We start from the raw sequence: 72,089 nt of genomic DNA on the forward strand, positions 1-72,089 counted from the left end.
TCCCCACACACATCTTAAAAAGTCACGTGGTATAGGCACCGTGAAACAGGAAGTTGATAAAAAGTTTCGTGGCTTGTCTCCCGATCAAGACGTCACCGTGTCCCCCGCATTGGTGGCCGAATGTTTTAAGATTTTATCGAAGGGGAAAGCATGTGGTCGCGATAATATCACCCACGAACACTTACTATATGGTTAAGACATAATCGGTTACCACTTATCTCAGTTATATACTGTTATGTTACGGTCCGGATTAATCCCCGATATAATGAAAGAAGGTGACTATAACTTTGCATAAAGGTGGACGAAAAAGGCGAGATGAACCGAGCAACTATCGGGCCATAATATTATCTTCGCCCTTTTTCAAAGTGTACAAGATTGTCTTGCTTGACCGGTGTAAATGCAATTTAATGACCTCCATAAGGCGAATACAAGGAGGGTTGCAAGAAAGACTTGGATGCATCATGACAAGTTTTTCCCTACGGGAATGCCTAAATTACTATAGGGAACACTCATCACCTGTGTACATGTGTTTTTTGGATGCACGCCAAGCGTTTGACAGGGTGTGGCATGATGGCTTATTTTACAAGTTGTCCTCTCTCACTTCAGGTGATGACGCCCATACGCCAGCCATCGACGCTAACTCGTAAGTGGCTTTTCGTGATATGTATCAGAATGTTACAAGCCGCGTGTGTTACCAGGGACTGCTATCAGGGCAACTTCCGGTACGCCCGGTATTCAACGACAGATTTATACGATTCCTTGATATAGACCGTCAATGTTTCAGCTTTATTCCTGATGTGTACAAAATATTACAAAGATACAATCTTACCAACTATCTACATTCATAAGTTGAACACGGATCATTCCCTGCCAAGGGACAGTGGAAGCAAATCATTGAACGCAATATCGTGACGCGTATCAACAAAGACATGATAAATCGTTTAAAAGCTAGAGACCCATGGGGCGTAACGGCGCATGTTATAGTAACTAACGGTTACTCTCCTTTATGGTTAATTGCGAAGGACAATACGAAACTCTTAGCAGTGTGCAAAACCCTAATGAATGGCATCGGCTTATTAATATCAAATCAGTTCATGCAGTGCTGCATACTTTGTAACCTCAGAACGGGAAGCCTTATTATCCACGAGTTGTGTTATTGTACTGCTATTAAAGCAGAACTTGAGAAATTGTGGATACTCATACTTGAGAGTTGTGGGATTGAAGATTATAAACGCTTCATCCAGATCAGTGCCTTTAAACAATGTGCGAACATATTTAAGTTGGGCTCTGAAACATCTAAGAAGCGTTTTTTGCACCTTGGTATTGCCGTCTCAATTTGCAAATTGCTTCATAAATACATCGATGATGCTGCCAATGATTAGAAATACATCCAGATGTATTATGTTGTTCTTTTTTATACGCCCGTTTAAAAAAAAAACGGGACGTATTATAGGGCGGGCGGGCGGGCGGGCGGACGGACGGGCGGGCGGGTGAGCGGGCGGGCGGGCGGTCGGGCGGGCGGCGTCCACAGCAGTGTCCGCTCTCTAATTCTAATAGTTTTCATCCGATCTTCACCAAACTTGGTCAGAAGTTTTATCTAGACAATATCTAGGTCAAGTTCGAAACTTGGTCAGAAGTTGTATCTGGACAATATCTAGGTCAAGTTTGAATATGGGTCATTCCGGGTCAAACAGTAGGTCACGGGGTCACCTAGTGCATTTCAAGCATTTAGCATGGCGTCCGCTCTGTAATAGAAGTAGCTTTCATCCGATAATCACCATACTTGGTCAGAAGTTGCATATAGGCAATATCTAGGTCAAGTTCGAATATGGGTCATGCAAATTCGAAAACTAGGCCACATGGTCACTTAGTGCATTTCAAGCATTTAGCATGGTGTCCGCTCTCTAATTGAATTAGTTTTCATCCAATCATCACCAAATTTGGTTAGAAGTTGTGTCTAGACAATATCTAGGTCAAGTTCAAATATGGGTCATGCCGGGTAAAAAACTAGATCACGAGGTCACTTAGTGCATTTCAAGCATTTATCATGGTGTCCGCTCTTTAATTGAAGTAGTTTTCATCTGATCTTCACCAAATTTGGTCAGAAGTTGTGTCTAGATGATATGTAGGTCAAGTTCAAATATGGGTCATGGTAAAGTTATCAAGTTGTCAAAAACCATCAAACGGGCGTATCTTGTGGCAGTTTGGCACTCTTGTTTAATGTTATCTCTTACGCGTATTCGATTGTCCATAACGTATACTGTGTCTTAATGTACATGTAAACGTATATATTCTTATGCGAACGTGCGTGTGTAAACTAAAATCATTATCAATGACTTTATTCATGTCATTGACCTAACAATTATATATATATACTCTAGTTATGTTCCTTATCTTTGTAAATAATATAATGTCGTAGTTAGTTCATTTTGATCTTTTGTATGTATATGTATTCGAATGTATTTAATTGTTTATTACCTGTATTATATGTTATGCTCTCCATGAATGGAGGAAAATAAAAGTCAATCTAACTAACTCAGCCCCAGCCGACACTATATGTCCCAGTAGTGCATCAGCCTAGGGACTTTATGATGACTTCCATTTTTGCGTGTGTGTTTTGCTTCTGGCCGACTGGAATCGCCGCCATTTATTTCGCTATGGAGGTATTTGTACAACTTTTAAACTAATAGAAAAACGGTTTAAGCTAAATATGTTGATTTTGGAAGGCGGTATAGCACTGTAATTGTTTATGTAGGCAGCTTACATGTATACCTAGCTTGAAAGTGCATTTCGGGATAGTTGTGAAAAGTCAAAGTCGCTGATACGAAAACTAGACAAATAGCTTCCATTTAATAAAATGAGTTTTGATTTAGGTATTTCTGACATTGTGTACGTTGTTTGCTAGTATGCAATTCCAGCATAAAATTGCACTAAGAGATAATTGGGTGAAGGTCGTCGCAGATCAAAAAGTAAAACTGTAAACGCTCAAATGCTTGAGTATCGATAAAGTATAGTGCACATATTTTTTTAACATATAGTTTTGATTGCGTACAAAAATTACAGAAATTTAAACAACATATCCCTGAATCCCGGGTTTTGTTTAATTGTCATGTTTCTTGTAAACTATAGACTTATAACCAAAGTCAAATAAATACATGGCTATCAATAATATTTATTTTTTCAATTGACAATTCTTATTAAAAAACATAATTTATCGTCCATGAAAATGGATAATGCAGCAAACGTGATTTCCTATAAATTCCTGCTGAAAAGACATTGATCCATTATATTACTTATATGCCTTTTACATGGGAAATGTTGCTGACCAGTGCATATGCCATTCAAAGTTGTATTCAATACGTTTTATCTATGACTTATTACATATATTCTTTCATGCCACTGAGTATGTGTTGCAGGCGAGAAAATCAATTGTCAATGGTGACATTACGCAAGCCAACCGGTACTCGGAGTATGCCCGAAACCTCATCATCGGCAGTGTGGTTTGCGGCGCGATTATAATCATAGCCATCGCCTCGGACTTTGGAAGTAAATAATTCCGCAAGAGCACTGGCAAATTAGCTTTATAGCACTTGCTAATGTGACTCACACGAGATGTGTTGGATTGAATATCGCAAGATATCGGAACGATGTCGGATCATTTTTCGGATGAATGCGCAAAATTTGAATCTTTGAAGTTCATATGAACTATTTTATTGAAAAGCAATGCTAAATGCATGTGCGTAATATGTGTGACCTGATAAGCCTTTCAGTCCTCACAGGCTCATTAGGGACGACAATTTCCGCTGAATTGAATTTATTTTCGTAGGACATATCGCGGTTCTTACAGTATACTGGCATACGACGGATCGTTGTAGCATTGGGACAGATAATTTAAACTTTTTCGCTTGTTGGGTAAGTGTTACTGAACTCGAATAAAATGTTTTCCTGAAAGTAATATTTCAAGAGGTTCCGCTTTAAGATTTGAGAATTATTTGTTCAGAAACGGATACTCCTTGTTCGTTTGATCATTTTTATTATATATAAAGATTAAATATTATAAAATAATATATTTAAAGAGGGGCATATTATGGGAACACTTTTGAGGGTGGCTGGCTGCGGCAGGTGGCGGCCAGGAAAACGATGTTCACTCATTTGGTCAAACGGTATGAATAAACCTAGCTCTTGGACAAAATGAACACGTACTGGTAACTTCTACACCGTCAAAAGTAGGATAGGTCTCAAACGGGTACCCGACAACAAATCGGATTAGCGGGTCGAAAAATACTCGCGGATCCGGGTCAAATATTTGCCAAACGATCCCGGGTATGGTGGTTAATTCATGAAAGTGAAGACGTATGCCCCATACCTCAAGCAACACATCCAGTTAATGAGACTAAACACTTTCTGCAAATGCATTTTGAAATCCATTACTGATGACACGAGAGTCTTTTGTCATTTGGTCCTTACATATATGCACACAATTAAAGAGTTCATTGTTGCCGATAATATTGGCTAGTGAAATATTCAAGCAAAGTTCTATTGTTGCTTAGTGCACCGGAAAATATTTCAGGGTACTTTAGACTTCCATATGAGGTCTAAAATGTCGCAATGCAAATTAAAAGTCGCTTTCCCGATCTTTTGTATATCGAAATCCCAATTAACGGGGGGAGTGTTGGTTCATTACGCAATCCCAATTAAATGGGATGCCCGATCGTGTGCATTTCGCAATCGCAATGTGAGGGCTTGGTCACAATTACATTATGTATTTAGCGGTTCAACTGTTTTATTCAGAACACTTGCATTATGTTTTGCTTTCAATAACGCACGTAGTCAGTATAATGGTTGTTTTTGTAAATAATGAAAACTATTCTTATAACAAAAGGCATGCATGAATTTAACTTCTCATTTCAACATCCTTTTTTTATATTTCAAAAAGTTTCGTAGACGGTCCTAATAAAGACGAGTATGAGTTTAAAAGTTCATTTTTTATTATTATACCTCACTTTTATTTACAATGCTAAACTCCCATAGGCCATCGTGACATAGAAATACTGTCAGACCCAGCGGGAATAAATTTACTGTCCAAAATATACTGTATCCCGCTGCCATAGCAATCACGTGCCACCAGCGGGAAAAAATTTACTGACAAAAAAATACTGTACAGTATCCCGCTGCCTTAGCAATCACGTGCGGAATGTTCGAAAATAAAACTGTCCCATTCGCGCATGCGCAGTACGCAGTTTTGCGTGTCCGTTGTATTTGGATAATTAAAATATCGATTGTAGCTGAAACTGTGCGGTAGAATAGATTAATGCCATTATTTAAGCTTTGACAGGAGTCATAAAGAAAATCAATTTAGTATAAACGACACGCTTACCTCAAAGGCAACTTTAATCCAATGCTAATAACAATAAAGTTACAACGATATACACTTCCAGTGTCTGTTCTTAAGGTGTTATGCATGACAAACACACAATCCGAAATACGTTTTGGATTCGTTCGATGCTTTAAACAAATATGTTACTGTTAAAAAAACCACCACGTCCATATTGTTGTCCCAAAATGTTTCGTCACCGAAATGACGTCACACAAGTACGTCATAAATTGCGTAATCAAGTGATGAAAATATAATACGGAAAGCTGGTTCTGTAATATATTTTCAAAGAAATAATTGACGACTAAGAAAATTGATGGGATAAATTGATTACTAGGACGGTGCCGAATAAAGCGAAGTTCATTTTGCTCTGCCCGTAAATCTGAACCACTCAACATATTAATGGTTGTTCATTGCTGAAATTAAATTCAATTATTGAATATTAAAATTGTTCATGGTTCATATAAATTGTTCATGTTTGAATAGTTTATTCGGTATAATAAAATAAATATTACATGTCTGACAGGGTGACAGTAAATTTGTCAACTTTCGGAAAAAATACTGTCAACCTCGGCTTCGCCTCCTGTCAGCCATGTAATATTTATATACTGTAAACTCTACGCTCTGTAAAAAAATTTATTCATGCAGTACAAACGCGCAAAACGACACGTAGTCTTTATTAATACATAGTTTCGTCACCACTGCATGTTAAACAGGTAAACGGGCTTATAAATAAAGCAAGTGTTGATAAACAGTTTACAGCCAAGTAAAAGTATCGGTGATTATATTTGGAACGCTATCTCGTAAATTGAGAAAATTAAACAGGCATATCGACGAAAGAAAGAGTATTCAATAGACGCAGATTCCTGCATTTTGAAGCAATCAGATTGAAATATATTTTATACCGATAACAATTGTCTCCCTTGCGTAACTTAGGCCAAAAAAATCCTAATTAGCATGTCAACATCAACGATATACCCACGAGTTTCATGGTAATGGCCAAGCGATGCTACTAACATCACACCCAGTGTATTTAAAACAGCCTCTATCGATTAAAAAGGCCCAAAAGAGACGTGTATCTTATCTCAATTTCATTAATTTTATCTTCAAGGAACCTCTTCATATTTTTGTAAATAGTTGTTATTCGGAACTCTCCAGTCTGGGGTTTTCCGATATTTGAGCACGCGCGGTAGGTACAAACAAAAAGCTGACTGGCATATTTTAAAAGAGAGTGAATCAATAATTCTCTTATCGCTGAATAGAAAACACCACTTTTTCTGCTCAAACGTTCGCTATAGTTAATAAAAAAATACCATGATTTAATCATTTTTCTTTAAATGAACTAATCTCGATCGTGTTTAATTTGTAAGAATACTATGTAACACGATATAATGCTGCATGTACATGTAAACAGCATGTCATTGCATATACTGTGCGTAGGCCTGGGCATACAGTTTTAATGGAAGTTTGTAAACGAAATTACCACGACATTGACTCCATCGTATATATATTATACTATTCAAATATATTTAAAATCATAAAGAAAAGTATCAAACAACAAAACCTTACTATCCTCATTCCATTCGTAGTTCTAGAGCCAATATACTTCTCAAAATTTGCTAAGGATCACTTTTTATGTTCACATTATCTTCAATTTTGGATTGCGTTCATTTTAAATTGTTACTTTGCAGGTTTTGATATTAGAATGTGTGTTGTTGATTTTACTTTTATGGATTGATTTATCATTGATGCGTGACGCAGGCTTAATCAAGCTATGAGTGAACTTTATTTACACATACTATAAAATGTGATTGTTAGCAAATTTTGAATAGTCCAACCTGCCCGAGCGACCGCCTGTTAATAGCGACCAACAGTCAATAACGACCACACCAATTTCCTCCCGAACGATTTCACTATATATTGAACCTGCGAATAAAGCCCACCTGTGAACAAAGATTAACGACCACCCTTTAACATTCTCAAATCTCCATTTTGATAGCTTACAACGACCACTGCAATCATAAAAATCAACGATTTCGCAACTTTCAAAAAACAAAATGGCCGCCAGGACGCTGCGTAGTCACGTGATACACATCTTACCAGTGGACTCGTCGGTCGCTATGAAGATATTGGCAAGTGACAGTTTATTGCACTCGATAGCAGTTGTTTGTTTATTTAACATGCATTGCTAATTGGTAGTCGCCTGCTTCTTTTATGCATTTGACAGTTTGTCAAAAGTGTAAAAATTTGCCTTTGTATTTAAGTGTCTCGCGGTAAATGTACTAATTGCCGAAAATATCAAAGACAAATTTGGGGCTTTCATAAACTTATTAAGGAAATTAACGGTTTCATATCATTTACGATGCCTATTAAAGACAACTATTTTAATAATCATTCTCTTTTTAAATTTCTCCGTAATAAGACGTTCATAGATTATAGAAAAGTAAATGGTCAGTTCAAGTTAACCATCATGGCTTCCAAGCGCAAGTTCTTGACGTTGGAAGAACGCGTTAAGGTCATTAGTTTGTTTGGTAAAGGACTCAGTTGTAGACAGTCTTATATAAATATCAGATTTCATTTATTGTCAAATTTACTGGTTGAGTAGTAATGATTCGTGTATTTCATGTATAAATGTTTGCTATGTTATGTGTATTTTGTACTTTGTTCTCTATAGAATTACATATACATGTACGTATACATGTATGTCAATAGTTACTTATACAGTATATAATTAATTAAATAAATGATAAAAACATAAGGGAATAGAAATACAACATGTAATAAATATACGATTGTAAAACAAAACTGTGTTTTCAATCCTTTATTTCATTTTACATGCATAAGTATTCAAACATTTAAACAATAGAGCACATACATAGATAAGGTACCTGTTAAAAAACTACTAGCATATTTTGCAAAGTTTCGATCGACCCTGCGAAGAAAGACCTCCTGTGAACAAAGACCACAACGACCAAATCCCTTGAGTGGTCTTTATTGACAGGTTGGACTGTATATCTCGTTCCATATCAGTTGGATTTATATGTCTATTGATATAGCTCCATGGTGATGCTTTTCTTTAATCAAATCTGAAAAGTAAAGAAAATTATTCGCTAAAGACTAGAACCTTAAGATAAGAAGGCACATCACTAACGAGCTTTACCATACATTACTTTTATTTGCTATATCTATAAAGCATGCCGACAAAACAAGAACATGAATAATGTTTTTCAGAAGAAATATTGCACATGTCAAGCCGTTTGTATGGGTTCCTTCATTACCATACAGCTGACAAAGTCTGTCTTTTAAGGTTGTTAGCTACTGAACCCATTCGTATTGGCGGCCGTAAATCTGAACGGCGTATTTAGACTTTAATCCTGTATTAAACGTCTGACATACATGTATATTAGTGTTATATTTGTTATGTGTAATTATTAAAAATAATTGTAATATAATAGCAACAAAAGACTAGAATTTTGACATTTCCTAAAATAAATACAACTACTTATTATCCACTACTGAATGGGAAGCAATTCGGATTACGACGTTACTGATCATTACTGTATTAATGGCAATGTTTGTACCTACCGCGCGCGCTCAGAAATTGGAAAAACCAACAGCGCGCGAGTTCCGAATTAAATCTATTGGCAAAATTTATAACACATGTTTACACTCAGATTTGAAAATTTCCGTTGTATTTATGATTTTTGAGAGAAAACAATAATACTGAACATTTACCATCTTCTCACATATCATTTACATGCATCTTTTGACGATTAAAACTTAAAAATTTGAAGCGTTACATACGCGAAAAGTTTTAATAAGTTGAGGTCTGTTGTTATCGTTATATTTTGTTATGATCGTTAAAATAACGTATTTAATACACCACTGTATATGTAAGCAGGGCTGGCCGAGTGGTTCAAGTGCTATGCTATAACTTCAAGGGTCAGTGGTACGAGCCCTGGTAAGAATTGCTTTTTTCTTAAATTAATTTTATTCTTTAAACTGGAGCTACTTAGCTACAATGTTTTCATTTATCAATTTACAGCATTTGATGACAAATTTCAATACATGCCCAAATCTGTGAAAAAGTCCCTTGAAATCAATGATTGAGTTAGAAAAGCGTAATAGCAGCTCGATTTAAATATTTCTTTTAAGTAAGCTACTGATATAAAATTGGATTAGCTGCTTCGATCCCTTAAGTTGATATAATTATTCGACGAAATTGAGCGGAAATAACAAACTCCTCATTATTCTGTGGTTTACTCATAATGTTTGAAATCTATACAACAGACAAAATGAATAGTGCTTCCCTGTCAATTATTATCGGCAAATGATCTAGATCAAATACCATATGCTTTGGTGTTTACATATGTTTATTATCTGCCCGAAAATGTCAATATCAATAGGATATTTAAGAATGGTGGGTCTTAGTGCACTTATTTTTTCCGGAAATTTAAGTCGAAGTCCGTTGAATACAATTCCTTTCATATTTTACACTTCAAACAAACGTGAAAATAATCCTCATTATTCCAATTGAATACAATTGACAGGTACTGTAATTATAATCATTAAGCAATTTTGAAATGTCTTTTACGTCTTATAAGATGATCTTCAATCAGTTTTTTAGATATTGTAACTGTTTACTTTTTAGTTCGTTCATTTTCATCCTTAATGTTTTTTTCTGTATTGGAAAGATGTTAAATATTTTCATGGAAGCAAACTGCTTTTGCACACTTGAATATTCAAAACAATCACTACGACTATGAACTCAAATACTACTCTTAAAACATGAAAAAAAAGCCCGGTCTCCAATGGATTTTCTGCAAATTTCTTAAAAGTGTTTTGGAAACATCTTGTTTGTCTTTGTGGTAAGAAAAATAAATTAGGCCCATAATATAGGGTCACTCTTAGAAATATGGAATAGAAAACAATGGTGACCTTTGACTTGTTAAGCACAGTATATAAACTTGCATCAGAAACGATAGCTTACATAATTAAGTTATTCGTAGAGTAAACAACGACCAAACTGGTTTGGTTTGATTTAAGGCAGGTCCATGGGGTATAATACTATTATAATATGATATTATGCGATATACTGAGTGCTACTAGTTCCTTACCAACAACGTATTACGCCCGGTTTTCCCAGAGCGCGGCTCACTTTTAATGACTTACTAATTTAAAGTACGTTCCATATCATAAGACTATGTTTAAAACAGTAGTTATATGTGAGATGTGCATAAACCTGCGTTTATATTATTTGTTACCTATGAATGACGTCTGTTTGTAAGTTTTTGTCTTAGCTGATGTGTAATGACAGAACAGAACAGAACAGAACAGAAAGTTTATTCATATAACTTGAACATTTATAGTTCAGCGTTACATATACAAAACTGACAATATATAAGCAATAAGCACATGCATAGTAATGCGAAAGTGACCAAACTAGTACATAAAAACGTGTTAAAAATGCACTAAGGCCATCGAATTACTCAACGTTTGCATTCAATGTATCAGTTCTCATTTTAAAAGCATTTTTACAATATATCGCGAGTTTATTTAGGACTTTTGTTTTATTATTTGTTAACAAAAGAATAAATTTATGCATACTAGGTCGGTTATAATAGAATTTGTCAATATACATTTTTCTTATATCTGTATAAAGAGGATATACAATTACAAATGACAAACAAACCATATTCATGCAACTCGTTGGAATGTTTGGTGTTGATTGCGCAAGAGTATCTCTTATACACCACTTTTTATTTTTGTGTTACCCGTATGTTTATTTGTATTCGTATATTTATTTTGATTATGCCACGACAGCGCATTTACGTTGGAGACGCTGACATGATATTTTAAAGTGTTATCGGATACCCATCCGATAACAGTCGTAAGCTCCGCCGATCAATATCCGTTTTAAAACTCCGCCCATATTTGGTTTAGTCAATGAAAAATTTTAGCGTTCCATATTTTAGCCCCGCCCATTCTGAGAACTACTTTTTGTAGGCGTGGTATGTCGCTTCTTTGGTTTAAATGGAAACAAACAGCGATTCATATTTTATTCAGAAGTTGGAACATAATTAAACAAGAAGTTGTTTTTTTAAACAAAAACTAACATTTTATTAAGTATATATCTATAGGGAAATATGAATTAAATGAGCATTAATCAATGGAAAAAAATAAACAAATACAATGTGCACCGCTACCATTCATTGGCTGCAGATGAACACAATTTAAAACAGTAATGATAAACATTTAACGTAACACAAATATACTTAACACGTTTTAAATAAAAAATGACAGATTTGATCAATTTAAAGAAGAATTTATGGCACATATTTACAAAACATCTCGTCTAAGATTATATAAAAAAATTAACTAATACTTTACAAATGCTTTCCTTTTTTTGTCGTTCTTATACTAAGCAAGGCAAACAGGTAAATAGCATACACAATGAATTAACATTGACAAAGTAAAATAATTGATACTTGATTGAGATGCTTTGCTAATACCTGCCATGCCTTATAATACATGACAATTTCAATTTTTAAGTGTCTGAGATCAAACTTTCACAAAAAATGGTTCTATCTCCACAACCAAACAGGAAATTTGTGTAGTCAACCTGAAAATAAAATAAAGAATCCTTTAGAAAAAAAAAACCATCATCAAACACTCATTGCACAACTGCTTTAATAATAAAAATACAGATATATAATTTGTATTAAAATTTAAACTTTATAAATATAGTGACATATAGATTTATAACATGTTCAGATAAAACAATAACATATATTAAATACTCTCAAAAATAAATTTGTCGACAAAAAAGTATTACCTTTCCGACAAATTAATTAGATGGGTTGATGTGGAGCTGTGCAGGGATGCAGTGGGGGGGGGGGAATATCTCGAGTTGGTTGAGAGGCAGAGAAAGACTCAGACCAGTGCAACTGACGAGGGTAGAACTGTGCCGCCAAGAATTTTGGTAGATATCATCACCCATGGAATGTGTGGTCGCAACTTTTTTATAATAAAATAAAACAAATCCAACAGGAGATAACATTTCAAGATAGAGTGAATTAATAACATTTTTATGGCACAACTTGAACAAATTACAACTGTAATAGACACAATATTATTAATACAAAATGAAAATGTATAAACTCCACTTTATATAAAAATAATTAAGAATTTCTTTTAACTTAAAATTATTTATTATGGACTCGGGGCATTTTTTGCTTATTAAGGGAATAGGTGTTTTCCTAATTTGAGAAATTTGCGACTCAAATTTTCACAATTTAAAGAAGTTCGCGACTCAAATTTTCACAATTGACAAAAAGTTTGCAACTCATTTTTTCACAATGTTGATCTGTGAGCGACACAATTTTGAACAGTTTTCAACGCATGTTTTCAAAAAAGTTGCACAGCGCGCAACTCATTTGTTCAATCTTTTATGAACAGTGCGTGACTCAATTTGTTCACAATTTTGAACAGTGTGCAACTCATTTTTTAAAATTGTGTACAGTGCGCGACTCATTTTTCCATCATGTTGAATGAACAGTGCGCGACTCATTTTTTCCAAATTTTGAACAGTTCGCGACTCATTTTTACAAATTTTGAACATTGCGCAACTCATGTGTTTTCACAATTTGAAGAGTTTGTGACTAATTTTTTTGTAATTTTGAATGAACAGTGCCCCACTAATTTGTCCCCCATTTTTTAACAGTGCGCAAATGATTGTTCCAAATTTTGTACAGCGCGTGACATGATTTTTTCATAATTTTGAACAGTGCGCAACTAATTTTTCCAAAAATTTAAACAGTGAGCAACTCATTTTACAAATTGTGTACAGCGCGTGACTCATTTTTTCAAAATTTAATTAATGAAAAGTGTAGGACTCATTTTTCCACAATTTTAAAATCAGAATGAACAGTGGGCAACTAATGTTTCCCACAATTTTGAACAGTGCGCGACTCATTTTTTTAAATGTTGGTACTGTTGTGACTTTGCTCCCGATCTGTACCGAGTCGAGAGAAGACGGGACGTAGATCAGAAGAGTGGTGCGGGTTTTAGTGCAGACCGGTAATGACGTTTGACGATGCGGGTTCAACTCTGGCATTCGAGGGACTGAGACGAAGCGAGAAACATCAATTGCTCTTATCTTGTAAATAGTGTAAATAAATTGATATTTTAACTCTGAATAGTCTCAGTTATATGTGTAGAAACACATTAATGGCGACGAGGCAAAAAATGAACTGTGAATGCGGGAATGGGTCTGAGCTGTTTAATGGTTTCTTGGAAGGCCATGCGGATGCAAGACATGCTGTAGCGGGCGTGTCTGGGCCTTGAAACATTAAAAGGGGGAGGAGTGTTGTGAAATAAAGTAACTTCCAACAGCCTTGCTGTTGGGCTAGCTCTTAAGCGACGTGGTTAAAGTGTCTGACTACCACTCTGGAGATCGTGGGTTCAATTCCCGGCCTGAGCTCAGTATTTTCACATTAGTACAGTGCGTGTCTCATTTTTTCACAATTTCGAACAGTGCGCAACTCATTTTTCCACAATTTTGAATAAACAGTTCGCGACAGTAGAACAACTGGCACTGATCATTGGTTCATCAGAATGAGAATGGGTGTGTTTAAGCATGTATACATAACAATGAAACTTACCAACCATTCGGCCAGGAAACATATGGTGCAGAAGCTGCGGGATTCAGCATGCTCTCCCACTGATATTATGCAGATCAGTGGTCAGACTGGTAGTCAACTTATGTTGGGATTTCCCAATTGTGAAGATATTAACCTCACCAATCTCCAAACACAAACATATGTTCATTTATTGTCAGTCAAACAGCAATTAATCCATCATGTAACCCAGACAGTCTCAAAACACGATGCAAAACCAAAGCATTTTCGTTTTGTCTAACACACAGCTGGTAACATCGCTGAATATTGCACAAAAGCAGCTTCATAATGAAGTTCCAGCGACTCGAAATACACAAGTAGTCGCGTTCCCCACCCACTTTGACTTCGCACGTGAAGGCCTGTTTTGGGGTGAAACTGTTAACATCTCACAACTAAACGTATACTACGGAGATGGATAAGTTGAAAAATAAATCACTCTTATCACTTCCAAATTGCGCACTACGTTAAAATCCCGTTCCATTTGATTATTGTCTTTATTGTTTGAAATTTTCACTCTACACATTCGCTTTGAAAATAACGGTTGGTGTGTACTCTTGGAAGTACATGTCGAATGTGTTATTGTAAAAAAATATTGGTATTGTGTTTTTAGTGCAGAAATTGTTCTTGTTAGTATCGACTTCTCGATTCAATTTTTGCATTTTTTTTCAAATTATGTGCGTTTATATTTGATTGTTTGTTGATTACTCGCGAACTATTTTTTCTGTGTAAATATATATGCATAGACGCTAGCGGATGTAATCAGGTTGCTACTAATTTGCACATTTATTACCGTATCTACATCAATGAAATTTAGCGGTTGTTTGTTTTGTTTGTTTTGTAAATATTTTCTTATTTACTTTGAAATGTGGCATAATAAATAGAATATATGGTTGGTGACTTTTGATATCATGTGATATAAGACTCGTCCGATATGGCGTGTGAAAAGGCTCGACAAGCCTCGCCTTTTCCTACGCCATATCAGACTCGTCTTATATCACATGATATCAAAAGTCACCAACCATATATTCTCTATATAGCCGTATACGTTGCAGAAGTAATTGGCTGTAAATGTGATCAATCCGTCAAGACAGAAACGCATTGACATTAACCACATATGTCGTTGAGTCAAAAATAAATAATTATACTGAGTCGTCCCTATGGAACGGAAGTATTCCGGTCTTGTTTATAAAACAATAGGTCTGAATATCTGACATTTCTAGACCTCATACAGAGTTTACGTGGTAAATGATCTAAAAGACGCTTCATGATACCAACATAGTATCCTTAAACCTTTAATATATTATAAGTAGTTTCGGTCAAGCTGGCATTCCCCATACTTATATGGCTATACAAGGTACGGGCCATGCTCTGTGAAAAAAAGGGTTTAATGCATGTTCGTAAAGTGTCGTCCAAAATTAGCCTGTGCAATTCGCACAGGCTAATCAGGGACGACTTTTTCCGCCCGTATGATATTTTTCGTTTACAGAAAGTCTCTTCTTGGCAAAAATCCAATTTAGGCGGAAAGTGTCGTCCCTGATTAGCCTGTGCGGACAGGCTTATCTAGAACGACACTTTACGCAGATGCATTAAACCCCTTTTTCACAGAACACGGGTCATATACAAGTTAACGTTGTTATGTGTGAGTGAAAGCAGACCATAAGTCATATCAATGAGATTAACGAACATTGAGCAGACTAGTTCCCCGTATGTTGCACTTTTTTCCACACAATTCGGAGCTGTATCACCATGAACTAGTAAGGTTAAATGAAACATATTAATAAATTGTTTACAATAAATTTAATGGTATTTAGTGCCATAAAAGTTGATGCCCACACATATGTTCAAGCATTACGCCGATACCAACATGTTCTCGTATTTGATGAAGAACAAACAATATTTAATCTGTCGTATGAGCATTCATAATATTGTAACCGGTTTTATGATTTTTATTCTTGTTTGATGTTCGTGAAATTATAACTTATAACATTTTGCTCAGTTAACGATTTGTTTAAAAAAAAAGCAATAGCTCCATGCAATAAATCGTACATACAAGTAAAATATATTGTCAAAAAGGTTTTGTATCTATTCCAACTGTTTATTACAAACATAACAAACAAATAAATATATAATAACAAACGTGAAAATACATATATTATAAAAGAATCATGCTATTCAATCTACGATAAAAGAAGAAAAAATCAATTATATCCAGTTATATTGATGGTGCAATTGCAAAATATCTAAACTTATGCATGTAATAAAATTCAACAACATACATTGAGCAATCAGAAAAGAAAAAACGTAATATCATTAGCTTTACTATAGAGGTGTCTGAAAGGTTTAAATATTATACTACGAATTTAAAGCTAGTATATAACATTTTGCTACAATTTTAACTCAAGTACATCTATTGTAAAAATTGTAAACATGTATTGTGCTAAAAATACCACGACATTTAGATATTATAAGTTACACATAAGCATTTATCGGGTTTTTTAATACAAATACACGAAATGAAGTTCTCGTGGAATAAGCGATTTACAGTAAAACTCTTCAAAACCCAATGAAAAGTATGTCTTAAATATTTTTCAAAACGACATGCAATATTAACTATAATAAACAAACATCGACGAAAAATACTATGTAGAATCAATAAATTTTATTGAAGTAAATGAATTGCCAATTACATATGACAACCATCATTGCGCCAACATTATTTCGTCAATCGTTATGAAACATAAACTGTTTATGCATACACAACCGGATCAAATTTTAAAGTAAATTGTAACGCGCAGTTCCAAAATCCAGACATATTTTAATACAGTAATGGCACTTGTAAAACTATAATCGAAACTATTCACTATCTTCTCCCCAACACATCTCGGAGAAGTCATCTTAGCAGTTGCCATAGGTACACTTGTTTAGTCTGGATAAATTGTATGCGTACACCGCGATGACTGCGGCGATCCAGATCACTCCAATCACAATACTGCTGATCATAAGGTTCCGGGCAGTCACCGAATAACGGTTGGCGTTCGTGATATCACCACTATTAAGCGCATTCCTTGACTATGAAAATAAATAAATTACGCATTTAAATTGAAATATCAGGCACGAATGATTCAAATTCAACTGTTGGTATGGAATGTAACAACTTTATTGTCATAAAAACATTATTCAGATCCAGCATGTCCAAGTTTTATACCTGTGTTATGTCTCTTTCTTGGCAATTTAAAGCTTAATTAACTATCCTTGATATTTGGATATTCATACGGCCTTTGATATTATTGAACGAATAAAAAAACTCTAACTCATGTTTTAACAAATAGGCAATATCTTCCTGAATGTTGTTTTAGTAGGACTGTTGTTTTTGGAAATGCATAAAACAGCAAGGAAAGTAAGATATATGTTGTGTTTCCAGTCATTATCATAAGTGTTAAGTGCTGCGCTTATCATACTGGCAATAAAACGTATTCAATGAAAGTATAGTATCATGTTGTAATGTATTTTTCAAGCATTAAATATAAAACAACTTGAGTTCAAAAGCTGCATAATTACCTGCATTGCAAAATAGATGGCGGCGGCCCCAGTTGGCCAGAAGCAACAAAAACAAGCAATTATTGAAGGCACCAGAAAGTCTGTAGGTCGCTGCCCTACCGGTACCGACGACGGCTGTGGCTGGGTTAAAACCTAGATGAACATTTGAAAAGGATACTACACAAATTTCAACACTAGAACCATTCAAACTTAATACCATTGGAAACTATAAAATTGTGATAATTTGAAATTACATTATTGAAAGTTTTATAAACAACTTAACTAAGAGTTTTGATAATAACAAAAGTGTGGGCTCTGAAGAGTTCAAAATAACTTACATTAGAGATATTAAACGCGTAAAAAATTCTTATTACATCTGCATGCCCCTTGAAAAGAACTGTGTTTTATTATTACTTGTCCTGTTTAAAGAAAGACAGTTAGAAATGCCATGTCTTTAATAACTTTTATTACCGAAATATCACCTTGGTAAAGAATTGTTCAAATAATTGTCTACGCTGTTATTAACGTGATATGCCTTCTTATAAAAAAACAACATCGACCTGCTCCGGAGAAATAACTGCAATAATCATGACCTGCAGTGTGGAAAGCGGTGTCTGCTACCCCCTTCCCAAACTCTCAAAATTGTCCATTAGTAATAAATAATTTAACATGACAAAAAAGTTTGTCGAAACAATTTTTTTTTTTACTTATATATATATATTTATAAGTAAAAAAATGTTTTTTCGACGAACTTTTTTGTCATGGGGGTAGCTTATGCCGAGTGCCTGTGATATATATTAACGAAGACACGAGAATCTGTAGTCACTTGGTCCTTACCAATATGCACAAACATTTAGCGTCAATAGTACCTAGAATATTGGCTAGTAAAATAGTCAAGCTAAGAACTCTATTTGACTTTTGACGCCTATTGGAAATTGGGCCTGATGTAGTTAATTATAATATTTGCCCAAGAAAAGAGTTAAGACTCCGGAAGTCTTCCATATGTGGTCTAAGACGGCTGTTGACCATCCTCATAGTGGTAAATCAGAATTTACGGAGAATTCCCCGAATAGTTTATTAAAACTATATTTCCCTATTTAAATTGATCGTGTGTTTGTCGCAATTGCACGTAAAAGAGGATTTCCCGATCGTGTGTATGTCGAAATCCCAATTTACAGGGGGAGATTCTTGTTTATGTAGCACTAAGAATTTACATAGGATTTCCCGATCGTGTATATTTCGCAATTGCACTGCGAGGGCATGGTAATGAGTACATGGTCTATACAATGATTCATTATATCTATTGGTAAGTTATGAGAATAAGTACGGTATCCGTATAGTGCCATCTATAATCTCGCCCTTCTTTCATCAAGGGCGACACACGAGGCGATACACGTTATTTTGCGCGACAAACGAAGACACACATATTTTGCGCGATACAAGAAGCGACGCACGGGAATGTACCACGAAAAATCGCCCTTGTGTAGGAAGCTCAAACGGCCATATACCTGAATGCAAATTAAATGTTGGTAAATAATGTCTTAACAAATGAAAAACAGCTTCGTAAGTTCTCTAATCTATCCAGGTGAGTCTAAAATGCTAACAAAAGCAAATCTGCAAATAAAAACAACAAGTGAAATTTCAGGCAGAAACGTTCAATCGTTCATGAAAAATATTTCACACCAACAAACATACCTTTGAGTATTAAGTTATATAATAACGTATTGAATTATAAGGCTTATGTATAGCTGTGGTTTTTTCAATTATAAATGTTTATTCTTCAGGCCACATTTACTCTGATGCTCGTTGGTATCTGGTATTTTTATAAAGATGAAATAAAATGTATATATACATCTATACACTAATGATAATACATAGTATGGTTTTGAAATATAACTTAGGTATTCAAATGTTTATGTTATAATCCCTCATCAGTTTATTGACTCAACTACACATGCGTGTATGCGTATGTTTGACGTTATTGTAACTAGTATCAGTGCTCATGAAAATCCAGAATCTAAACAATAATCAAATCGCTGAAGACACTGCAGTTGTTCGCTCTTCGAACGTATTTTATATTATTTACAGTCACAGGACATGAAGTTCGACTTCCGAACGTAGACCAAACGAACGGCCACGAAAAAAGGCAAACACCAATGTAATTTACTTATAATGGTCTACAGTGGTATGATTTTGAAAAAAGGAGGAAAACACCATTGATCTACAATCTCTATAACTGTATACAGGATTCAGGCAAACTCCACTTATGATTTCAAAGATAAAAAATAAATGCAACGTATATCTACGTTGGCGCTAAGGAAACGTCTGTGAGTCAAACAAAGAATGAACCACAATATAATTCTAATCATAAATGTATTGGTTTCAACGGACATAGTATTAGATTATCGATAAAACCGCATTACAATTATGTAATATGTGTCGTCTGAAATTAAAGGCTTCATTCAATGTAATTAATTTCATTTGTATTCATGTTCATATTCCGACATTAACGTGAAACTCCTCTACTCCACCCGTCACCAATATTTTTATGAATGTACCATCTACTGCAATGTTTAATTCGTACATTAACGTATTTTTCTATAGTTTCAATTAGTCAATACTTTTGCATATTGTGTATTTATTCCGATTTAAATGTTTCATTCTAAAATACATCATGTACTGAATTGCACGTCTATATTTAGTTTTAACCCATTTATTTTAGCTCGATTGCATAGAAAGCTTAAGGCATATTTGAAACGCTCTCGAGTGTGTTTCCTTGGACTAAAACTAGTTCTTGGTGTCTATGAGGGAAATCTAAAGAACACTTCCACAACGGGGATCGATCCCGTGACCTCCCGATTGCTAGGCGGACACCATAACTACTAAACCACGTCTATATTTAGTTACAGCACCTGGTATGTTGCAACACGCACGCTTTTCATGAATAAGACTTGACAGACGACAGGGGCTATTTAAAACTCTTATCAAAACACGTTTGTTTAGATGGTACTAAGGGACTTTAATCAGCAAATATTCCCTTACATCCCTACTTTGCCTATATAGCAAACAAACAAAAACTCTGTTTTTTGGTACTAGCCGCAGGGACTCGCATACCGGCTGTCCATTTATTATTATACTTAACATAATAACTATCATCAAAACGTCAAACATACATCACATAATACAATCTTTATAACAGTCATCATGCAGTGACATTCTATGTAAATTTAGTTCAATACATATATCAATTATTCAATTTCATATATAATTTCCATAATATGAAATATTAACACATTATTTTAAAAAATAACATGTATACCGTGCGAGTTCCCAAAGCTGAATGACGAAAACTGACCACGTTTTAACCATGCACGAAAACCTCGTGCTTCAAGAGCGCCTCTAGCGGCAAATTCATACTGAAGGGAAAGTAATTTTCGACTCATTCAATAAATTTCAAACATCGAAAATTATATTTAACGCATAGCTATAAAAAAACGAAATATGCATGTACTAAAATCAAATTGCTACCACGTAGATTCTTTATAGAATGTTGTTTTCACAACTTACTCGCCATACGGATTAAAGTGCTCACCATTTGTTGTTAACTTTTAATAAGCTACTATTGTTTAAATTTAAAGGGTGTGAGGGTGATGCCCGACATTGTCTTTCTTTAATTTACTGTATTAATTACCGTTTTATATAATGCGTAAATGGTAAAACTGTAATTCTTTGTTTAAAGCGGGACTGCACGATTTTTACATGTGTTAAATTGTAATGTTTTGATAAAAATATGTTACAATAACACAAAATAGGCAGGAACAATTATACATGGAAGACGAATTTCATAAAATGCAGCCAAGACACATGAGCAACCAGAGCCGATTGTGACGAAGATATTTCGTAAATATTTTCCTACAATAACCGAAGCATTCGTTTTTTATTTGGAACGGAGTTAGTATTCGTGTGTGGTATGAATATCGTTGCAGGAAATTAAAATGATCTGTAAAACTAAATTTAGATTTACATCGTAATTGCATGATATACCGGTACATGCTGGCGAATTCGACTGTACAGACATTTTCGATTTCAGAATTAAGTATCTGGCTTGTTTTTCATTTTTCGACACATGTTTTACTTAACATTTATTTAAATTTATATTGAAATATATGTATACAAAGTTGTTTTTTACACATTTTTTGTTAATGCATTAATATTTGATAAAATCGTGCAGTCCCGCTTTAACGATCTTCGGTAAACGCTCCCTTCCTTAAGCATTCTCGGAACAGATTGGGCGGCGAAAATTACAGTTTGGTGACTAGAAAGTAACCTGCGAAATTCTTGTAACGCATCATTGTCAGCACACATGACTGAAATATGGCTTGTCAAATTGACATCGGCTGCCCGGGTATTCGAAAATATTAATAAAAAATAGACCAGTGCACGGTGGCAAAAGACACCGTAATATGCACAGGTATACAATTAAACGACAATTCATGTATGGTTGCTCTTAAAAGGACAAGGTTACTCTGCAATTGGAATGCTGAAAATTAAAGATCTTCTTCTCGCTGCTCGCGCGATGCGCATCTTGTATGGCCCCTCTAGACGCCACAAGCCATCAACCAGAACCCCAGAACGGTTTCCCCAGCACGTTGAGACTACTGAGTACCGCCGTCCTTCGACACTTCCATTATTTACATAGGGCCATCCAGTCGAAATCCTGGCCTGTATCTCTGCCCAAGGTCCGCCACGCCCGTCCGCTTCGCTGCAACCTTCGCTTGTCCCGTCCCTCTTCCGACGATGTAGTGAAACCACTATCTACCAACGTACAATTACCATTCCGCTTACCGATCCTTCCTAGTTCTGGGAGTCAGCGAAGTCAGCAGAATATGACGTCCGGGTCGAGGGATAACTGTACTCGCTTGATTAACAGAGCCGACCGAGAAAGTTCCCATATCTGACCTTCCTCAGGCTATCAAACAAATAGCGACCTACGGACATTTCCCTTTCCGCTTAGCGATTCTTCGTAGTTTTCAAGAAAATCTTCTGAGAGTGAGTCTCGCCCCGATCGAGACGTGCATGCTCCAGCTGCTGGCCGAGCTATGTTAAACTAATGAATACTATATCATTTATACAGTTACCTTGATTTTTTTTGACAATCGCCATTTTCTTTTACATTTTCAACTTAAATCGCGAGCTGACAGATTGAATTGCTATTGACAATTTTGTCGATCGCAAACGCTAAAATATAATATCCTGACTTTAAAATAAAGTAAAAAAAAATAAGCTTTAAACAATTAAATTGAACACAAAGATTTAACTTGTTATTGCTGCTTTTTGTTTCTTGTATTTCGCATATTCACTGCTTAAATTTGTGTAATTAATTGCACGTGTATTCAAACCACACGTAAATGTTTGTTAATAAAAATTATACTATGGGAGATTACATCATTTGTGTCCTAAATTTGCTTAGTATGAGTTTATTTTTTCACCATCGAAATAAATAGTATTCAAATATTTGATAAGCATGCAGTTTTCTTTCAACATGCAGTTTTCTTTCGACCCATTCAAATCATACTTTTATAGCCGCGTCATGCGAAAATTGGTCTTATGGCGCGTTGGCTAGCGTAGCTAAACACTGTCTGTGCAGTTGGGCAGTCTGGTCAGGAGCTGCGCTGTCCGCTATTAATCACGCACGGTTTCGTGGTCTCCTTAGGTATCTCCTGACCTACTGCGAGATGCGCAGGCTGGACCATAGCTACGCTGGCCGCATATGACATTAGACCCATTTTCGCATGACAAGGATCTATAAAAATATATTTGTTTCTTATAAATGGAACATCTTATTACAATACTTTTCGATAGAAAATGTAAGTGAAACTGTGTTATTTATAGCAAACTGGCAAATTTCGTTAGCATTTCAGTCTTAAAATAACGACAACCATACCGACTGAAGAGTACGGCAAACATTTGTGGTTAGATAAAGAAACGATTTCCGTCTTATAATTACACTATATTTTTTCGGTAGTTTTTGTTTCCTCATCTTGAAAGCAATACTGTGTTAACAACGTTTATCGATAGTCCATTGTGTCTTCCTCGGACGATTTAGTACCGAGTCAAAATGCGAAGTATTATTTAAACATATATAATACACACAATAATATCGAAAATGAGTTTTAGCGAAAATTTATAAAATATTTCCGATTGTAACAAATTTTCCCAACAATAATGAAATGGAATTCATATGAATATAACAATAACATGATTTGCTTTTAATGTTTTTAGCTTGATTTTTCCGTTTCTCTTCCGTTGATTTGATAAAGAATCGGCTGTTATTAGGGTCGGTAACAAATAGCCTCATCTGCGCAAGTGTATGTGTGAATTTCAAAAGTCATTTAGAAGACCTGCTGCAGATTTCCCAGCCATATCAAACCCCCCCCCCCCCGCTGGACAATAAGTCAATCAAGCGCTATCAACGAGGTTACGCAAAAGACGCATGATAGTGTATTGCAATCTTGACATTACGCAGTCGTTTTATTTGCCCAAATCTATTTATAGCATCAGATTTGGAATGAACTGTGCTGCAAAAAATACCACTTGCATGACATAGCACGTAGTGGACTATTTGAATCATTCATAAACTAACTCTTCCGCGACACGTTTAGGTAAAAAAATGTTTTCTTACTTTTTATATAAACGATCCTTTCAAAATGTCACGTAATCGTTCATAGTTCATAGACGACACATAGTTACTAACAATGTTCATTACTCTTAAATTACCGGTATGTAGCCTATCATTCGATATCTCGTCATGCGCGAATTGCCAAGATGACGAGTTTTGCATTAACTCCAATTTTCTCGTGCCGCGCATAGGACAAGTCGGTCCCTCTCTATTTATGTTAATTTCTCTGCATAATACAGGATAAAATATTCAACAACACCATGTATCAGTTTCTAGTCCAATTTAATGTCTAACATACTTAATATTTTCGGTTATACAAATACAGTCTGATAGCTACATGATCGTATCTTTCTCGATCCGTACACCTCCAAGTCTAAACGCTAACTGTCTTGTTTCCTCTAACATCTGCCCCGTGAAACTCAGTTATCTATCCCATTGGTCAGTGTTCTATGTGTGTTTATTTCTAATTGGCTGAATTACAATTTGGAGAAGTCACTATTCAATTATGCACACGTTAATGAGCGTTGTGGTACAAATAATAAATAATGCAAATACAGCCTAAGGCTTGTGTCAACAGCATTGTAACCCCTTTGTTGTTAATGCATACTCGCTACTGATATACTTGTCAATATTTCGTACATAAAGAAAACCCAAATATTTCACCCAATTTCTCATCATTAGTTGACACAACTTATCCTCTCAATTTGATTTTTATGTATTTTAGGATACAGAAAAATCTTTATGAATGTAAGTATGGAAGTAAACGAAAACATATCAATACATACGATGTAGAAAATCAAACACGCAAACATGAAAACATCAGTGACTAAAACATATATATGATGAAAATATGCATATTATTAATGAAATTTTTATCGAATGTTTCTGCTGAAATAATAAAACGTCGGAATATTTAAATAGTCAATGTCAATCACAATGAAGTGGAATGTGTCACTGGTTTAGGAAATCCAATACGAATAGTGTCCATTTTTGACATCTTTGCTGGAGGTGATGTGGCGTCTAGGTGAAGAGATGAGACGTCCGGTTGGAGAGTATTTGACATCTGGTTGTAGATGGTAACATGCAGTCGATTGAAACGACGGCTTCCGAATGAAGACGATGATGGTCGGTCGGAGAAGCTGTTGGTCCTCGGCTGTTGCACGATTTAGAATACTTCAAACGTTTATTATTTATAGTTCTGGAGAATGTCTGCATTCATGACTGTAGTATTATAATTAGTGTTTATGTACATGTAATAAAGGTAACACACACATATATATATAAGTTCATAGACGATAAAATGTTCACGTAATATATGTACAAAGTACGCGCGATTTTTCATCATCAAGTCCATTCATATCATCGTATCTTTAAAAATCATTTTCGACGACGCGTGAAATGTCCATTAACAGTCCACTCGTTGTATGGTACTGATGCTGGTTCACAATTTGGATCCATGTCGACCATGTTGGATCCTAATTGAAGTCGTCTGTTACGTCATCTGATTCTCGACGGATACATCGTCGTCGAAGATATCGGTATGTCGATGACATATTCTTCTTCTTTGTCGGGGTGTTAAGATCTGATCACGATCTCAAATGCGTTATGAACGCATGTTGCTGCAGGCAAACCACGCCAACGATGTCAGGAGCGCTGCTTTTCTCCTTAACTTGTATCGCATTGGCAAATCTTATAGGGTCAATTACATGAAATGATAAACGGGCCTCTTATTTACATATTAATGGAATTTGCTATATAAGCACTCAGATTACTATTCACACCTATGATAAGATATACCCAAATAAAATTAATGTGCTAAAGGAACGCGATTCTCATGACGCAAATTTATGATGTTTTATTTTAACTATACGCGTTTGTCTATTCAATGAAATGCATTGTGCTTTATTATGTTTTATTTACTTGAGAACAAAATTTTACAAACAAAATCCCTTGTCTTAATGTAGGTATTCTTATAAAGAAACGAAAAGAATAAACTACATATTCGATCAGTATCAAATTTGTAATGAATCATAGCAATATAGTTGTATCTGTTACATTATACTAATAAAAGGTACACTGCTTTGCTTTTAAGGATATTTACAAACTGTATTAAAATGTTATTTATGCCTAAAATGTTGTTTACCTGAGCGCTGTAGGGCATAAGCTAGCGTTGGTTAATGTCGTTGTCAAGTGCGTTGTCATAAGCTTGTCATGTAATCGAACGTACTTAGTGAGTCCGCCTATTTTGAGGGTTATTTATACCAATTTCGTTACGTACTCGTCTAATTCGTGACCCACGCCTGTCATCAAGTAATGGGCGTCAAACGTGTGTATCTTGTCGTTGATAGACAGATGACAGACCATCCCTACGGATTGTACGCCTTCTGTATTCGCGGGTCTCCATTTAATTTGACAAGCCAATTTGTATTCACGCCTGGAAAACGTATCGGAATGTCGCTCTTTCTCACTTAATGTACCTACTTATTGTTTATGTGCATTTTGCGAGTCACGATTCTTATATTTTCTGTTTGTTACATATTACTGAAATATATCTATTATATCACCCGTAGACTTAAATATGACATTTTCATTTCATTCTAAACCCGTAAATCAATGCTAATGACGATACATTATCAAAATCGGACGATACCGTCCTCTATAATCCTGTTTTTACATATATACTACATATACATTCAAAACATATTTCTCTATATACAAAATTTTTGGGGTCTTTAAGTCTCGACATCTATCTCGCTTTATTTTGTAGTCAATTCATTTACATGTGTTCAGCCATTGTCTGAAGGCACGTGAAAATTGCTTTCTTCATTGCGTTATTTGAACGTGAAGTCTTTTTTGTCAATTTTCGTTTTTTGTGTTATAACGCTACCGCGTCAATTTGCATCTGATCGTCTGAAGAATCATTTTCAAACCTACGTACAGGTGAGTTTTGTGAATTACTGTTATTGTATTGCATCGTATCTGATTCACTGGAGCTTGACTGTATATCCGCGAATTGTTTGTTTCTCAAATGTTTTTGCAGTTCCGCAAGTGGAATATTTTCCTCGTCGTCCGTATTATCTCTAATCTGTCGAGTCTGTTGCGTAATTACAGGTAACCCATGTACTGAGTTATTTGAATCGCTATCAGAAGATAATGTGTCGTCCGCAAAGGCTAAATTTGCTTTTCTAATCGGGCGCGTTAACGGTTGATCTATCACTGGCCATTCATCGATATTTGCGTGTCTTATTTGATCAGCGTGAACTTTAATAGTTGAGTTGTCTAACTGATTTTTTATTACGTATGTTAACGGCGACTTTTGTTCGATTATACGATAATATGGCTTCCATTTACTGTCTAATTTATTTGTACGTTGAAAGTTTTTGTAGTAAACGGGGTCATTGATTTCGAATTTAATATCTTTCGTATTTTTATTCGCATAATCAGCTTGTCTACGTTTCGATTTTGAATTTGGGCACATACCTTTTTAAATGATTTGTGTTGTTCTTCTAATATTATTTTATGATAATGTTCACCGTTATATTTACGTCTAGGCTTTAACAAGTTGTCTATTGGAAGAATAGGGTCTCTATTAAAAAGTAAGAAGAACGGTGTGTGCTTCGAAGTCTCGGATGTACAAAATCTCATTGCCGCTAAAGACATGTTTAAATGTACGTCCCATTGTTGTACATTTTCTTGAACCCGTTTTGATAGTATATTGTTCATAGTCCCATGTGAACGCTCGTTCATGCCATTAGACGCGGGATGATATATTGTCGTCTTTACGTGGTCAATGTTCATTGATTTTAACGTTTCAGTGAAAGCTGTGCTTGTGAATTCTTTTCCGTTGTCAGTTATAATTCTTATAGGACAACTATGACGGCAATAAATCTCGTTCATTAACAGGTGTATTACGCTATCAGAAGATTTATCAGGCGATGCGAAGGCTTCTATGTATCCTGAGAATTGATCTACGAAACATATTATATATCTATTTCCGGAAAGCGTTTTCGGATATGGGCCGCATATATCTATGGAAACAACTGAAAACGGAAACGGCGGTATTGAGGTATCTGACGATATGGGAGCTTTAATTGCTTTTAAATTTCTACTTTGACATATAATGCACTTAGATACATAATCATTCAATTCTTTGAACATTTTAGGCCAGTAATATTTCTCTTTTAGTGTCTGGAAAAGCCTTTGAGACCCAGGATGTCCGTTTTCATCATGGTATTGCTTGACAACTGAATCAGTCAGGTGTTTAGGTACAAACAGCCTGAGAGTAGGTTCCTCATCTACGTTTGATATGTAGTACAGTATGTCGTCAACCGTTAAATACCTATCATCTTCACTCTTGTTCTGTTTCCCTAATCTTAATCTCGCTTTAATCTCAGATATATGAGTGTCTTTTTCTTGTTCTATTTGCATATTAAGCCCTGATATGTTATCATTCGACGCTGTGTCGTCGACTGGAAGTGGCCGCGGGGTAATAATATTATCAATTATTTGCCTGTGATCGATATGCGTAGAGTCAATTACATTAATTTCGCGCGTCTGGTTTTGTCCATTTATTTCCGAACTAATCGTCAAATGTTTATCGTTAATATCTAATTCTAGTTCTGTTTGATCGCATTGATTATTCTTTATTTTGGTTTTTGGAGGTCGGCTTAGAAAGTCAGCAATAATATTCTTTTTTCCCGGTATATATTCAATTTTGCAGTTGTAACCCGCTTTACTTAAGGCCCATAATTGTATTTTCTTGTTTTGCATCGGACTTTCCAATAAATACTTAAGCGGCTTGTGATCACTCTTTATAACAAATTCAGCATTGTGTAAAAAAATGGTGCAATTTACTTAGACTGTAAAATATGCTGTAACATTCTTTTTCAATGGTACTATATCTGCATTGTGTGGGGCTTAATCTGTGCGATATGAAAAATATCGGCTTTTCGCCCACATAATCCCCGGTCTCGTTACTGTCACATTTTTGAGTCAAACAGGCTCCGACGCATTTATCAGATGCATCCGTATACAGAATATAACCTTTTTTTGGATCAGGGTATGAAAGATAAGGGATTTGCGTAAATGAGTCTTTTAATTGTAGGAAACTATCTTCGCATTGTTTTGACCATTTAAATGGGACATTCTTTCTCGTGAGATTAATGAGTTGCTCGACTACTTCTGAATACGACGGACAGAATCTCCTATAAAATCTACTAAAACAATAGGGAAGCTCCACGGACTTCTTGATGGACTTATTATGTTTGCGTCTAGCATTTCGTCGATGGCTTTATCTATGAATACCTTATTGTTTAATGGTGTTCGATACGGCCTTAATTTAATGGGCGGATGATCCCCTGTATCTATGGTAAATTCTATCGCTGAAGTTTGTGTTAATTCTAAATTATTTCTTGCGAAGAGAGTTCTGTGTTTTAAGAGTATCGGTAGAATATTTTCTTTTTGATTTTCATCTACACGTAAATCTGATAAGATTTCATCTTTAGATAAACCTGATTTGGGCTGATTATTTTTAATAACTTCTTGTACTGAGCATATTTCATTATCATTTACCGATTGTATTCGCCCTATGGCACAGTGTCGTCTAAGCCTTATTGTTTTGTGCGTATTGTTTATAATTAAAATGGGAAATTGTCTATCACGCGTTGTCTTGACGACTGAATTAACAATTGTTAAACCGGGTTCATTATCAAAGAAAGAATTGCTTATTCCATTGAATTCATAATTCGTATTTGAACGTATGCAGTTTCTTTTAGCTTGAGCAAAGAGTCTATAGGCAGTTTGTGGTTTTAACACAGTATGTCTAGTTAATCTCGCTATCGTTGAAAGATGTACATCTTCTTCTAGAGGTACATAACAGTTATCAATCCTCAAACATCCTAAATCAAAGTATAAACGGACACCATTATTTTGTAAAAAGTCTCTTCCTAAAATAACATTTCTATTTATGTTACTTACTACAAAAAACATGTGCTCTTTATATATGCTCCCTATTTTGAATCTCAATTTTACACTTCCGTGGACATGTAATGAATTTCCATTTACCGACTTTAGATTTACTTTTTTTATTATCAGTGCTGGTTTGTGTTTTAACATATCATAAGTACGTTTACTCACGATGCTGACTTCAGCGCCCGAGTCTATCAAGCTCCTAAATTGATAACCACCTGTTGAAATAACACAAGAATTTGGACTACCACACAAAGCGATATTATATGTCTCGACTTTTTCATTCTTACCATAGACCCCTTTTTGGTAAGAATTTCCTAGTTTTTTCGATTAATGTACGTTTTCCTTTGAGTATATTCTCTTCTAAAGTGTCCTAATTTACCACAATTCCAACAATCAATTTCATCTTTCCAATTTTTGTCATATTCGTTCTTGCGCCTGTTACCATTTTGATCTATCGTATGACAGTTCCGCCCTCCCGTATATGCACTTCTTTCGCGTTGCCTACGGCGACAGATTTCAATAGAATGACCGTGTTTCTTGCAATATGTGCAAACAATAGATGACCTAATATAATCGATATCTGTCTGAATATTATCGGTCGTAATGTTATAAAGTCCATTTATTTGTGATCGTTACTCAAACCTAGCTCTGACACTTTGCTCATGTATAGCGCTTTTTAAAGCGTTTGATAACGTTGCATGATTTTCGCGCATTAATTTAAGTCTCAAATAATCGTGCGATAATCCGTCAATAAAAATTTCTACTAACTGTTTTTCTTTATAGTCTAAATTTCCTTCAATATTTTCGTATGCGTCAGTCGCAAGAGATAAAAGTCGCTCAGCGTATATTTGAACATTTTCGTCGGTCCTTTGTTTAGTCGTCTTTAATAATGAGAAAGCGTATTGTGGGTCTTGAATTTCCGCGAATCTTAATTTAAGCTGTTCCTTTAAATCTGTCCACGTCCCTGTCGAATCATCAGTCAAAAAACGATGTATGTAATCACTAACAAGCCCTTTACTAGATTGGTAAGCAACACATTTTAATTTATTCTCATCTAAATTGGTAAGTGTTCCATATTTTTCTACATTTTTAATCCAATTTTTAAATTCTTTTGAATTTCCATCAAATGATTGTACCACCTGTGAAATAGTCTGAGTGCTTATGGCCGTTTTAACATCTTTAATTTGTTCATTCAAATTTTGAAATAACTCAGGGATTATTTGATTTGCCATTTTGATACAAGCCTTAGGAAATAAAACAGTCACTCACCGGAAGTTGCAGAATGTGTGCGGTCTGATGTCGTTGTTCCCGGCTCACGGTTGTTGTTACTGGTTACAGAAGTTGCCGAAACGGAGTTTCTTCGCGTTGTTTTTCATGGCTTCGTAATCGTAAGTGGTAGTATTTCTTTGTTCGAATCCTTGGTTCACGAGCACCATTTAACGTCCTGTGTCACGTAATCGTTCATAGTTCATAGACGACACATAGTTACTAACAATGTTCATTACTCTTAAATTACCGGTATGTAGCCTATCATTCGATATCTCGTCATGCGCGAATTGCCAAGATGACGAGTTTTGCATTAACTCCCATTTTCTCGTGCCGCGCATAGGACAAGTCGGTCCCTCTCTATTTATGTTAATTTCTCTGCATAATACAGGATAAAATATTCAACAACACCATGTATCAGTTTCTAGTCCAATTTAATGTCTAACATACTTAATATTTTCGGTTATACAAATACAGTCTGATAGCTACATGATCGTATCTTTCTCGATCCGTACACCTCCAAGTCTAAACGCTAACTGTCTTGTTTCCCTCTAACATCTGCCCCGTGAAACTCAGTTATCTATCCCATTGGTCAGTGTTCTATGTGTGTTTATTTCTAATTGGCTGAATTACAATCTGGAGAAGTCACTATTCAAGTATGCACACGTTAATGAGCGTTGTGGTACAAATAATAAATAATGCAAATACAGCCTAAGGGTTGTTTCAACAGCATTGTAACCCCTTTGTTGTTAATGCATACTCGCTACTGATATACTTGTCAATATTTCGTACATAAAGAAAACCCAAATATTTCACCCAATTTCTCATCATTATTTGACACAAATTATGTTATTTAATACGATATTCATATTATATGTCAAATTGTTAATGATTATAGTTCAAGAACTGAAACAAGGAATTATTTATCGGTGCGTATGCGGCGGTGATCAGGTTAATGGTCATCAGCAAAAGTGGCATGCAAAACTTGCTATTAACCTTAGTTGTTCGCTTGCTGGTTTATACTGGTTTATAATCATCGATATCCTAATTGCCTGAATAAATAACTGCACAAAGGCTTATACCAGGAAGTTATTCGAAAACATTTTAGGTGAATCATTAAGTTAGAATGGTTAATATCCTATTCTTAAGAATCCTATAGATATTGACATTTCAGTGCAGATAATAAACATAAGTAAATATCAAAGCATAGCTAATTTTATCTAGACATTTTGCCGAAAATTTTCTCATTTTGACATCGGCTATACTTATAACCGGATTTCAACGAAATGTGTGTAGGTAAGATCTATTATGTAATATAAAGAAAGCGCTCAAATTGAAAACAGCGGTCGTTCTATTTTGTCGTGAACTGTATACCAACACTGGCATGTTTACCTGTTTAACATTCAGCGGTGACGCAAATTATGTCTATTTATGAGGACTACGTGCAGCTTTGCAAGTTGTATGTACTTCATGAATAAATGTGTTTACAAAGCGTATAATTACTAAATATAGTGCATCGCCTCGTGTGGCGCCCTTGAATAAAGAAGGGCGAGATTATAGAAGGCACTATACGGATTCCGTACGTATTCGCATAGCTTAACAATAGATAAAATGTATCATTGTATAAACCATGTACTAATTACCATGCCCTCGCATTGCAATTGCAAAATATACACGATCGGGCAATCCTATGTAAATTCTTAGTGCTACATAAAAAAGACCCCCCCCCCCCACCTGTAAATTGCGATTTCGACATACACACGATCGGGAAATCCCCTTTTAAGTGCAAAAGCGACATACACACGATCAATTAAAATAGCGATAAAGAGTATAATAATGACGCACACGCAATCGGGGAATTATCCATACATTCTGATTTACCACTATGAAGATGGTTAACAGCCGTCTTAGACCACATATGGAAGACTTCCAGAGCCTTTAATCTTTTCTAGGGCAAATATTATAATAAACTACATCATGCCCAATTTCCTATTGGCGCCAAAAGCAAATATAGAACTTAGCTTTACTATTTTACTAGCCAATATTCTAGGCCACTATTGACGCTGAAAGTGTGTGCATATTGGTAAGTGACTAGAGATTCTCGTGTCTTCGTAAATATATATCACAAAACATTTTCAGAATGTGTTTAGTCTCATTAACTGGATGTTTTGTTTGAGATATGGGACATATGTCTTCACTTTCGTGAATTAACGACCAGACCCGGTAACGTTTGGTAAATATTTGGCCCGGATCCGCGGGTATTTTTCGACCCGTGAATCCGATTCGTTGTCGGGTACCCGTTTAAGAGCTACCCTCCTTTTGATAGTGTAGAAGTACCAGCACGTGTTCATTTTGTCCAAAAGCTAGGTTTACGAAGCAGCTTTATAAGCACTGTGAAATCAAATAACAGTTGTGTAAATTTGGTATATTCCTTGTACGTAACATTTGAGCTGTCTCATTTAAAAGCACATTTGTCTTTAACGACTCGAAACAGAAGACAAAAATGTATAGTGCGGCACAACTTACTACATTTTGACAATTTGTCGACAATAAATTGCTTAATGGAATATGAAGGCGTGTTTCCCTCACTTATATAGTTTCAGTTTCGATGTAAGTTTCGAAGACATATGCGCATAAAACAATTCGTCGTTGGGGAAATGTGCCTTCGTATATAATGTTGAATTTATAGTGAATTTAAATATTGCGATTTAACCAAATTTGTTAATTGTTATGCACATAGGAAAACACATTTTTTTTAAATGTACACGTAAGTCGCATTTTAGCACTTGCTCTATAAACGATATCATGTTACTTTAATTTAAAGTGTGTAGACAATTTAAATGTGTATAAATAAACTTATTTTGTGAATAACTAAGGGGGTCAATTCTTTCACGATTGTTAACATCGCTCCATGGCAGCATGTTTTAAGTTACAATTGCAAATCTTTCATAACCTTTGAAATATGTGTTTTCATTATGTTGAAAATCGTTCAGACATAACTAACGCTTATGTATTAAGCCCGGCTTGCTAAGATGGAGGCTCATATGTTTATATTGAGTATTTATATGAGGTACTCCCATCTGTTGATATGCTTAAATGAAGAATTATACAAACAAATAACTGTAGGTGTATCACTATTGTTGCAGGCGTTGACAACATACCGAGCGAAAAGTCGATACCTTGGGAACAATCTCCACCTCAGCAGCTGCAGCAGCCGCAACCACCGGCCTTCACTCAGCAGCACGTTTATTACGGACAGCCACAAGGCTACGGGCAAAAAGCTGGCGATGTTCAACAAGGCTATGGCGGCGAACACGGGTATGTCGTGGTAAGCTTATACCTCAGGTCATGGTTATTGCAGTTTTTTCCATTGAGCAGGTCCAGATTTGTTTATATAAAAAAGCAAATCACGGTAATAACAGAGTAGGAAATTTTTGGAATAATTCTTTACCAAGGTAATATCTCGGTAATGAAAGTTATCAAGACAGGACATTTCTTAATTGTCTTTCTTTAAACAAGGCGGGTAATAATAAGACACAGTTCTTTTTAAAAGGCGTGTAGATGTTAAAGAATTTTTACGCTTTAAAATATCTCTAATGTAAGTTATTTTGAACTCTTCAGAGCCTACACTCTTATTATTACCACAACTCTTAGTTGTGCTGTTTATAAAGCTTTCAGTATTGTAATTTCAAATTATCACAATTTTATAGTTTTCAGTGCTACTAAGTTTGAATGTTTATAGTGTTCAAACTTGTGTAATTTCCTTTTTTAATTTTCATCTAGGTTTTAGCCCAGCCACAGCCGTCGACGGTACCGTTAGGGCAACGACCTCAAGACTTTTTGCTGCCTTCGATATTTGCTTGTTTGTGTTGCTTCTGGCCAACTGGGGCCGGCGCCATCTATTTTGCAATGCAGGTATTTATGCAGCTTTTGAGATCTTTTTTCAACGCTTGAAAAATACATTACAGCATGATACTAAACTAATCATTTCTTCAATCGTTGAATACGTTTTATTGCCAGTATGATACGCGCAGCACTTAACACTTATGATAATGACTTGAAACACCATAATATCTTTCTTTCCCTACTATTGTTATGCATTCAACCTAAACCCAACAATCTTAGTTAAACAGCATTGAGCGAGACATTGCCTATTTGGTAAAAATGAGTTAGAGTTTCGTATTCCTTCAATAATATCAAAGGCCGTATGAATATCCTAATATAAAGAATAGCTAATTAAGCTTTATATTAGCTATTAAGAGACATGACAAAGATAAAAACTAGGACATGTTTGATCTGAGTAATGTTTTTATGACAATAAAGTAATTACTTTCCTTACAATCCGTTGAATATGACTAAATTCGTGCCTAATATTTTTATTCCAATACGTTATTTATTTTTGTTTATAGTCCAAGAATGCGCTTAATAGTGGTGATCTGACTAACGCAAACCGGTACTCGGTGAATGCCCGGAACCTTACGATTATTAGTATTGTGATTGGAGTGATCTGTAGCGTCGTAATCATCGCGATGCTCGCAACAAATTTCTTCAGAGGAACCACCACGAATTGTACCTTTGGCAACTGCTAAGATGTCTCCTCGGTGATTAGTCGGAGAGAAGATAGTGAAAAGTGTCGATTATAGTTTTAAAAGTTCTATTACTGTATTATAAGATGGCTGGATTTTAGAACTGCACGTTACAAGTTGAATTTTATTTTTATGCCTAAAAAGTTGATGTTTCATGACGACTGACGAAATAATGTTGGCGCAATGGTAGTTGTCATATGTAATTTGCAATTCATTTGCTTCAATAAGATTACTGAATTATGCATAGCGTTTTCTTGCGATGGTTTTAAAATATTATAATTAATATTGCAAGTCGTTATGAAAAATCTGTAACACTGACTTTTCATTGGGTTTTAAAGAGTTTTACTGTAAATTATTTATAACAATAACTTTATTTCATATATTTGTATTTAAAAACCGACAAATGTCATGACTTACTTACAATATCTAAATGTCGTGGTAGTTTTATCATAAAGAATGTTTACGATAGATGTAATTGCATTAAAATATATTTTTATGTGAATTGTTGCTGTTTGCAATATTTTGTTTATTTCGATTGATTAATTAAGGATATTGTGTTGCCAGTACAACTCAATATGAATATACATAACAAATGTATGTCTGGATTTTTACAACCATAATTGCGAAAAATTTGAGAAATCTTGATTCGATGATCTTAACATTAAACTTTGTGATAATATGTCTCTAAATAGTTAAAGTATTTGACGATGTCTTATGAAGACTTTTTGTTTAATGTAAACGTGCAGTTTCCTCTGATTTACAGGAAATCCTTTAGTAAATATTATTATTAGTAATATTATTGAAATGTTTCATTTTTATAGAATTTTAATTTATTTTTTTGCTTTGTTTTATTTCTTTACATCATAATGAGTTGTGAATAACTCAGGGATAATAACAAGTGGTTTGAACTACACAAACGGTGTAACTCCCACCTCCCAACTCGCACAGAACGATCCAATGCAGTGAACTCAGTACCTCGTTTAGTGCATTGTCGGGCTTTATTGGCAATCTGCCATATGCGATAAATGAAGAACTATGTGCTATACACATGACGTACCTGAGGTTTTGTTTAGAAAACAATACTTAATACAATTACGAGTATGTAAAACGTTAACACATGAAATAATTCATCTCAAGTGAAAAATCTAGCCTTTCTTTTTTGAGGCCTTTTGACAGTGTCGAAATGTAATTAATGCTGGGAGCGTAGATTTGTTTTACCTCGGTTTTGACAATACACAACAATGTACAATGTTGCTGTCTGACCCAGCCTTGACAATATACAAATAAATGATGATTTTTCATCATAATGTGTACTTATTATTTCATTATTACACTTTATACATGCGTTTATTATTTATACATGCTGGCATTTTTATTTATTTTTTTATTCCCATTATGTATTATGAGTGCCAACTATCAAACAGCTGTCTTACATTGTTTGCCTGATTCGATGATGAAACAATGTTCAGTAGGTTAAATAATAATAACTTTTGCACTTAATACTTAGTACGTAAGCTGTAATGCCTGTCGACATTGTTTTATTTGAACTAGTTTGTTCTTTAAACTCCAAGAAAAATTTAAGCACAATATTGCTTGTTTCGAATTTGCCTCGACAAAAATATGTCATCACACACACAATATATATAAGAAACTTGACATGTTGATCATTTTGTAAAAAAAACTAGCATTTCAATAAAAACAATATTTGTAGCAAAATATTATATACTATGTTTATGTTCGTATTGTAATATTTAAGCTTTTCAGACACCTGTATAGTAAAGCTAATGACATTTAGTTTTTACTTTTCTGATTACTCAATGTATGTCATTGAATGTTATAACATACATAAGTTTAGATATTTGTGCATATGCACACTCAATATAACTGGACTTAATTTCTTTTTTTTTCTTCTTTTATCTCAAATTAAATTGCATGATTCTTTAATTATAAATGTATTTTCACGTTTGTTATTATATATGTATTTTCATGTTTGTAATCAACCGTTATAATTAAATACAATACAATGTTGACTATTTTTCCACTTGTATGTACGAGTTTATTGCATAGAACTATTGCTTTTTAAATCGTTAACTGAGCAAACTAGAAAACGTTATGTAACATAGTATTTGTAGAATACAATAAACGTAAACAGAGTCCAATTCTGATTTCTTTACGTTTGATTTCTGTTTATTAACACAACACAACGTTTTCATAATGTTTGTTAAATACAAGATACCATGCGAAGCCCGCAACGGGCCCAGCCAACGAAAGCAAGCAACAATGCCCTCCTATTAAATCTAACCTCAGAATCTTTTTTATTCTCACAAAACATCTACATTTTGTTTAAAGGTTAATTTGCATAAACTCAATTATAACTTTGATTGGTCATTAGTGTCTGTTTCTGCAAGTGCTTATTGTTGATTGGTTGCATTGCTAAATGTACTGAATCAATAACAGCCCCCCGGAACGTGTTTACCCATTTATCGAATAATCGTTTTAGACATCTGATTTGACTACATAATTTAATGAATGTGAGAGATAACTTAATAAGATTAGACTTCCCTTGGCATTAGTTCTGACCATTTTGTCATTTCGAAACCCTGTTAAATATACGTCGCTGAGTATCAAATTCATTTTGTCGAGAGTTTCTTATATTCGACCTTTCAAATTGTTGATCTAGTCTACTCTAACAATGAATGTAAGGGTAGGCCAGGTTTTTACTTGCAAGAGATCTTAATTCAAGTTCTATTTTATGTATATTACAAAGATTAATTATCAATTTTCCAAACTTCTTTTATGTTATTATTGTTTCTCACATTCAAATATTTTATTTATAGAACCCTTAAAATTTTATTTAACATTATAAACTGTTACGTTACAGTTAGATCTTATATTCATTTTGCGCACTATGTTAATTCGACTGATTGGCATTGTGCCTCTGCAACAAACTTTGGTTTATTTATCGGTACCGGCGTTGTGTTGTAAATAACTTGTCGCTTTGCATTCCTTAAAAGTTAACTACAATTGTTCATTTTTCAAAACAGGAACAATTTCATGAAAAACAAACTAGAATAAAGGTTATACAAACCGGTTATGTATTATGAATGCTCAAACGACAGATTAAACATTGTTTTTTCTTCATCAAATACGGGAACATGTTGGTATCGGCTAAGTGCTTGAACATCTGTGTGGGCATCCACTTTTATGGCACTAAATATCATTTAATTTATTGTAAACAATTTATTAATATGTTTCATTTAACCTGACTAATTCATGGTTATGATACAGCTCCGAATCGTGTGGAAAAAGCTGCAACGTACGGGGCACAAGTCTGCTCAATGTTCGATAATCTCATTATACCAGGTATGACTTATGGTCTCCTTTCACTCTCACAAAACAACTTGTGTATGACCTGTGCTCTGTGAAAAGGGGGTTTAATGCATGCGCGTAAAGTGCCGTCCTAGATAAGCCTGTGCAGGCTAATCAGGGACGACACTTTCCGCCTAAACTGGATTTTTGCTAAGAAGAGACTTTCAGTTAACTAAAAATACCATGAAGGCGGAAAGTGTCGTCCCTGATTAGCCTGTGCGGTCTGCACAGACTAATTTTGGACGACACTTCACGAACATGCATTTAACCATTTTTTCACAGAGCACAGTCCGTATCTTGTATAGCCATTAAAGTATGGAGAATGGCAGCTTGACCGAAACAACTAAAATTAACTGACTTCTTTTTTAGTTAAAATTAACTAATTAAAAAATGTATTGCTAAATTCAATTATAATCAGTTTACAAACAGTTTTAAAAAATGGTGTATAATCATAAACATATGTATTAAATGTCATAATATCTTGCATTAGAACTCGAACAACAATGCTACCATATGTATCAATGACCGCGATTTATTTTTAATAGTTATTGACTTGTAACACATGTTTGTAGCAAACACAATCTCACACTTGTATATTGCTGCGGTGGGGGATGAGTAATTGGATGATATTTTGAATCATTAAAAACAAACGTTGTATCGATCATACAAAACACAATAAGTAACCCATACGATGTTTATAGCATGGATACAATATTTTCACTGCCTATCACCAACATGAAATATATAAGTATGGGATCTGAGAAGTCTTTTCGCTGATTATATATGTATTAAATTGGTATTCTTTAAATTTAGGCAATAAGAAAATAAATCAACGTTTTTTTATATCATTTCAAAACATTCATTGTAAAACTATTTATCTAGTATCAGTGCTCATGAAAATCCAGAATCTAAACAATAATCAAATCGCTGAAGAAATTGCAGTTGTTCGCTCTTCGAACGTATTTTATATTATTTACAGTCACAGGACATGAAGTTCGACTTTCGAACGTAGACCAAACGAACGGCCACGAAAAAAGGCAAACACCAATGTAATTTACTTATAATGGTCTACAGTGGTGAGATTTTGAAAAAAGGAGGAAAACACCATTGATCTACAATCTCTATAATTGTATACAGGATTCACACATACTCCACTTATGATTTCTAAGATAAAAAAATAAATGCAACGTATATCTACGTTGGTGCTAAGGAAACGTCTGTGAGTCAAACAAAGAATGAACCACAATATAATTCTAATCATAAATGTATTGGTTTCAACGGACATCGTATTAGATTATCGATAAAACCGCATTACAAATATGTAATATGTGTCGTCTGAAATTGAAGGCTTCATTCAATGTCATTAATTTCATTTGTATTCATGTTCATGTTCCGACATTAACGTGAAACTCCTCTACTCCACCCGTCACCAATATTTTTATGAATGTACCATCTACTGCAATGTTTAATTCGTACATTAACGTATTTTTTCTATAGTTTCAATTGGTCAATACTTTTGCATATTGTGCATTTATTCCGATTTAAATGTTTCATTCTAAAATACATCATGTACTGAATTGCACGCCTATATTTAGTTTTAACCCATTTATTTTAGCTCGATTGCATAGAAAGCTTAAGGCATATTTGAAACGCTCTCGAGTGTGTTTCCTTGGACTAAAACTAGTTCTTGGTGTCTATGAGGGAAATCTAAAGAACACTTCCACAACGGGGATCGATCCCGTGACCTCCCGATTGCTAGGCGGACACCATAACTACTAAACCACGTCTATATTTAGTTACAGCACCTGGTATGTTGCAACACGCACGCTTTTCATGAATAAGACTTGACAGACGACAGGAGCTATTTCAAACTCTTATCAAAACACGTTCGTTTAGATGGTACTAAGGGACTTTAATCAGCAAATATTCCCTTACATCCCTACTTTGCCTATATAGCAAACAAACAAAAACTCTGTTTTTTGGTACTAGCCGCAGGGACTCGCATACCGGCTGTCCATTTATTATTATACTTAACATAATAACTATCATCAAAACGTCAAACATACATCACATAATACAATCTTTCTAACAGTCATCATACAGTGACATTCTATGTTAATTTAGTTCAATACATATATCAATTATTCAATTTCATATATAATTTCCATAATATGAAATATTAACACATTATTTAAAAAAATAACATGTATACCGTGCGAGTTCCCAAAGCTGAATGACGAAAACTGACCACGTTTTAACCATGCACGAAAACCTCGTGCTTCTAGAGCGCCTCTAGCGGAAAATTCATACTGAAGGGAAAGTAATTGTCGACTCATTCAATAAATTTCAAACATCGAAAATTATATTTCCCTTACATCCCTCCTTTGCCTATATAGCAAACAAACAAAAACTCTGTTTTTTGGTACTAGCCGCAGGGACTCGCATACCGGCTGAATTAAAAGAACGGGCTACTAAACGTAACATAATTGTCAACAAATAAATATTATAACAATTGTTCTTAATATTTACATAATTATAACAATTACAAACCTAAACACTTAGACACCCTTAGCCTGTCATCTATCGAATCCTTAACATAACCATCCTTCGCGGACTCACTGGACCATCGTCCGTGACGCTTAAACAAACGGTCAGGAATACCCATGTTAGCTGCCGCTGTGACTCCACCCGATCTCAATGAATGTAAACCATAACATTTTATATCACTTACAAAAGGTTTGATAGCATCAATTAAAAGTTTTCTTAAATTGCTGTATGATAAATGTTTATCACATTGCCTTTGTTAAAAACCTTCTTTTGTTTTTGACAGTTGAGAGAAGACAAAACATTCTGAATCACTTGGTATCTTAGCCCACACAAAATATCTTTCAAGATTAACTACTGGGCATAAAACAGTACTAGTTCTAGCTAAAGGCACCCATGCTCCATCCCGAAACTTGTCGGTCTTGGATGACTAAATAAAAATACTCATATACATTGGGTAATTAATAATATCACATCTCTTTAAATTCAACAACTCACTACTTCTTAAAAATGCAGCATAGGAAAGTAACAGTGCACAAATTGTCCTTTGATTAAACACATTATTTTCTTTATACAAACAGTGAAAAACGTGTTCAAGTACAGATACAGAAATTGGTTCTTTTCTATTCGAATGTTTGCTTAGTCTCCTCTTAGCAGCCTCTAACACATTTTTAACTAAATTAGAATCGGTTGGTGATTGTAAGTCCAACAAGTCATGATACCACTTTATACTATAAAAAGCATTCACAATAGGACTTGGTGACGGAGCAGTTTGAATTAAAGATGTCATATATAAAGCCACATGAAACGCCTTGGCGGGAAAAGTATCCTCACTGGTTAAGTTATTACTCAAAGCCCAATCACACCACCTTTTAAACCCCCTTCTGTATGCCTCTGATGTGTTCATAGCTCTTGATTCTTTGAGTAACTCCGGCAGCAAGGACATTCCCCCCACCAAGACGTCAGGCAGCGCGTTTATGTCATCTGCATGTCTCTGAAAAAACAGATGTAAACACACAAATGTATGTTAATAAAAAGTTCAAAACAAACTAATACATCCCAATGTATATTAATAACCCGACAGCCGATACCGGCTTAAACGCACATTCCCACACCTGGTGTGTAACAAGCCACTGTGGCTTCTATTAAGACAAGCGCCTTAACCGCTGAACCATCAGCGCATACTCATTCACGAGTAAAATTAACAGCTTATTTAAACACACAAATTCGTGTTTATAAAAACTTTAACATTAACACACTCATTAAAACAACAACAACAGACAAATGCATTAATTTATAATACAACCACGACAACCGATACCGGCACGTCGCACCGTGCTTAAACGCACGTCCCCACACCTGGTGTGTAACAAGCCACTGTGGCTTCAATTAAGGCAAGCGCCTTAACCGCTGAACCATCGGCGCATACTCATTTACGAGTAAAATTAATAACATATTTAAACACACAAATTCGTGTTTATAAAAACTTTAACATTAACACACTCATTAAAACAACAACAACAGACAAATGCATTAATTTATAATACAACCACGACAACCGATACCGGCACGTCGCACCGTGCTTAAACGCACGTTCCCACACCTGGTGTTTAACAAGCCACTGTGGCTTCAATTAAGACAAGCGCCTTAACCGCTGAACACATCAGCGCATACGCATTCACGAGTAAAATTAAAAACATATGTTAACCGACAACTTCGTGTTAATAAAAAATTCAACATAAACACACACATTTAAAAAACAGACAAATACATTCCAATTTCTATTACAACCACTACAGCCGATACCGACACCTCGTATCGTGATTACACTTACGTTCCCACACCTTGTGTGTTACAGGTCACTGTAAAATGGCAAGCGCCATAACCGCTGTACACCTCAGCGCATACTCATTAACCATGCACGAAAACCTCGTGCTCCCGAAAACCTCGTGCTCCCTCTTTTGAATTTAGGGCAAAAACAGAATTAGTTATATAGGGAAACACCTTATTCATGATATGGTAAATTACATATGACGAGTAGAGCCTTTAAAACTCAACGAAAAAAGCAATCATTCTGAACCGCAGGTTTTCTGTACCAAATATTCCAACACCATTTCTGCATGGTGTATATGAATCTTTATTTGTAGGCAAAAAGATAAAATCTTTAACAAATACACTAAAGTCGCCAGAATTATCACATATAAGTGGCCAAAAACTAGCCGATTTCCATTCTGGCGCAACCAAAACGCCTTTCGCTTTACAATACGCCATTTTACTCAAAACTCTGGGAATTAGAGTAACAGGAGGAACGTACACCCCCCAAAAAATACTCCAGTCAAATGTAAATGCATCGATACCTGCAGATTTAGGGCACCAAAATCTACTAAAGAATGTTAAAACTTTAGCATTATGTTCTGACGCAAAAACATCTACATCTAAATGGCCCCATTTACTTTGCAACATTTCAAATACATTTAAACCAATTCCCCAGTCATCCGTCTCTACAATCTTAGATAAATAATCTGCCAAACCGTTTTCTTCTCTCGGAATCCATTCAACTTCTAAATGAATTGAATTTTTCGCTGTTAATTGGAATATTTTGATAGCTAAATCTTGTAGATCCTTTTTCATAGAACCTTTTTTAATAACACTACAAACTCCATGATTGTCTGTAAACCATTTAACGCGGTGACTTGCAAGCACATCAATTAATGACTTTAAAACTCTATAAACTCCACAAAGTTCCCGCCAAGTAGAAGACATTTTAGTCTCCTCTGACGACCATGACCCATGCGCCACACCATTCACCGTCCCTACCTCATATCCGGCATAAGACACAGCAGATGCATTACTGTATACTACTTTTGAACACGCGCCAGTAGCAACAAGCAATCTTTTGTTAAGCAAATTGAGCGTTTCTCTCCAAAATGCCAATTGCTCTACACTATCGATTGACAACTTAACGTACGCATTCCACGTGCACTCTTTCGCAACATCGATACTCAAATATCTAGTCATTATTTGAGCTACAGGGCCAATTACAATACTCATAGAAATAATTTGACCAATAAAACTAGCTACCTTTCTTACTGGCAAATATACAGAGCCCAATAAACTATTGATGGTATTCATAGCCTTGCTAATCCTTCTTTCAGGAATTCTTATTGAAAACTCTCTCATATTAATATTAACACCCAGCCACTCCATTTCCTGTACTGGTTCCCAGATACATTTATCTACATTAGGGATAAATCCAGAGAGAAGCAAATCTTGCTTTATATCAGACGCAAGCTTTTTCGTCTCCTCATAATTATAATGTGTACCAAAACCATCATCCAAGAATATAATAACTCGTTTACCTTCGCCCCTCCACTTTGCTATAAGTGGCCTTGTAAGCTTAGTGAAAAAATAAGGTGCTACACCCAACCCGAATGCAAGAACCTTGAACCTAAAGTAACTAACTACACCATGATCATCTTCAAACGAAAACCCAAGGTAAGTTGTATATTCAGGATATACATCCACAAAATGGTAAGCAGAATGTATATCAAACTTTATCATAAATCCCCCTTCTTTAACAAACATCAAACCTAATCTCAAATCCTCATATTTAACCGATTGTTTCCATACGTGTTTATTTACCCATCTCAGATCCAAAATGAGACGCTTTTTACCATTACTTTGAATGGATACAGAAAGTGGATTAACAACACGAGGAGGGGCATCTGTTTTTTCTACCAAATCCCGATCTAACAAATCTGTAATTGCTTTCCTTACAAACTCCCTATTATCACGTGCTGATTTATTGTTTTTAAGCAATACGCTTTCGGGTAAAAGATAAAATAGAATCTTATAACCGTGTTCTATAGAATAAATAATAAATTGATTGGCGCCAATGTTTTTAAAAAATTGGATATGTTCTTTCAATCTATTTTTAACAATAATGTCTTTCTGACCTTGCTCGTAAATAAAATAATCATAAGTAAATCTGTCATTTTGTTCATGAATGTAATACTCATCTTTAAATACAGCACTTTCGGTCACGGGTGGGCTCGCCTCAGTGGCATCAGTACTTCCTGGCCTGAGCGCTCGCTTGCTGCCCTCTGGTGGTGGGGCACGTCCGCCGGATGTGACTGACCTGTCCACACGCGAAGCATGGCCCGAGCTGGGGACCCCATCCAGAGTAGCCACGAAAAGAACCAATCGACGGTGGTGTGGGCCTCTGTGGTAACGGGTACGGCGCCGGACGTGTTCCTGCCTGTCCCTCAAGCAACTGACGGAGTGCGTTCGAGTGTCCATACAGGACGGCTGGCTTTTTCTTTAACTTCGCCTGCTTAACCTTTTTCTTTAGAGCTTTAGAATCCGCCCTATTGATTCTCGACTCGTCATCTGAGTCACTCGCGAGGGGGTTCTGTTCATACTGTTTGACAGTTTCCCACCCGCCTTCTGACGTTTCCGCCATCCTTATGTGTTTATTTCTCGTGTGAATTTTCTTGGCAACCTCCGATAAAACTTCCTTTGCGTAGTCGCTTTTCTGGTTTTCAATTGCCCACATGCATTGCTTGATTCCTTCTTGGACATCACAATTCAAATCATATTGCTGTTTGTTTCCTTCATATTTCCATTTAATGTCATTATGGTCTTGTTTAGACGACACTGGTAAACTAACTCAAAGAAGTTATATCAACTTGCTGTTTCTTTAATTCAAACAGAATTTCCTTTAAATTGTTATTTATGTCTTCCGAACACGTGGCTCGCTCCATGTCGTCCATTGTGTAAACCCCAGCCGAAAAATAACATGTATACCGTGCGAGTTCCCAAAGCTGAATGACGAAAACTGACCACGTTTTAACCATGCACGAAAACCTCGTGCTTCTAGAGCGCCTCTAGCGGCAAATTCATACTGAAGGGAAAGTAATTTTCGACTCATTCAATAAATTTCAAACATCGAAAATTATATTTAACGCATAGCTATATAAAAACGAAATATGCATGTACTAAAATCAAATTGCTACCACGTAGATTCTTTATAGAATGTTGTTTTCACAACTTACTCGCCATACGGATTAAAGTGCTCACCATTTGTTGTTAACTTTTAATAAGCTACTATTGTTTAAATTTAAAGGGTGTGAGGGTGATGCCCGACATTGTCTTTCTTTAATTTACTGTATTAATTACCGTTTTATATAATGCGTAAATGGTAAAACTGTAATTCTTTGTTTAAAGCGGGACTGCACGATTTTTACATGTGTTAAATTGTAATGTTTTGATAAAAATATGTTACAATAACACAAAATAGGCAGGAACAATTATACATGGAAGACGAATTTCATAAAATGCAGCCAAGACACATGAGCAACCAGAGCCGATTGTGACGAAGATATTTCGTAAATATTTTCCTACAATAACCGAAGCATTCGTTTTTTATTTGGATCGGAGTTAGTATTCGTGTGTGGTATGAATATCGTTGCAGGAAATTAAAATGATCTGTAAAACTAAATTTAGATTTACATCGTAATTGCATCATATACCGGTACATGCTGGCGAGTTCGACTGTACAGACATTTTCGATTTCAGAATTAAGTATCTGGCTTATTTTGCATTTTTCGACACATGTTTTACTTAACATTTATTTAAATTTATATTGAAATATATGTATACAAAGTTGTTTTTTACACATTTTTTGTTAATGCATTACTATTTGATAAAATCGTGCAGTCCCGCTTTAACGATCTTCGGTAAACGCTCCCTTCCTTAAGCATTTGCGGAACAGATTGGGCGGCGAAAATTACAGTTTGGTGACTAGAAAGTAACCTGCGAAATTCTTGTAACGCATCATTGTCAGCACACATGACTGAAATATGGCTTGTCAAATTGACATCGGCTGCCCGGGTATTCGAAAATATTAATAAAAAATAGACCAGTGCACGGTGGCAAAAGACACCGTAATATGCACAGGTATACAATTAAACGACAATTCATGTATGGTTGCTCTTAAAAGGACAAGATTACTCTGCAATTGGAATGCTGAAAATTAAAGATCTTCTTCTCGCTGCTCGCGCGATGCGCATCTTGTATGGCCCCTCTAGACGCCACAAGCCATCAACCAGAACCCCAGAACGGTTTCCCCAGCACGTTGAGACTACTGAGTACCGCCGTCCTTCGACACTTCCATTATCTGCATAGGGCCATCCAGTCGAAATCCTGGCCTGTATCGCTGCCCAAGGTCCGCCACGCCCGTCCGCTTCGCTGCCACCTCCGCTTGTCCCGTCCCTCTTCCGACGATGTAGTGAAACCACTATCTACCAACGTACAATTACCATTCCGCTTACCGATCCTTCCTAGTTCTGGGAGTCAGCGAAGTCAGCAGATTAGGACGTCCGGGTCGAGGGATGACTGTTCTCGCTTGATTAACAGAGCCGACCGAGAAAGTTCCCATATCTGACCTTCCTCAGGCTATCAAACAAATAGCGACCTACGGACATTTCCCTTTCCTTTTAGCGATTCTTCGTAGTCTTCAAGAAAATCTTCTGAGAGTGAGTCTCGCCCCGATCGAGACGTGCATGCTCCAGCTGCTGGCCGAGCTATGTTAAACTAATGAATACTATATCATTTATACAGTTACCTTGATTTTTTTTGACAATCGCCATTTTCTTTTACATTTTCAACTTAAATCGCGAGCTGACAGATTGAATTGCTATTGACAATTTTGTCGATCGCAAACGCTAAAATATAATATCCTGACTTTGAAATAAAGTAACAAAAAATAAGCTTTAAATAATTAAATTGAACACAAAGATTTAACTTGTTATTGCTGCTTTTTGTTTCTTGTATTTCGCATATTCACTGCTTAAATTTTGTCACCATCGAAATAAATAGTATTCAAATATTTGATAAGCATGCAGTTTTCTTTCAACATGCAGTTTTCTTTCGACCCATTCAAATCATACTTTTATAGCCGCGTCATGCGAAAATTGGTCTTATGGCGCGTTGGCTAGCGTAGCTAAACACTGTCTGTGCAGTTGGGCAGTCTGGTAAGGAGCTGCGCTGTCCGCTATTGATCACGCACGGTTTCGTGGTCTCCTTAGGTATCTCCTGACCTACTGCGAGATGCGCAGGCTGGACCATAGCTATGCTGGCCGCATATGACATTAGACCCATTTTCGCATGACAAGGATCTATAAAAATATATTTGTTTCTTATAAATGGAACATCTTATTACAATACTTTTCGATAGAAAATGTAAGTGAAACTGTGTTATTTATAGCAAACTGGCAAATTTCGTTAGAATTTCAGTCTTAAAATAACGACACCCATACCGACTGAAGAGTACGGCAGACATTTGTGGTTAGATAAGAAACGATTTCCGTCTTATAATGACACTGTATTTTTTCGGTAGTTTTTGTTTCCTCATCTTGAAAGCAATACTGTGTTAACAACGTTTATCGATAGTCCATTGTGTCTTCCTCGGACGATTTAGTACCGAGTCAAAATGCGAAGTATTATTTAAACATATATAATACAGTGAAAATTTATAAAATATTTCCGATTGTAACAAATTTTCCCAACAATAATGAAATGGAATTCATATGAATATAACAATAACATGAGTTGCTTTTAATTGTTTTTAGCTTGATTTTTTTGTTTCTCTTCCGTTGATTTGATAAAGAATCGGCTGTTATTAGGGTTGGTAACAAATAGCCTCATCTGCGCAAGTGTATGTGTGAATTTCAAAAGTCATTTAGAAGACCTGCTGCAGATTTCCCAGCCATATCAGACCCCCCCCCCCCCCCCCCGCTGGACAATTAGTCAATCAAGCGCTATCATCGAGGTTACGCAAAAGACGCATGATAGTGTATTGCAATCTAGACATTACGCAGTCGTTTTATTTGCCCAAATTTATTAATAGCATCAGATTTGGAATGAACTGTGCTGCAAAAAATACCACTTGCATGACATAGCACGTAGTGGACTATTTGAATCATTCATAAACTAACTCTTCCGCGACACGTTTAGGTAAAAAAATGTTTTCTTACTTTTTATATAAACGATCCTTTCAAAATTATGTTATTTAATACGATATTCATATTATATGTCAAATTGTTAATGATTATAGTTCAAGAACTGAAACAACGAATTATTTATCGGTGCGTATGCGGCGGTGATCAGGTTAATGGTCATCAGCAAAAGTGGCATGCAAAACTTGCTATTAACCTTAGTTGTTCGCTTGCTGGTTTATACTGGTTTATAATCATCGATATTTTACTTTAAAGAAATATACACGTTTAGCCTCGGTCTGAAATAACGATTCGTCACGTGATATCTAAAAATAGCAACATGAAGTATGAAACGATCTACACTCACGCTCGATTGAAGACATGTAAAATAATTATGTAAAGAGGGTAAATTTTATATAAAAGTGTCGAGCAATGACTATTTAAATATAAATTATTCAATGCAATGAAACTAATGTATCTAAATGTTACATGTGTATTTACATAAACACTTAATTCACCGCAAATTACAGATGTATTTCCCGAAATCGCCCACGCTCGAGTTCTCAACATATTTGATCCAGCCTCTCGCCACGGCGACATCACAACGTTCCATGGTGTTCCACTCTGTTCCTAGGTGTATCTCGCGTGGCGGAAGGCACAACTTGCGCTAGATGTAGTGTAGGCCTTATTTGACCCGCAAATTATGGTGATTTTTATCTCTCCTTTAAATATAATTCGATATACTTGGAGCACAACTGCTCAAAAGTCAAAGTAAATGGTATAATTGCATGTATTTGTCTGCTATATGCATCATAAATCCAACAATCTTAGTTGGCCTCTTACGTATAGAAGTATCGCGTATATCTGTACATGTCATTTAAAACATTAAACTTTATATCATGTTGTTAGAAGATATTGTTCTCGCCTTTTGACATATGCAACGCGTCAATTATAAAGTGCCACACTCCACTGTTTTTAAACGTGTTTAAATGCTCTAGACGGATTTTCAGTATCAAATGAGTTAAATTATTGTTTACGTGATATGTTTTCTGTTAAATATGCTAACAGTACACTGTTAGATTGCAACATTTCGTTCAATGGCGCACGTGCGGTTTAATAAATAGACTGGTTTGAACTGGCTAATATAGAGTGCGTGTATTTCAACATGTTCCCGTTTGTCAATAAAGTATAAATATACCGCCGTAACGTTAGATTGTAAAGTTGCGACAAAATTGTAAGTTTAGGATTTTGTAACACAAACGTTCATGATGGAAAAAGCCGGTAAGCTTTGCTTAACTATATTATAGCTTAAAGTTGCCTAAGATTTAATTTACTGATTTATTTTTAAAATAAAAATTATCACATTTAAAAAGTGTATTGCTTCATTAAATTATAATTATTTAACATAATATTTCCAACATGATGCATTATCATAAAAATTTAAACTAAATTAAATACTATTATGAATTTGAACTACAACATCGATGTTACAATATGTATCTATGATCACGATTCATTATCAATAGTTATTGACTGGACACATGTTTGTAATAAACACAATCTCTTACTTGTATATTGCTGTGGTGGGTGATGAGTATATGGATTATATTTTAAAACAGTGACAGTTTTTTTTTTAATTAAAACAACAACAACAACAACAACAACAACAGCAACAAAACAAAACCAAAATAACAACGTTGCATCGATTATATTATATGCAATAAATAACCCATACTGTGTTATAGCATTGATACAATATTAGTACTGCTTAAGACAAACATGAAATATATATTATGGTATAGGGTCTGAGAAGTCTCTTTGCTGATCATGTTGGGGCTCTTTTTATTTTGGGCAATCAGAAATTTAATCAACGTCGTATTTTATAATATGTGAAGACATCAATTGCATAAAACGTTAGCTCTTAATTTTGTTGGAGATGTTTCCAATGCAGAAAAACATGTTGTGCACAATCTGATTGTAAAGAAATAAACATTAACGAACTATAAACTAAACAGTTAATATATCTGAACTACTGATTAAAGATCATCTTATAAGACTTAAAAGAAATTTAAAAAATGCTAATTGTTTATTATTACAGAACATGTAAATTTGATTCTATTCGTTTAATGAAGCTATTTTTAAAGAGGGTGTGCACGATTTTGTCAAATATTTATGAATTTATATAAATAAAAAGTAAAAAACTCATCATACATATATATTTCAATGTAAATTAAAATAAAAGTTAAGAAGAACATGTGTCGAAAATGCGAAATAAGCCATATATTTTATTCTGAAATCGAAAATGTCTGTTCAGTCAAATTGCCAGCATGCATGTACGATGTGACGATGTGAATCTAAATGAAGTTTTAGTGCAGATTTATTCAAACGACGCAACGACACAATTTTGTTTTACGGATCATTATAATTTCCTTCAACGATATCTAATCATACGACACATAAACACTAACTTCGAACCTAATAAAAAGACGAATGCTTCGGTTATTGTAGGAAAATATGTACGAAATATCTTCGTCACAATCGGCTCGGTGCGCTAATTTGTTTTTGCTGTATTTTATGAAATTCGTCTTTAAAGTATAATTTATCTTGCCTATTTTGTGTTTTTTAACATATGTTTATAAGAATATTACCATTTAACACATATAAAAATCGTGCAAAACCACTTTAATGTTTTGAGTGTTAAATATGTTAGCAAAATGTAATTCAACGGGTTTCAATTCAAATTGCCTGAATAAATAACTGCACAAAGGCTTATACCAGGAAGTTATTCGAAAACATTTTAGGTGAATCATTAAGTTAGAATGGTTAATATCCTATTCTTAAGAATCCTATAGATATTGACATTTCAGTGCAGATAATAAACATAAGTAAATATCAAAGCATAGCTAATTTTATCTAGACATTTTGCCGAAAATTTTCTCATTTTGACATCGACTATACTTATAACCGGATTTCAACGAAATGTGTGTAGGTTAGATCTATTATGTAATATAAAGAAAGCGCTCAAATTGAAAACAGCGGTCGTTCTATTTTGTCGTGAACTGTTTACCAACACTGGCATGTTTACCTGTTTAACATTCAGCGGTGACGCAAATTATGTCTATTTATGAGGACTACGTGCAGCTTTGCAAGTTGTATGTACTTCATGAATAAATGTGTTTACAAAGCGTATAATTACAAAATATAGTGCATCGCCTCGTGTGGCGCCCTTGAATAAAGAAGGGCGAGATTATAGAAGGCACTATACGGATTCCGTACGTATTCGCATAACTTAACAATAGATAAAATGTATCATTGTATAAACCATGTACTAATTACCATGCCCTCGCATTGCAATTGCAAAATATACACGATCGGGCAATCCTATGTAAATTCTTAGTGCTACATAAAAGAGACCCCCCCCCCACCTGTAAATTGCGATTTCGACATACACACGATCGGGAAATCCTCTTTTAAGTGCAAAAGCGACATACACACGATCAATTAAAATAGCGATAAAGAGTTTAATAACGACGCACACGCAATCGGGGAATTATCCATACATTCTGATTTACCACTATGAAGATGGTTAACAGCCGTCTTAGACCACATATGGAAGACTTCCAGAGCCTTTAATCTTTTCTAGGGCAAATATTATAATAAACTACATCATGCCCAATTTCCTATTGGCGCCAAAAGCAAATATAGAACTTAGCTTTACTATTTTACTAGCCAATATTCTAGGCCACTATTGACGCTGAAAGTGTGTGCATATTGGTAAGTGACTAGAGATTCTCGTGTCTTCGTAAATATATATCACAAAACATTTTCAGAATGTGTTTAGTCTCATTAACTGGATGTTTTGTTTGAGATATGGGACATATGTCTTCACTTTCGTGAATTAACGACCAGACCCGGTAACGTTTGGTAAATATTTGGCCCGGATCCGCGGGTATTTTTCGACCCGTGAATCCGATTCGTTGTCGGGTACCCGTTTGAGAGCTACCCTCCTTTTGATAGTGTAGAAGTACCAGCACGTGTTCATTTTGTCCAAAAGCTAGGTTTACGAAGCAGCTTTATAAGCACTGTGAAATAACAGTTGTGTAAATTTGGTATATTCCTTGTACGTAACATTTGAGCTGTCTCATTTAAAAGCACATTTGTCTTTAACGATTCGAAACAGAAGACAAAAATGTATAGTGCGGCACAACTTACTACATTTTGACAATTTGTCGACAATAAATTGCTTAATGGAATATGAAGGCGTGTTTCCCTCACTTATAAAGTTTCAGTTTCGATGTAAGTTTCGAAGACATATGCGCATAAAACAATTCGTCGTTGGGGAAATGTGCCTTCGTATATAATGTTGAATTTATAGTGAATTTATATATTGCGATTTAACCAAATTTGTTAATTGTTATGCACATAGGAAAACACATTTTTTTTAATGTACACGTAAGTCGCATTTTAGCACTTGCTCTATAAACGATATCATGTTACTTTAATTTAAAGTGTGTAGACAATTTAAATGTGTATAAATAAACTTATTTTGTGAATAACTAAGGGGGTCAATTCTTTCACGATTGTTAACATCGCTCCATGGCAGCATTTTTTAAGTTACAATTGCAAATCTTTCATAACCTTTGAAATATGTGTTTTCATTATGTTGAAAATCGTTCAGACATAACTAACGCTTATGTATTAAGCCCGGCTTGCTAAGATGGAGGCTCATATGTTTATATTGAGTATTTATATGAGGTACTCCCATCTGTTGATATGCTTAAATGAAGAATTATACAAACAAATAACTGTAGGTGTATCACTATTGTTGCAGGCGTTGACAACATACCGAGCGAAAAGTCGATACCTTGGGAACAATCTCCACCTCAGCAGCTGCAGCAGCCGCAACCACCGGCCTTCACTCAGCAGCACGTTTATTACGGACAGCCACAAGGCTACGGGCAAAAAGCTGGCGATGTTCAACAAGGCTATGGCGGCGAACACGGGTATGTCGTGGTAAGCTTATACCTCAGGTCATGGTTATTGCAGTTTTTGCCATTGAGCAGGTCCAGATTTTTTTATATAAAAAAGCAAATCACGGTAATAACAGAGTAGGAAATTTTTGGAATAATTCTTTACCAAGGTAATATCTCGGTAATGAAAGTTATCAAGACAGGACATTTCTTAATTGTCTTTCTTTAAACAAGGCGGGTAATAATAAGACACAGTTCTTTTTAAAAGGCGTGTAGATGTTAAAGAATTTTTACGCTTTAAAATATCTCTAATGTAAGTTATTTTGAACTCTTCAGAGCCTACACTCTTATTATTACCACAACTCTTAGTTGTGCTGTTTATAAAGCTTTCAGTATTGTAATTTCAAATTATCACAATTTTATAGTTTTCAGTGCTACTAAGTTTGAATGTTTATAGTGTTAAAACTTGTGTAATTTCCTTTTTTAATTTTCATCTAGGTTTTAGCCCAGCCACAGCCGTCGACGGTACCGTTAGGGCAACGACCTACAGACTTTTTGCTGCCTTCGATATTTGCTTGTTTGTGTTGCTTCTGGCCAACTGGGGCCGGCGCCATCTATTTTGCAATGCAGGTATTTATGCAGCTTTTGAGATCTTTTTTAACGCTTGAAAAATACATTACAGCATGATACTAAACTAATCATTTCTTTAATCGTTGAATATGTTTTATTGCCAGTATGATACGCGCAGCACTTAACACTTATGATAATGATTTGAAACACCATAATATCTTTCTTTCCCTACTATTGTTATGCATTCAACCTAAACCCAACAATCTTAGTTAAACAGCATTGAGCTAGACATTGCCTATTTGTTGAAAATGAGTTAGAGTTTCGTATTCCTTCAATAATATCAAAGGCCGTATGAATATCCTAATATAAAGAATAGCTAATTAAGCTTTATATTAGCTATTAAGAGACATGACAAAGATAAAAACTAGGACATGTTTGATCTGAGTAATGTTTTTATGACAATAAAGTAATTACTTTCCTTACAATCCGTTGAATATGACTAAATTCGTGCCTAATATTTTTATTCCAATACGTTATTTATTTTTGTTTATAGTCCAAGAATGCGCTTAATAGTGGTGATCTGACTAACGCAAACCGGTACTCGGTGAATGCCCGGAACCTTACGATTATTAGTATTGTGATTGGAGTGATCTGTAGCGTCGTAATCATCGCGATGCTCGCAACAAATTTCTTCAGAGGAACCACCACGAATTGTACCTTTGGCAACTGCTAAGATGTCTCCTCGGTGATTAGTCGGAGAGAAGATAGTGAAAAGTGTCGATTATAGTTTTAAAAGTTCTATTACTGTATTATAAGATGGCTGGATTTTAGAACTGCACGTTACAAGTTGAATTTTATTTTTATGCCTAAAAAGTTGATGTTTCATGACGACTAACGAAATAATGTTGGCGCAATGGTAGTTGTCATATGTAATTTGCAATTCATTTGCTTCAATAAGATTACTGAATTATGCATAGCGTTTTCTTGCGATGGTTTTTAAAATATTATAATTAATATTGCAAGTCGTTATGAAAAATCTGTAACACTGACTTTTCATTGAGTTTTAAAGAGTTTTACTGTAAATTATTTATAACAATAACTTTATTTCATATATTTGTATTTAAAAACCGACAAATGTCATGACTTACTTACAATATCTAAATGTCGTGGTAGTTTTATCATAAAGAATGTTTACGATAGATGTACTTGCATTAAAATTTAATTTTTGTGAATTGTTGCTGTTTGCAATATTTTGTTTATTTCGATTGATTAATTAAGGATATTGTGTTGCCATACAACTCAATATGAATATACATAACAAATGTATGTCTGGATTTTTACAACCATAATTGCGAAAAATTTGAGAAATCTTGATTCGATGATCTTAACATTAAACTTTGTGATAATATGTCTCTAAATAGTTAAAGTATTTGACGATGTCTTATGAAGACTTTTTGTTTAATGTAAACGTGCAGTTTCCTCTGATTTACAGGAAATCCTTTTGTAAATATTATTATTAGTAATATTATTGAAATGTTTCATTTTTATAGAATTTTAATTTATGTTTTTGCTTTGTTTTATTTCTTTACATCATAATGAGTTGTGAATAACTCAGGGATAATAACAAGTGGTTTGAACTACACAAACGGTGTAACTCCCACCTCCCAACTCGCACAGAACGATCCAATGCAGTGAACTCAGTACCTCGTTTAGTGCATTGTCGGGCTTTATTGGCAATCTGCCATATGCGATAAATGAAGAACTATGTGCTATACACATGGCGTACCTGAGGTTTTACCATTTTATGTTTAGAAAACAATACTTAATACAATTACGAGTATGTAAAACGTTAACACATGAAATAATTCATCTCAAGTGAAAAATCTAGCCTTTCTTTTTTGAGGCCTTTTGACAGTGTCGAAATGTAATTAATGCTGGGAGCGTAGATTTGTTTTACCTCGGTTTTGACAATACACAACAATGTACAATGTTGCTGTCTGACCCAGTCTTGACAATATACAAACAAATGATGATTTTTCATCATAATGTGTACTTATTATTTCATTATTACACTTTATACATGCGTTTATTATTTATACATGCTGGCATTTTTATTTATTTTTTTATTCCCATTATGTATTTTGAGTGCTAACTATCAAACAGCTGTCTTACATTGTTTGCCTGATTCGATGATGAAACAATGTTCAGTAGGTTAAATAATGATAACTTTTGCACTTTATACTTAGTACGTAAGCTGTAAATGCCTGTCGACATTGTTTTATTTGAACTAATTTGTTCTTTAAACTCCAAGAAAAATTTAACACAATATTGCTTGTTTCAAATTTGCCTCGACAAAAAATATGTCATCACACACACAATATATATAAGAAACTTGACATGTTGATCATTTTGTAAAAAAACTAGCATTTCAATAAAAACAATATTTGTAGCAAAATATTATATACTATGTTTATGTTCGTATTGTAATATTTAAGCTTTTCAGACACCTGTATAGTAAAGCTAATGACATTTAGTTTTTACTTTTCTGATTACTCAATGTATGTCATTGAATGTTATAACACACATAAGTTTAGATATTTTTGCATATGCACACTCAATATAACTGGACTTAATTTCTGTTTTTTCTTCTTTTATCTCAAATTAAAGTGCATGATTCTTTTATTATAAATGTATTTTCACGTTTGTTATTATATATGTATTTTCATGTTTGTAATCAACCGTTGGAATTAAATACAATACAATGTTGACTATTTTTCCACTTGTATGTACGAGTTTATTGCATAGAACTATTGCTTTTTAAATCGTTAACTGAGCAAACTAGAAAACGTTATGTAACATAGTATTTGTAGAATACAATAAACGTAAACAGAGTCCAATTCTGATTTCTTTACGTTTGATTTCTGCTTATTAACACAACACAACGTTTTCATAATGTTTGTTAAATACAATATAACATGCGAAGCCCGCAACGGGCCCAGCCAACGAAAGCAAGAACAATGCCCTCCTATTAAATCTAACCTCAGAATCTTTTTTATTCTCACAAAACATCTACATTTTGTTTAAAGGTTAATTTGCATAAACTCAATTATAACTTTGATTGGTCATTAGTGTCTGTTTCTGCAAGTGCTTATTGTTGATTGGTTGCATTGCTAAATGTACTGAATCAATAACAGCCCCCCGGAACGTGTTTACCCATTTATCGAATAATCGTTTTAGACATCTGATTTGACTACATAATTTAATGAATGTGAGAGATAACTTAATAAGATTAGACTTCCCTTGGCATTAGTTCTTACCATTTTGTCATTTCGAAACCCTGTTAAATATACGTCGCTGAGTAGCAAATTCATTTTGTCGAGAGTTTCTTATATTCGACCTTTCAAATTGTTGATCTAGTCTACTTTAACAATGAATGTAAGGGTAGGCCAGGTTTTTACTTGCAAGAGATCTTAATTCAAGTTCTATTTTATGTATATTACAAAGATTAATTATCAATTTTCCAAACTTCTTTTATGTTATTATTGTTTCTCACATTCAAATATTTTATTTATAGAACCCTTAAAATTTTATTTAACATTATAAACTGTTACGTTACAGTTAGATCTTATATTCATTTTGCGCACTATGTTAATTCGACTGATAGGCATTGTGCCTCTGCAACAAACTTTGGTTTATTTATCGGTACCGGCGTTGTGTTGTAAATAACTTGTCGCTTTGCATTCCTTAAAAGTTAACTACAATTGTTCATTTTTCAAAACAGGAACAATTTCATAAAACAAACTAGAATAAAGGTTATACAAACCGGTTATGTATTATGAATGCTCAAACGACAGATTAAACATTGTTTTTTCTTTATCAAATACGGGAACATGTTGGTATCGGCTAAGTGCTTGAACATCTGTGTGGGCATCCACTTTTATGGCACTAAATATCATTTAATTTATTGTAAACACTTTATTAATATGTTTCATTTAACCTGACTAATTCATGGTTATGATACAGCTCCGAATCGTGTGGAAAAAGCTGCAACGTACGGGGCACAAGTCTGCTCAATGTTCGATAATCTCATTATACCAGGTATGACTTATGGTCTCCTTTCACTCTCACAAAACAACTTGTGTATGACCTGTACTCTGTGAAAAGGGGGTTTAATGCATGCGCGTAAAGTGCCGTCCTAGATAAGCCTGTGCAGTTCGCACAGGCTAATCAGGGACGACACTTTCCGCCTAAACTGGATTTTTGCTAAGAAGAGACTTTCAGTTAACTAAAAATAACATAAAGGCGGAAAGTGTCGTCCCTGATTAGCCTGTGCGGTCTGCACATACTAATTTTGGACGACACTTCACGAACATGCATTTAACCCTTTTTTCACAGAGCACAGTCCGTATCTTGTATAGCCATTAAAGTATGGAGAATGGCAGCTTGACCGAAACAACTAAAATTAACTGACTTATTTTTTAGTTAAAATTAACTAATTAAAAATTGTATTGCTAAATTCAATTATAATCAGTTTACAAACAGTTTTAAAAAATGGTGTATAATCATAAACATATGTATTAAATTTCATAATATCTTGCATTAGAACTCGAACAACAATGCTACCATATGTATCAATGACCGCGATATATTTTTAATAGTTATTGACTTGTAACACATGTTTGTAGCAAACACAATCTCACACTTGTATATTGCTGCGGTGGGGGATGAGTAATTGGATGATATTTTGAATCATTAAAAACAAACGTTGCATCGATCATACAAAACACAATAAGTAACCCATACGATGTTTATAGCATGGATACAATATTTTCACTGCTTATCACCAACATGAAATATATATATATATATATATATATATATATATATATATATATATATATATATATATATATATATATATATATATATATATATATAAGTATGGGATCTGAGAAGTCTTTTCGCTGATTATATATGTATTAAATTGGTATTCTTTAAATTTATGCAATAAGAAAATAAATCAACGTTTTTTTTATATCATTTCAAAACATTCATTGTAAAACTATTTATCTAGTATCAGTGCTCATGAAAATCCAGAATCTAAACAATAATCAAATCGCTGAAGAAATTGCAGTTGTTCGCTCTTCGAACGTATTTTATATTATTTACAGTCACAGGACATGAAGTTCGACTTTCGAACGTAGACCAAACGAACGGCCACGAAAAAAGGCAAACACCAATGTAATTTACTTATAATGGTCTACAGTGGTGAGATTTTGAAAAAAGGAGGAAAACACCATTGATCTACAATCTCTATAATTGTATACAGGATTCACACATACTCCACTTATGATTTCAAAGATAAAAAAATAAATGCAACGTATATCTACGTTGGTGCTAAGGAAACGTCTGTGAGTCAAACAAAGAATGAACCACAATATAATTCTAATCATAAATGTATTGGTTTCAACGAACATCGTATTAGATTGTCGATAAAACCGCATTACAAATATGTAATATGTGTCGTCTGAAATTGAAGGCTTCATTCAATGTCATTAATTTCATTTGTATTCATGTTCATGTTCCGACATTAACGTGAAACTCCTCTACTCCACCCGTCACCAATATTTTTATGAATGTACCATCTACTGCAATGTTTAATTCGTACATTAACGTATTTTTCTATAGTTTCAATTAGTCAATACTTTTGCATATTGTGCATTTATTCCGATTTAAATGTTTCATTCTAAAATACATCATGTACTGAATTGCACGTCTATATTTAGTTTTAACCCATTTATTTTAGCTCGATTGCATAGAAAGCTTAAGGCATATTTGAAACGCTCTCGAGTGTGTTTCCTTGGACTAAAACTAGTTCTTGGTGTCTATGAGGGAAATCTAAAGAACACTTCCACAACGGGGATCGATCCCGTGACCTCCCGATTGCTAGGCGGACACCATAACTATTTAGTTACAGCACCTGGTATGTTGCTACACGCACGCTTTTCATGAATAAGACTTGACAGACGACAGGAGCTATTTCAAACTCTTATAAAAACACGTTTGTTTAGATGGTACTAAGGGACTTTAATCAACAAATATTAACGCATAGCTATAAAAAAGCGAAATATACATGTACTAAAATCAAACTGCTACCACGTAGATTCTTTAAAGAATGTTGTTTTCACAACTTACTCGTCATACGGATTCAAGTGCTCACCATTTGTTGTTAATTTTTAATAAGCTACTATTGTTTAAATTTAAAAGGTGTGAGGGTGATGCCCGACATTGTCTTTCTTTAATTTACTGTATTAATTACCGTTTTATATATTACGTAAATGGTAAAACTGTAATTCTTTGTTTAAAGCGGGACTGCGCGATTTTTATATGTGTTAAATTGTAATGTCTTGATAAAAAATATGTTACAATAACACAAAATAGGCAAGAATAATTATACATGGAAGACGAATTTTATAAAATGCAGCCAAGACAAATGAGCAACCAAAGCCGATTGTGACGAAGATATTTCGTAAATATTTTCCTACAATAACCGAAGCATTCGTTTTTTATTTGGATCGGAGTTAGTATTCGTGTGTGGTATGAATATCGTTGCAGGAAATTAAAATGATCTGTAAAACTAAATTTAGATTTACATCGTAATTGCATGATATACCGGTACATGCTGGCGAGTTCGACTGTACAGACATTTTCGATTTCAGAATTAAGTATCTGGCTTATTTTGCATTTTTCGACACATGTTTTACTTAGTATTTATTTAAATTTATATTGAAATGTATGTATAAAAAGTTGTTTTTAACACATTTTTCATAAATGCATTAATATTTGATAAAATCGTGCAGTCCCGCTTTAACGATCTTCGGTAAACGCTCCCTTCTTTAAGCATTCTAGGAACAGATTGGGCGGCGGAAATTGCAGTTTGGTGACTAGAAATTAACCTCCGAAATTTTTGTAACGCATCATTGTCAGCACACATGCCTGAAATATGGCTTGTCAAATTGACATCGGCTGCCCTGGTATTCGAATTTTTTTAATAAAAAATAGACCAGTGCACGGTGGCAAAAGACACCGTAATATGCACAGGTATACAATTAAACGACAATTAATGTATGGTTGCTCTTAAAAGGACAAGGTAACTCTGCAATTGGAATGCTGAAAATTAAAGATCTTCTTCTCGCTGCTCGCGCGATGCGCATCTTGTATGGCCCCTCTAGACGCCACAAGCCGTCAAACAGAACCCCAGAACGGTTTCCCCAGCACGTTGAGACTACTGAGTACCGCCGTCCTTCGACACTTCCATTATCTGCATTGGGCCATCCAGTCGAAATCCTGGCCTGTATCTCTGCCCAAGGTCCGCCACGCCCGTCCGCTTCGCTGCCACCTCCGCTTGTCCCGTCCCTCTTCCGACGATGTAGTGAAACCACTATCTACCAACGTACAATTACCATTCCGCGTACCGTTCCTTCCTAGTTCTGGGAGTCACCGAAGTCAGCAGAAGAGGACGTCCGGGTCGAGGGATGACTGTACTCGTTTGATTAACAGAGCCGACCGAGAAAGTTCCCATATCTGACCTTCCTCAGGCGATCAAACCAATAGCGACCTACGGACATTTCCCTTTCCGCTAAGTGATTCTTCGTAGTCTTCAAGAAAATCTTCTGAGAGTGAGTCTCGCCCCGATCGAGACGTGCATGCTCCAGCTGCTGGCCGAGCTCTGTTAAACTAATGAATACTATATCATTTATACAGTTACCTTGATTTTTTGAGCTGACAGATTGAATTGCTACTGACAATTTTGTCGATCGCAAACGCTAAAATATAATATCCTGACATTGAAATAAAGTTACAAAAATAAGCTTTAAAAAATTAAATTGAACACAAAGATTTAACTTGTTATTGCTGCTTTTTGTTTCTTGTTTTTCGCATATTCGCTGCTTAAATTCGTGTAATTAATTGCACGTGTATTCAAACCACTCGTAAATGTTTGTTGATATAAAATTATACTATTGGAGAATAGCATTTGTGTCCTAAATTTGCTTAGTATGAGTTTATTTTTTCACCATCGAAATATATAGTATTTAAATATTTGATAAGCATGCAGTTTTCTTTCGACATGCAGTTTTCTTTCGACCCATTTAAATTATACTTTTATAGCCGCGTCATGCGAAAATTGGTCTTATGGCGCGTTGGCTAGCGTAGCTAAACACTGTCTGTGCAGTTGGGCAGTCTGATCAGGAGCTGCGCTGTCCGCTATAAATCACGCAAGGTTTCGTGGTATCCTTAGGCATCTCCTGACCTACTGCGAGATGCGCAAGCTGGACCATAGCTACGCTGGCCGCATAATACATTAGACCCATTTTCGCATGTCGCAGTCGGTATGGAAGTCGTTATTGTATGACTGAAATGCTAACGAAATTTGCAAGTTTGCTATAAATAACACAGTTTCACTTGCATTTTCTATCTAAAAGTATTGTTCCATTTATAAGAAACAAATATATTTGTATAGATCCGTGTCATGCGAAAATGGGTCTAATGTATTATGCGGCCAGCGTAGCTATGGTCCAGCTTGCGCATCTCGCAGTAGGTCAGGAGCTGCCTAAGGATACCACGTAACCTTGCGTGATTTATAGCGGACAGCGCAGCTCCTGATCAGACTGCCCAACTGCACAGACAGTGTTTAGCTACGCTAGCCAACGCGCCATAAGACCAATTTTCGCATGACGCGGCTATAAAAGTATAATTTAAATGGTTCGAAAGAAAACTGCATGTCGAAAGAAAACTGCATGCTTATCAAATATTTGAATACTATATATTTCGATGGTGAAAAAATAAACTCATACTAAGCAAATTTAGGACACAAATGCTAATCTCCAATAGTATAATTTTTTATCAACAAACATTTACGTGTGGTTTGAATACACGTGCAATTAATTACACGAATTTAAGCAGCGAATATGCGAAAAACAAGAAACAAAAAGCAGCAATAACAAGTTAAATCTTTGTGTTCAATTTAATTTTTTAAAGCTTATTTTTGTAACTTTATTTCAATGTCAGGATATTATATTTTAGCGTTTGCGATCGACAAAATTGTCAGTAGCAATTCAATCTGTCAGCTCAAAAAATCAAGGTAACTGTATAAATGATATAGTATTCATTAGTTTAACAGAGCTCGGCCAGCAGCTGGAGCATGCACGTCTCGATCGGGGCAAGACTCACTCTCAGAAGATTTTCTTGAAGACTACGAAGAATCACTTAGCGGAAAGGGAAATGTCCGTAGGTCGCTATTGGTTTGATCGCCTGAGGAAGGTCAGATATGGGAACTTTCTCGGTCGGCTCTGTTAATCAAACGAGTACAGTCATCCCTCGACCCGGACGTCCTCTTCTGCTGACTTCGGTGACTCCCAGAACTAGGAAGGAACGGTACGCGGAATGGTAATTGTACGTTGGTAGATAGTGGTTTCACTACATCGTCGGAAGAGGGACGGGACAAGCGGAGGTGGCAGCGAAGCGGACGGGCGTGGCGGACCTTGGGCAGAGATACAGGCCAGGATTTCGACTGGATGGCCCTATGCAGATAATGGAAGTGTCGAAGGACGGCGGTACTCAGTAGTCTCAACGTGCTGGGGAAACCGTTCTGGGGTTCTGTTTGACGGCTTGTGGCGTCTAGAGGGGCCATACAAGATGCGCATCGCGCGAGCAGCGAGAAGAAGATCTTTAATTTTCAGCGTTCCAATTGCAGAGTAACCTTGTCCTTTTAAGAGCAACCATACATTAATTGTCGTTTAATTGTATACCTGTGCATATTACGGTGTCTTTTGCCACCGTGCACTGGTCTATTTTTTATTAAAAAAATTCGAATACCAGGGCAGCCGATGTCAATTTGACAAGCCATATTTCAGGCATGTGTGCTGACAATGATGCGTTACAAGAATTTCGGAGGTTAATTTCTAGTCACCAAACTGTAATTTTCGCCGCCCAATCTGTTCCTAGAATGCTTAAAGAAGGGAGCGTTTACCGAAGATCGTTAAAGCGGGACTGCACGATTTTATCAAATATTAATGCATTTATGAAAAATGTGTAAAAAACAACTTTTTATACATACATTTCAATATAAATTTAAATAAATACTAAGTAAAACATGTGTCGAAAAATGCAAAATAAGCCAGATACTTAATTCTGAAATCGAAAATGTCTGTACAGTCGAACTCGCCAGCATGTACCGGTATATCATGCAATTACGATGTAAATCTAAATTTAGTTTTACAGATCATTTTAATTTCCTGCAACGATATTCATACCACACACGAATACTAACTCCGATCCAAATAAAAAACGAATGCTTCGGTTATTGTAGGAAAATATTTACGAAATATCTTCGTCACAATCGGCTTTGGTTGCTCATTTGTCTTGGCTGCATTTTATAAAATTCGTCTTCCATGTATAATTATTCTTGCCTATTTTGTGTTATTGTAGCATATTTTTTATCAAAACATTACAATTTAACACATATAAAAATCGCGCAGTCCCGCTTTAAACAAAGAATTACAGTTTTACCATTTACGTAATATATAAAACGGTAATTAATACAGTAAATTAAAGAAAGACAATGTCGGGCATCACCCTCACACCTTTTAAATTTAAACAATAGTAGCTTATTAAAAATTAACAACAAATGGTGAGCACTTGAATCCGTATGACGAGTAAGTTGTGAAAACAACATTCTTTAAAGAATCTACGTGGTAGCAGTTTGATTTTAGTACATGTATATTTCGCTTTTTTATAGCTATGCGTTAATATTTGTTGATTAAAGTCCCTTAGTACCATCTAAACAAACGTGTTTTTATAAGAGTTTGAAATAGCTCCTGTCGTCTGTCAAGTCTTATTCATGAAAAGCGTGCGTGTAGCAACATACCAGGTGCTGTAACTAAATAGTTATGGTGTCCGCCTAGCAATCGGGAGGTCACGGGATCGATCCCCGTTGTGGAAGTGTTCTTTAGATTTCCCTCATAGACACCAAGAACTAGTTTTAGTCCAAGGAAACACACTCGAGAGCGTTTCAAATATGCCTTAAGCTTTCTATGCAATCGAGCTAAAATAAATGGGTTAAAACTAAATATAGACGTGCAATTCAGTACATGATGTATTTTAGAATGAAACATTTAAATCGGAATAAATGCACAATATGCAAAAGTATTGACTAATTGAAACTATAGAAAAATACGTTAATGTACGAATTAAACATTGCAGTAGATGGTACATTCATAAAAATATTGGTGACGGGTGGAGTAGAGGAGTTTCACGTTAATGTCGGAATATGAACATGAATACAAATGAAATTAATTACATTGAATGAAGCTTTTAATTTCAGACGACACATATAACATATTTGTAATGCGGTTTTATCGATACTCTAATACGATGTCCGTTGAAACCAATACATTTATGATTAGAATTATATTGTGCTTCATTCTTTGTTTGACTCACAGACGTTTCCTTAGCGCCAACGTAGATATACGTTGCATTCATTTTTTTTTCTTTGAAATCATAAGTGGAGTTTGTGTGAATCCTGTATACAATTAAAGAGATTGTAGATCAATGGTGTTTACCTCCTTTTTGCAAAATCTCAACACTGTAGACCATTATAAGTAAATTACATTGGTGTTTGCCTTTTTTCGTGGCCGTTCGTTTGGTCTACGTTCGAAAGTCGAACTTTATGTCCTTTGACTGTAAGTAATATAAAATACATTCGAAGAGCGAACAACTGCAGTTTCTTCAGCGATTTGATTATTGTTTAGATTCTGGATTTTCACGAGCACTGATACTAGTTACAATAACGTCAAACATATGCATACACGCATGTGTAGTTGAGTCAATAAATTGATGAGGGATTATAAAATAAACATTTTAATACCTAAGTTATATTTCAAAGCCATACTATTTATTATCATTAGTGTATATATGTATATATACATTTTATTTCATCTTTATAAAAATACCAGATACCAACGAGCATCAGAGTAAATGTGGTCTGAAGAATAAACATTTATCATTGAACAAACCAAATATATACATTAGCCGTATAATTCAATACGGTATTATATAACTTAAATTCTCAAAGGTATGTTTGTTAGTGTGAAATATTTTTCATGAACGATTGAACGTTTCTGCATTAAATTTCACTTGTTGTTTTTATTTGCAGATTTGCTTTTTTTAGCATTTTAGACTGGATAGATAATGGAGAGAACTTACGAGGCTGTTTTTCATTTGTTAAGATATTATTTACCAACATTTATCTTGCATTCAGAGAGAACATACAATATAAAAAATTTGAAACCAAAAATGTTTTCACTTTTTGTATAATCAAAACAATCACTACCACTATGAACTAAAATACTACTCTTAAAACATGAAAAAAATACAAAAGCCCGGTCTCCAATTGCTTTTTTGCAAATTTCTTAAAAGTGTTTTGGAAAAATATTGTTTGTTTTTGTGGTATGAAGCATAAATTAGTCATATAATATAGGGTATTTAGAAAATATAGAACAATAATATGTATCCAAATGAGGGAAAGCCAAATGAAAAAAAGGAAACATTTCATTTGTTAAACAAGTTATATACACTTGCATCAGAAACTATAGCTAACATAATTAAGTTATTATTGAACTAAACAATGACCAAAATGGTTTCATTAAAGGCAGGTTCATTGGGGAAAATACGATTATTATATGATATTATGAGATATAATGAGTGCAACCAATCCCTTGCCAACTGAATCCAATCGATTTCGAAAAACGTTCTATTCTATAATTCAGCTTTAAAAACCAAGTGTTTATTTTAGGTTTTGTACTAATTTTTAAGAACTGAATATCAATATGGACTATAATAGATAGACAGCCAGCCAGGAAGCCAGCCAGGAAGCCAGCCAGACAGCCAGCCAGGCAGCCAGCCAGCCAGCAAGCCAGCCAGCCAGCCAGCCAGCCAGCCAGCCAGACAGCCAGGCAGCCAGCCAGCCAGGTAGCCAGCCAACCAGCCAGCCAGCCAGCAAGCAAGCCAGACAGCCAGACAGCCAGACAGCCAGACAGCCAGACAGACAGGCAGGCAGGCAGGCAGGCAGACAGACAGCCAGCCAGCCAGCCAGCCAGCCAGCCAGCCAGACAGACAGACAGACAGACAGACAGACAGACAGACAGGCAGGCAGGCAGGCAGGCAGGCAGGCAGACAGACAGACAGTCAGACAGACAGGACAGACAGACAGGACAGACGACAGTCAACAGATAGGACAGGACATACACACACAATATATATATATATATATAGAGAGAGAGAGAGAGAGATCGAGCGAGAGAGAAGAGAGAGAGAGATAGAGAGAGACGAAGAGGAGAGAGAGATAGAGAGAGAAATAAGATATAAATAGAGCAGAGAGACGAGAGCAGATATAGATAGCGATAGAGAGATATATAATCGCTATCAGATATCCTACTCGCTCTACTCTCTCTCTCCCGCTCGATCTCCACTACGATATATCTATGACTCTCTAGCATATCCTCTCATAGCTAAGAGAGAGAGAGAGAGAGAGAGGTGCAGGCAGACAGGCAGGCAGGCAGGCAGGCAGGCAAAAAATGTATTTATTATCATATAAATAAATTAATCTACATTCAGTTTACATTAAAAACTGTATTTTAGTGTTTGTACATGGTATGATATTGCAAAGTAGTTTCCATAATTATTTTAATCACAATGGTAACTTACATCTGAGCTTGGTGTCTTACATCTGAAAATAAAACAAATGAAAATGTATTGAGAAAAATTCTAAACTCACGCACTACTGCTATTTCCCCTATGCCTTACTTTTTATTTTTCCACAAACTCCATAAATAATGAAGAAATTGAATTTTTTTCGGATGTGATAGAATGTACACATTGCCGAGGTTCAACATGATTCATAAGAGGTAAACGAGTTCAAAGACTCTTACAAATATTCAAGGCATCGTTATCCATTTAATACTATTTACGATTTAGAAATAAAATCGTAATTATTAAATAAGTGAAATTAAAAATCTAATTTTAGTAATGATAAGTTCATAAGATTGTTATAAATGCATGACATAATGATCATTTTTGTATGTACGTCGTGTTATGCTATAAAATTTGCAGTTTGCATTCGCTGTTATGGATGCATTAATTACCTACATACTAACATTAATCTTTAGGGGAAAACATCACATCGGTTAAAACGATAATCGCATGTTGAAACTCTTTCCGTTTATAAAAGACGTTTAATTCATTTTGAAAGTAAGTACTTTTCAAAACCACGGCCACGAATATGTAGTCGTTATATACTTTGATACGAGTAAAAAAAGTAAATTGAGGGAGACATTTGGCCGCGTCTGTCTGTCTCGTAACTATCAAAGGGGATTGCAAATGATGCGTGTAGTGAAGGTTAATATTGCATACAATCCGTGAATATGATAACTATAGGTTCGATTATGATGAGATAAATACAAATGTCAGTGAATGCAACCCATAAAATAGATTAAGCTTTACTGATATGCAGTAACGTTATTACATCAAATGTTGTATACTGATAACGTTTATTAGGCAAATGCATGTCATGATTATCATTTATAATATCAACAATGTGAATTTTATTTCAACACGATAATGCATTAACAATAGTACTATATGCAACATTACGATAACAAACAATACAAAATAATTTCAATTTAATTAGCCTTGTCAGTCCACATGCAGTTTGACATATTAATGGAATATTTCTATCCACAAGAGAGGTAACGATCATTACCCGCAAGCTGTAGGAAGGAAATGGTTATTAAGTAACTTTTAATGAAGTAACCCTTATCAAATAGTTCTAGTATAGCTTATAGTCATAAACATACATTTATAAAACCTATTGAAAACACATATAACTGTAAATTACACAAACATTTAAATAAAGATGTATTCTTATAAATAATATGATTGTATGGTAAGACATTTATCATGAAGTTTTTACTTTTTAGAACCCATCATATATTCCCTTAAGTTATTATGACAAATACGTCAAACTTTATGACATGAAAACAGTACAAGCCGTTAATTTACATACAAAGCCCTGTCGTTAATGTTGCGGTATGTGCTGCCTGCGATATAGTGCAAACATTTCATGTCATTCTAATTATTTCCATGTTTGATATTTACGGCAAAAATTCGTCAGTAGTGTCATACTTTTTCACATTGCATAATTATTCTTAAAATTGTGCACGTATTTTTGCAAGCTGTGCAACGGCAAATGCATTAAAGTACACATTACGCATGCGATTCTTTTAAAGGCTTTCACAATATTCGTTTGTTCTGTTGTTTGCTAGTACGAATTTAAAATTAATCTCTTAATTAAATGTACTTTGTGATCTCATAGTACACAAAAGGACATTGAGTGGTTGTGTGGTTGCCAAATCTTTGATGAAGCAATCAACCTAATATATAACTATACTTCGATGAGTGTCTCGCAATGATTTAAAGATTATATTTGTAAGACGTCTAAGCACGAGTTTTCTCTTTTTTATTTACTCTTGTGTTTGCGTGTAAATGAAGTTTCCTTTGTGCCACATAATTATTTATATAAACCTATATATAATTTGCCTCTACTGTAACATTAACAACAATAAATGAAGATAAAAAATACGGTACAACATGTTTTATCCAGTATCTGTAATTTAATCTAGTTGATGCATACTCAACAACAAACGTGTTAAAGTATTGATCAGGATCAATTTGACCTTGCACACACCTATGTACGCGGAAAATACACTTATTTTCCGACAAGAAGGAGTAACACATGACAAAATACTCTTCGTTAATGAGCAAATGAACGAATACTTTTCACATCAACCTTACATACTCGGTTAATTTCAGTATTAGTAATTCCTTTTTGCATGGGCTTCAGGTTGTTTTTCTTACTATGTTCTGAATACATATCTTGCCGCGCAAAGTGCATCGGCTTTCTAGATGTCTTGGTTGTGCACACACGGAACTTCTATCTAGGTGTTTTCGTTATTAATAAGAAAAGTTTATGTTGGTTTTCAAACGTCGATACGGGTAATTTCATGTACCATTACATGATTTCATTAGCGTGCCAAAATTCTTCTTAAGGCACAGGCGACCGGCGAGTCTGGTCAGTTGCTACCCTGTACGCTATTGTGACATAAAAGCCTTAAGGTGACTGTATATAAAAAAGGATCGCTCCCATCCAGTCACATGTCATAAGACACGGTTCGCATGACGCCGTTTATACTCTGTCTTAGGCATGTTTCGGCAAATGAAGCACCCATGTGATACAAGTTGTTGATAAGGAACTGCACAGGCTAATCTGGGACGACATTTTACGCACATGCATTATGTACAGTTTTCTCAAAACACGACACATATTATGATCAATGTGAACTCTTTATTTTCAATGATTATTGTGTTATGCGGGGCATGCATTAAACAACAAATGTTAAATTATTTTAAATTAGTAATCCAATAAGTTATACTT

General features: G+C 35.0%; 2 protein-coding genes and 1 long non-coding RNA gene across 7 annotated transcripts; 1 reads left to right on the forward strand and 2 right to left on the reverse strand.

Moving 5' to 3' along the window:
• Positions 1 to 33,486: 33,486 nt before the first annotated feature.
• LOC127877594 (proline-rich transmembrane protein 2-like) lies at positions 33,487 to 58,440 on the forward strand. Of its 5 annotated transcripts, none has more exons than XM_052423617.1 (4): positions 33,487 to 34,114; positions 34,651 to 34,822; positions 55,469 to 55,600; positions 56,094 to 58,440. In XM_052423617.1, the coding sequence occupies exons 1-4, from the start codon at positions 34,073 to 34,075 to the stop codon at positions 56,108 to 56,110; spliced, it is 363 nt and encodes a 120-aa protein (XP_052279577.1). In that variant the 5' UTR covers positions 33,487 to 34,072; the 3' UTR covers positions 56,111 to 58,440. The 5 variants fall into 5 exon arrangements, 4 of the variants coding, with proteins under 4 accessions (XP_052279577.1, XP_052279576.1, XP_052279575.1 ...); XR_008048492.1 differs by lacking the exons at positions 33,487 to 34,114; positions 34,651 to 34,822 and adding exons at positions 51,119 to 51,281; positions 54,832 to 55,003; XM_052423614.1 differs by lacking the exons at positions 33,487 to 34,114; positions 34,651 to 34,822 and adding exons at positions 51,119 to 51,281; positions 54,832 to 55,013.
• LOC127877597 (uncharacterized) lies at positions 41,431 to 46,964 on the reverse strand. The gene is made up of 2 exons (XR_008048493.1): positions 46,870 to 46,964; positions 41,431 to 41,731 (listed from the first exon to the last, which is right to left on the reverse strand). It is a non-coding gene; the product is annotated as an uncharacterized LOC127877597 (long non-coding RNA).
• On the reverse strand, positions 45,861 to 46,878 carry LOC127877596 (uncharacterized). The gene has a single exon (XM_052423618.1). It carries the CDS (start codon positions 46,556 to 46,558, stop codon positions 46,070 to 46,072), a length of 489 nt encoding a protein of 162 aa, XP_052279578.1. The 5' UTR covers positions 46,559 to 46,878; the 3' UTR covers positions 45,861 to 46,069.
• Positions 58,441 to 72,089: the final 13,649 nt, after the last annotated feature.

The sequence above is a fragment of the Dreissena polymorpha genome, chromosome 4 (genome assembly GCF_020536995.1).
Source record: "Dreissena polymorpha isolate Duluth1 chromosome 4, UMN_Dpol_1.0, whole genome shotgun sequence".
NCBI classification, from domain to species: Eukaryota; Metazoa; Mollusca; class Bivalvia; order Myida; family Dreissenidae; genus Dreissena; species Dreissena polymorpha.

What these genes read in the sequence shown, in the direction of transcription:
- LOC127877596 (XM_052423618.1), bottom strand. Translation starts at nt 46,558, where the DNA reads ATGTGGGCAATTGAAAACCAGAAAAGCGACTACGCAAAGGAAGTTTTA.
- LOC127877594 (XM_052423614.1), top strand. An exon ending in GCGAACACGGGTATGTCGTG is followed by an intron (nt 55,014 to 55,468) that starts GTAAGCTTATAC and finishes ATTTTCATCTAG; the next exon opens with GTTTTAGCCCAGCCACAGCC. An exon ending in CCATCTATTTTGCAATGCAG is followed by an intron (nt 55,601 to 56,093) that starts GTATTTATGCAG and finishes TTTTGTTTATAG; the next exon opens with TCCAAGAATGCGCTTAATAG.